At 33.1% G+C, this 61929-nt stretch overlaps 3 protein-coding genes across 6 annotated transcripts; 1 reads left to right on the top strand and 2 right to left on the bottom strand.

Moving 5' to 3' along the window:
• Positions 1-3382: 3382 nt before the first annotated feature.
• DERL2_1 (Derlin-2) lies at positions 3383-4627 on the bottom strand. 2 transcript variants are annotated; one of them, XM_051214704.1, is made up of 7 exons: positions 4567-4627; positions 4403-4530; positions 4300-4365; positions 4093-4260; positions 3866-4061; positions 3742-3832; positions 3594-3696 (listed from the first exon to the last, which is right to left on the bottom strand). In XM_051214704.1, the coding sequence occupies exons 2-7, from the start codon at positions 4487-4489 to the stop codon at positions 3600-3602; spliced, it is 705 nt and encodes a 234-aa protein (XP_051073596.1). In that variant the 5' UTR covers positions 4490-4530; positions 4567-4627; the 3' UTR covers positions 3594-3599. The 2 variants fall into 2 exon arrangements, with proteins under 2 accessions (XP_051073595.1, XP_051073596.1); XM_051214705.1 differs by lacking the exon at positions 4567-4627 and having other exon boundaries at positions 3383-3696; positions 3866-4365.
• An 8-nt stretch (positions 4628-4635) lies between these two features.
• STX1A_1 (Syntaxin-1A) lies at positions 4636-37278 on the top strand (the record flags this gene model as incomplete). 2 transcript variants are annotated; one of them, XM_051214694.1, is made up of 8 exons in its annotated part: positions 4636-4708; positions 4744-4927; positions 4964-5142; positions 5176-5284; positions 7546-7619; positions 13977-14114; positions 15608-15718; positions 34740-37278. In XM_051214694.1, 6 exons carry the CDS (start codon positions 5071-5073, stop codon positions 34821-34823), a joined length of 588 nt encoding a protein of 195 aa, XP_051073597.1. In that variant the 3' UTR covers positions 34824-37278. The 2 variants fall into 2 exon arrangements, with proteins under 2 accessions (XP_051073597.1, XP_051073598.1); XM_051214695.1 differs by lacking the exons at positions 13977-14114; positions 15608-15718; positions 34740-37278 and adding an exon at positions 7678-11535 and having other exon boundaries at positions 4648-4708.
• Positions 37279-45326: 8048 nt separating this feature from the next.
• FEZ2_1 (Fasciculation and elongation protein zeta-2) lies at positions 45327-58572 on the bottom strand. Of its 2 annotated transcripts, XM_051218425.1 has the most exons (9): positions 58327-58572; positions 58173-58284; positions 57982-58137; positions 57841-57946; positions 56335-56682; positions 55647-55667; positions 55010-55530; positions 51422-51569; positions 45327-46413 (listed from the first exon to the last, which is right to left on the bottom strand). In XM_051218425.1, the coding sequence occupies exons 1-9, from the start codon at positions 58515-58517 to the stop codon at positions 46370-46372; spliced, it is 1647 nt and encodes a 548-aa protein (XP_051073599.1). In that variant the 5' UTR covers positions 58518-58572; the 3' UTR covers positions 45327-46369. The 2 variants fall into 2 exon arrangements, with proteins under 2 accessions (XP_051073599.1, XP_051073600.1); XM_051218424.1 differs by lacking the exon at positions 55647-55667.
• Between the last annotated feature and the right edge of the window lie 3357 nt (positions 58573-61929).

Below are 61929 nucleotides of genomic sequence, written 5' to 3' on the forward strand. Positions count from 1 at the left end.
GGAATTAAAACCGACTCAAAAGATATTAGTATAATTGCGACTATCGAACTGATAGTTTGGTGGCAAAACTGACCCCATAATCCGAAGCAAAAGTATTTTAGAAAACAGTCGTCACCCAACTGGAATATGTTCGGCTGAAACGATTTCGTGAAAAATTTGGTCACTTAAATCACATCACTATTTTATTGTATTGATTCTGTCGTCATAAAATTTCCCACATCAAACCAAGCAGCCTGCTGAAACATATGTACTAGAGTGTTTATCGATTGGGTACCAATCATGCATCACATTATAAGCATTTAGATATGTTGCAAATAGGTCATTCTAATCGTTGAGTTATGACAGCGTGTAAATTGAAGACGAGCTTGGTCTGTTAAACTTCGGATACCGTTTACTCGAGGAAATTCTTGCATGTCAGATGAAGTGTTTCGTTCACAATATTATGGATCGTACCCAATTTAATCTGTGAACCCAAAGCTTAAGTTAACTGGATATACATGGCAGATAATCTCATCTTCCTCGTTTTTGATGTAGAGATCCACTCGTGGGTAAAAATAAACTAGTTAAAAGTACATACAAAATGACGCACCGTTTCTTATGTTACAAAATCTCCAAGAAATGAGACCATCCCGGTGAAATTCAATAGAAAACAGCTTAGTTGAGTTACTTTCATCGCCCAAGTGTTTCATGAAACTATCTGTGCGCTATAAGTAAAACCAAATCTAGCTGTTTGTGATATACTGAGGGATTAGTTAATGAATTTAACATGGAGCAAACTAGTTAGTCAGTAGCTTGCACAGTAAGATTATTTTAGTTCCAATTATGATGCTTAGTCAATCACTGACCAGGTTATGATCGGACTCAATTTTTTGACGTGTGAGTTATCAAAAATTAAAAGTCGCACCAGCTAATGATCTCTAAAAGTAATGTAAACCAACGATAGTTGAGAAAGTGGGTGCGTTAATACATAATTTATCCGTTTTGATGTTAATTAATTACCCTAGACTTCATTAAAGAATACAATTAGCCTTTTCGAATAAAAGTTAGCAGATGAAGAAATTATCTTAAAAATATTGAGTGGGTAGTAAGACATCTTATCAGGACTACGTGATATGTTAGCCTAATACATTTCGAACAGTCTAACTTCCTAAGATATATGATAAAAGTCAAACCGAAGCATATGAAAAATTGGTGACAAGAAACTATGAACCACAATAAGACGGTCTCGGTTGCAGCGTATCAAGCAAAATTATTTTCACCTGTATGACTAGTCAGTAGATGACTATTGACTTCGAATTATTTGTTTCTTTTAAATTAGCTGAACATATTGAACTGTGACACTAATGTTATTATCGGTATCAATGGGAGTCTAACGTTAATCGATTTATAATCTCAATTCAAAACATGTTATTGCCTATCGTGAGCTGGGACTCCACGAATCGGATGATAATCCGTGTTTCTTTACACGCAGTACATATTAATGGAGACTGTTTCATGACAATGGATGATCAGATTAGTCTGTCTAAAGTATTTTACACCACAGGTTGCTAAGGCCCTGCGTAGGTGAAGAATAGCCGATGCAGAAAGATACTTTTACTAGTTTTAACAATACAATCCCAAATTGCTGCTAGCAATGTAGAGGCGATGGCTTTAAATACTAATGAATATTGTTTATTGCGTGAAACATACCTGTATTTCTGGTACTTATTCCTTCGCTTCCGAGATTTAAATCAAAGCTGCAACGTGATAAGTCAGGTTATGTGGACTACTATCTGCAATACCACACCCAAGGCTACTAAGATATAGTCGAAATTCACAGAATTTTGACATGCCACCTTTTAAAACTAAGATGAATCATAGATTGACAAGTTTTTATGAATCATATCACTGAACAACCTTATGTTTGTTTCTTTATAAATGTGTTGCTTTTCCATTAAAAGGGGAAAAGAGAGTGAATAACTGACGTGGTAAAAAATAATGTAAATTGTTTGACTGTTAATCGAAGCGTGAATAGTATTTTATGTAAATGTCGTCATTCTATCCTATTTGTATATGGGCTGTGGTACTGCTCGGGTGCTCAAACAAAAGCAGGTGGTTTTCTTAGAAGGCCACACCCGGAGCCTTCAACCTGAAGGTCTGATCCACAAGGCAGTGGAGCATCGTAAGGAGATGCAGTCCCATGGTATCCGGTGACCAACAATTGGTTCATACGCCATTTGTTCCTTCAGGATACTGGAGCTTATGTGCACCATTGGTTTGGAATCAGGGTTTTTCAACTCCCTTAGGTGGACTCACCGTGTTCACTGGCCCGGTTAAAGCGCCGGACATTCGCTTTTCGTCCTCTCATTTTCGTAAACAACACCCCCGCTACGAGGCGGTGAGTAGGACTTCCTTGACAGAGGCTGTATACGCGTGGCCGTGTGAGGGCATTAGAGAAGGAGAGCGGACTCTCCCTACTGTCGGCCGTACCAGGGCATTTGTGGGCCTCTATTTAGTTGTAAGTGTACCGTTTATATTTTCTCAATAACTAAACATACAAACTTAAACTTAAGATAGCTTTAAGTTTGAGAGTGATATCATTTTGATTATTACGTACAAACCGAAATGTTTCTAATTTATAGCATATTGTAACGAAGCATAATTAAATACTAATATTGGTAACTTTTCGTAGTATAAATAAGTGATTTGTGTCACAGAAGTGGTGATACACTCGTTGAGATATTTAGAGCTATCTTTATTTATCAAACACAAATCTTTCCTTCTGTTTGAAAGATGAGAGAGTACTACAACTCAACCATATGTGGAGTTCAGGTTTTTGTATCCAAATTTCAGCCAAATTTTGTGCGAGGGCTAACGATATTACATGCTTGTCCAAACTAACGTAGATGGAGTTGTACTCGAATTACGATCAAGAGGATAAAAGTCCAATGTCCTGACTACTAAGCCACTGCTTTATTGATACTGTCAAGCTCGCAGATATAGAGTTTAGTAAATACATTTAGGATTTTTCAGTATCGGCCGATTTTCTCTTATTTTTGCCAAAAATTATACAATAAACGGTAAAATATTCATATTCTTGCGTTCGCTGTGTGTATAAATATTTGTGTTAAGAATCAGATTCATTTTAAACGGAAAAAGATCGCACTACACAGCCAGAGGTCTGTCAATGTCTTTATCACGCTAATCCACTTTTTTTTCTCAAAGCAGATCTATGCCTCATCGTTTGTATTATTACTAATATCATCACTAAAGAATCTCTTGGATTTGGTAATTCCACCTCGCTGTAATGGTGCGATGTGACAATTTAGTTGATGTGCACATGTGCTGAAACATACATTGCGTATAACTGACTGTTATTCTTGAAAAATTCAAAACATTACTGTAATTGTTTTAAGTTTATAAAAAGTAGCAACAATGCGGTTTGATAATCTCAAAAGTGTAAGGCAGTCTTAATGAACATTTACAGACTGGCAAAACCATGCAATAAAAATAATAAGCCAAAGTAAATAATCAAGAGAAGAAACTTTACACAACCAAAACATATACTCAGGGGTATAAGAAAAAGATAAATTAGAAAACTATTTGTTATTACGGTGAGATTACTCCTGACCATTCCAATTAAAGCCACCAGGTCTTCCCACTTCTGGGAGAGGCTCATAAGCACGATTAATTTGTCGTCTATTAAACAAATATTTCCTAGTATTAGAAAAATACACGTCAGCATTAATTATTCAGGCCTACATAAATTCAGGCGTACGGAGTATTCGAAATCCATTCACTTGATTAGGATATACATCTTCGAGGAAATAATAAAGATGACCAACAAAAATACCTAAACAGTTAATAATGATGAAAACCTCCTTACCAATAAGATCAACCATCATATTATTCCCAAGAAGGAAAGAAAATGCAAAAAACACCCAGGGGAGGTATGGAGCATTTACTTCTATTATCCCGAATATGTTTAACCTCACTAATGGATTTCTTCTACTCCAGACGTAAACAAGCATCATTGTCAAGACATGACTGAGAAACAGCATGTTAACAAACAAGGCGATTATCTGAAAAAAAACTTAATGAAAGACACCCTACTATCGTGAGAGTTCCACAAAACAGAAACATCATGACAAAGTCAGCAGTTTTCGTACTGTACCACGTTTCTTCCAACATACGACAGTATCGATAAGCAAACAGGATATTGAAAAGAAAACTAAAATTGAATGATCCGAAGAAGCAAAACGATGTCACCAGCCTCCATAACTAAAAAAACGGCCATTAAAAATACGCGAGATTACAAACCTGAAAGTTATTCGCTATTAAAGACGGATTGAAATATAATTGAAAAGGAGAAATTAAGTTGAGTTGCTAAGTTGTAAAAATAACGACTGAAAAAGATGCTTACGACTGCAACTGTTAGTAGAAAACATGTTGATATGTATGCAGACGTAACAGGAGGAGTATTTGATATTTCTTGAGAGATTATATCCATCAGAATTTAGTAACGACGAGGCACAGTGATTAATAATGCCGCTTCATAATATTTAATTAAACTCACTATCTTACTACCTGTAACTTCAGTTTTTCATAAGGAGAAGTTCTGAAAATATTTTTAGTGACTGAGTTATTTTTGTTTTTATAAGCGCGGGAGATTTATTTTCAGGGCGGCCGCTTTTTAATGACGAAAGACTTAATAGGCGCTCTTCGGGCTGTAAGTGTGTAACATAGTTGTTATATGTCCCTCAGGCGCAACCTGAAGATGCAAATGACCTGCCCGACACTTCCTTGCCCCTTGATGGGTCTCAGTACATGAATGATTTTTTCTCTCAAGTCGAGGAAATTCGAAACTTGATTGAACGGGTTCAATCTCTTGTTGATAATGTAAAAAATAAACATAGTGACATACTTTCTTCGCCTAACCAAGACGAAGGTAGTTTTTAACTTTTTAATAGTCTTTGTGTTGCAGCTACGAAGGCTCAACTAGAAGATGCTATGGCTGAAATTAAGACAATCGCACACAAGGTGCGTGCGAAACTAAAGCGTAAGTGATCTCACTGTCTGTTATTTGCAGAAATGGAAATGAACATCGAGTATGATGAAAACTCTGACAGGACATCAGCGGATTTACGGATAAGAAAGACTCAGGTAGTTGTTCTGTGCCTCGCTCATCGTTTATAGTACTCCACAATTTCTCGGAACTTTATTGAAGTTATGACCGACTATAACAAAGCTCAAGTTGCTTTCAGAGACGCCTGCAAGAACCGAATAAAAAGACAAATGGAGATCGGTTAGTTTCATATTATATACTTATGTCCATGTCCATTGCGATACAAACATGCTTGTTTATTTATTTTTAAAGCACTAAAATTCTGTGTATGGACTTTAGTTCACTACACTCACGTGCTTCTATCATTTTCTCGAACTTTTGAAGATTTCATCATTTGTAGCTTTGACCAAATGAGTGAAAGTATTCTTAATTTTATTGTACAACTAAACTTGGTTTAAAATTACTTCTGAACCAGTTTAGTCATTTAATGTCAGACTGACCACAATTTAGATCCCTGATATGAATGCGTTTTATAAGCACGAATATCGTTAGCCTTCAAAAATGTAAATAGTTTGTTCTTGCTCCTGTAGATAGAGGTTAATACCGAACCTTAAAATCCTCATACCTTCTAGTTGCATTTTCGATTAATAGCACTAGCATCCTGACAACGCTTACTATACTCAATGTTTCTTTCTTTGTTTGATGACAGCCCATCTCTGTTTTTGCTTTATTTTCGAAATACTCAGAAAGATAATGTGGTATTTTGTTAGTGTTTCCTTTTTTTATTCTCAAGCAATAATGTCCTGTGAAGAAGCATGTTCTGGCTGTTCCACCCTATATATGATCCTAATATCCTTTATTCCACACGTTCTCTTCGTACTTAACATGTTATACGGATTTTCAAGTCTATTTAGTCTTTCTTTTCTGTTACACATTAGTACTTAATGCAAATTTGGACTTAATCTTTTCTCACATTTAAGATTGTCGAGTTACGTCACTTAGTTTCATTGGTCGGAACTTCATACGTAAAACGATATACTCCTCAACATTTGTATGATTAGTAGACGAAAAAACTAGTCTCGGGTATGTTGGTAGTCCTATTATACTTATCAATTGCCTCGTCAACTGTAAACAATTCATTGTGTGGCGCATATATATTGGCGCTCTCTTGTACCAATATTTATGTGTTCAAATAGAATAAAATAAACAATTCATTACTCCATGTATTGGTTTTTTCATTCATTTAATCTGTTTTCTCGTTATCTGCTGCGGTTGATTTTGTTACCCCTAGATCCACCTTCAACGAAATAGTTATTAGGTGTATATTCTAACCCTTACGTCATACATATCTGACCGTCCTAATGATTATTCCTTCAATGTCACACTGACAATCATTTTGTAGCAACAGTTAAAGTAAGCTTAGCATTGGGCCTTTCTACCAGTCTCACATGATCTTTCTGTCTCATGTATCCCAAGGTTTCACAAGATCTATGCAGTCACCTAACACTTGTTTCGTAAACCATATTCCGTTCATTTAGGACCAAAGTCCGATCGTCGTAACTTATCTGAAACCTTAGTTCCTATACCTTCTTTACATCTGATTCATGCACCCGAACAGCTCATTAAAAGATTTGCTTCCTCATTTTTATTCACTCGACTATCTCCTGAGTCCTTATTTCAACTATGCATGAGAGTTTATCATCAGTTATTTAATGATCCCCTTTTGAGTAAATCCTCGTGCATTGAAGTTTCGTTGATTACACACTGCCTTTACGTTTTGAGAGAACTAACAAAAGTTTATGAGTTAGAAACGAACTTTTTGTCCCTAAATTGAAGCGGAGGATTAGTGGTTGAATCATTTGACTACCAACCTTTAGTTACGTGTTTGAATCTTGCTCTGCCTAGTTCATTCCACGTAACTGATATTGTATCATCATACAACAAAAATATGTTCAGGGAGAAGTGCGAAAACTACTTGATTATTGAGTCACATTAAGATGGTTTCATATGATTAGTCCTCATTGACTCCAAATTATAAACGAAACGACTAATATATATGTTTTCATGATCATCAGTTACACTGAAGTTTCACTTCTTTTTAGTAGGCCGTTTTATACATTAAACCTGTTGGTAGTTTTTGAGTAGCTACCTATATCAACACACTTCTACATTCCGGCCACAACCTTTAGAACTAATTATGGTGTTCTAAAACGGAGATAATTATATGCAACGTCTTTTGTCGTTACATTTATTAAACCCATATTTTTACGTGAATTATAATAAACTAAATATAGGGACTTCTTGTCAAAACTCAAGAAGGCACCACCGTTGTGTATTGAATCCCAGTGAAGTACTGCAAATTAGTTTTTAATATGTGGTTGCGAACATATATATATATATATATATATATATATATATATATATAGACTAAATAAAGCAATTTTTTGTTTTACACAGTTTGTACTTTAGTTTTTTTAATGGGGAGTAACTTTTCATTTTAGCTGAGAGAAAGATTTCTAATGAAGAATTGGAGGATATGTTAGAATCTGGAAATCCTGCCATTTTTACACAAGAAGTTAGTTTGTTCGAATTTAGTTTATAACCAAACTTTATTATTCTGACCCACTTTATAGAAATGATATATGTACTTATATTACCAGTCCCTTTAATTGTCAAACATTATACTGATTACTCTATATTTCTCAAATTTTTTAATCCTACCAACCCATTTTGATAATAATCGACAGTCGTTTTAGTAATTCCTAAACTTTCCACAATCACATGCAGTTTTTTTTTACTAAAGCTGATATCTAGTGGGTCAATTGTCAGTATAGATGAACTCTTTTATAGTAAAGTAAAGCGCTAAGATAAGAAACGTTTTTGAGAATAATTTTTCATGTTTAAGGATAGTTAAGTTCTCAATAACATTTTACGAGACTTAACGTGTGACTTTGCATATCTTCAGTGATCACCGACAACTTTCGAACTACGTTTCATATCAAGCGATTATGCTCCACGTATTCATTGCGTCTTAAGCTCTGTTTGGGCAGCCAGTCGGTCAGTCACAACGTAGGACCTGGTATGTATTTACACTAGTTCAAGTTGCCATACCCTGTTAGCATAGAGAGATGAAATTGTCAGGCGAAACCCCAGAACAATAGTAGTAGTCTCCGTAGCAATAAGGAAAATTAGACATTGAAGCTAAAGATCAAGAGAAATTATATCAGAAGGGGTTTTGTAGATATTATAGTAATTTTAGAGGTTGAGATCATGAGCCAATTGAAGCTAGGCCACTGTTATAACTTGTGGCCTGTGTGCCCTGATAACATATAACGGGATGATACCACCAATTAGAGAGCAGTGAATTATCGATTGAATCAATCACGCATAAAACCCTTACGAGCAGTCTAGAGTACTTATCGGTCTTGCTTCCTGCCTAGCCCAGCCAGTTGAGTCTAGAACACCAACCTCAGCCTCTGCGATATGAATCATGTATTTCAAAAATACTGGGTTTATAAACCAACCAGATAGACCACATCATACCATAAAATAGGAAACAACATTTGTACAAGGCAGTCAAATATGGTTGTGAATAAGGGAGATAGTAATTGATAGATAGGGCATAACTCAAGAATGGTAAATCGTATGATAATAGTTCATAGGCCAAAACAAAGCTTATGATAAGAGGAACACGAATATGAACACTAGTCATTTAACAATTATACAATGAAAATATACTTATAGTATAAATGGATCTCAAAAGTTACCATTCATTATTCTTATGGGGATATAACAGCCACCATGTAAAGCTTGGAAGCACTGGACGGCCGTCTCTCCCTATTGTGGGACTCCTCAGCAGTGCGCAACCACTAAAGAAAAATATATGTTCGTGAATTAAAAACTAACGAAAGTTATGACGAATTTAGAATCTCAGAATCTGGGGGAAACCAAAGAATGGATGCACTTGCGCCATCTTAAACGATTTTAGCCATGTCATTCAAAGTCTCTAACCCTCTGTGTTCGGTATTCATTTCTGCTATTCTAAGGCTTCTGACTATCGTTCAAAATGTTCTAGAGATGATAAATAGTGCGACTCGGTAGTCAAGTACGATTCCTGGATGGTTTAACAGAAGTAAAACCGAGTTCAAATTGACAATTCAGTACTCAAATATTGAGTGTCTTAATCAATATGTTATCGCTCCACAGACTTAAATATTTATTTCTTTAGTTAAGATCCTTGATACTGCTAGTAGTTTTCTGTCGTATTAATTGTCATGGAATCATTTCAATTATGAAATTCTTACCGTAATACCGAACTTCGGGATTTTTTGTTCTATACTAATACATCGCTTTATGTACCAGTTAAGGTTACTAGCGAACGGTACGTGTAAAGTCCTTCGAGAACTAAAGAATTAAACAAGAGGATACTGAGGTGACGTGCTGATTTCATAGTTAAATCAATATTTGCCAGTCAACTGACGGAAAATTATGTATAGATGTGCCCTTCATAAAATTTATGGCTGGGATTTTTTGCGTGTACGGTTTAATATCTCATCGCTATCATTTTGCGCATAATATGTACGAAACTTTGACTGAATCCACTGAAATTGCTTTTTATTATAAACACCACTCTGAAACATAAATATTATAAATAAAGTAGTACTATCAAATTTAGAACTTCTTTTAATGTGGTACTATCTCTGTTTGGTTGTGCATATTATAAGTATGTACTTGTGTTTTCCGGAGTAAAATAGTCATTAAGAACAACTTTGCGATGGCAAAATTGGGGAGCGTATTTAAGTTTTTATCAAAAGTAAAAATTGTTGATTTATTCTTGATCCGATAGTAAAGCTAATTCTGTGAAATACTCATTAATTCGGTTAATGTGTTATTATTCCGACATCACCCCAACAGATGTTCTGTTGTACAATCATTACCAGTATTATCGGGGGCTTTCGCTTGGATTTATATCGTAAAAAATATTAAAAGTGGCTCAATAACCTCATTAGTTTTATTTGATGTTGAAAAATAATCACACTAAGTAGTCAATAATTAAGTGACTTCTAAATACAGATTGAAGAACCTAATTTTCCAGCATTTTCGTTCCGTATCATATAAACAAACAAATTATTTCTCATACAAAAAGCAAACAGTTCTCAGTCATCTGTAGATCGGAATTAGGTAACCGATGTCATCTGACAAAGGGCGTGACTTCAAAGTGATTCTTTAAAACAGCATTATAAGTTTCTGAACTGCACTTAATGCTCACTGTTCAAGTAACGTGAGTTATTATTGGTTGTTAGAAATAAAAAGTTTTGCCTGAAGATAAGTGTATAATTTACTGAAGTAATTCCCTCACTTGACTCACTGTTAAAAGATAATTTGGATGACATATTGTCCCAAAAAATCTTATTACAACATATAGGTCATCATTTAATTGGGTAAATTTGTGGGCTTTTTTATGTACCTGTTATAACAGACTTAAATCAACTGAAAAATCAGTAATAAAGAGGGGAGATTGATCTCAGAGGTTCACGCTCACACTTTCTAATGTTTGCAATAAGGATGATTAGCAAACTCACTAGTTACTAATCTGAAGAGGTATGCCTTCGAGTTTTAATGTAAGGTCGTCTGTCGATTCGGGATTGACTCAACTATTCCTCTGTGTTGTCAAATAGAACTGCTCTTTATAAAATGTGGGCCAAATACATACTTATGCACTAGATTTCAGTAAAATTTGGCTACATGCTATCCAATTTAATAAAAGTGTACAAAACTTGCAAAAATCTTTTTTTTTTCCACTGACTAGTCCATATGAAATAAAATATAAGTTGTACCAAAAGATGCGTAATTTATGCCACCCTAGGTGCTGATATGTAGTCTTTGTAGTGGTTAACTTTAACATCTTAGTAGATAATGTAAGTTTTGTATAGAGCCGCCTAGGTGGAGCTTTTGACATTTCACCAAATAGTGACGATGTCAGTCAGTTGTATTACAATGAATAACGACCCCAGGCTCGAAGGTTTTGTTCATCCTGACGACCTACACCAACATACTTGCAGTCACAAAAATATCACATAGCGTCCTCTGAAAAAAGTCAGTTTGACATTGTTGGTCGTTTCTTGTTTAACTTTGTCATTGACGTACTTTTAGAGATAACACTTTCCTCGTCTAGATTTCCAGGGGTTGAACTTCTACCGGGAGGTTCACTTGTTGACTTAGAATATGCTGATGACATAGTTCTATTTGGTGAAGACGCTGACAAAATGCAGAGTCTTCTGACCACTCTAAGCAACAATGCAAACATGTTCGGGATGCGATTCTCCCCCTCGAAATGTAAAATGTTGCTTCAGGATTGGATTGCATCGACACCCGAACTAATGATAGGGAGTGAAGTAGTTGAGCGTGTCGACTGCTTCACTTATCTTGGAAGTCTCATCAGCCCTTGTGGTCTGGTGTGTGACGAAATCACAGCATGGATACAGAAGGCTCGACTAGCTTTTGCCAACTTGCGTCATTTATGGCGTAGGCGAGATATCCGTCTATCAAGCAAACGACGTGTTTACTGCGCAGCAGTTGGTTCCGTCCTACTTTATGGCAGTGAAACGTGGCCAGTAAGAGTAGAGGATATTCGTAGGTTACTAGTATTCGATCATAGGTGTCTTCGAAACATTGTTCGTATATCCTGGGACCACCGACTAAGTGATGCAGTTGTTTGGAAACGGGTACTAGGTAAGGATGGCAAATCAATTGATGAAGTAGCAAAACTTCGTCATTTGAGGTGGCTGTGACGTGTTACGTCTGCCCCACCACCAACTGCCCCGACGAGCGATGTTTTATGGTGTAGGAGTAGGTTGGAAGAGGAAGCTAGGGACGGCCAGACCAAAACATACCACAAATCCATGAAGTCACTGACAAGTGGACTGAGTCATGTTGGTAGGTGTAGACTACCTGGTTGGGGACCGCGAGATGATAGCAACCGATGGTTAGAGACCCTGAATGACATGGCTCAAAATCGTTTGCAATGGCGCAGGTGCATACACTCTTTGTGTTCTCCCAAATTTTAATCTCCTGATTCCTCCTTGTCTCTTTTTTCTCTTCCTAAATTTATTTCACTGGATTATACTCTTTAAATAACATCTCCAAACCCTAATCTTCCCGATTACTGCTTGTACTCTTACTACCTCTACCACTACGGGATTTGAATCGACCACTACATCTCTGTGCTAATGTGATATAGCAACTCGAACTGATGTACGTACGTACGAAGTTCCGCGTTGTTACTGACTGACTGATTGTTGGTCGTTTTAAGACACATATGTGTTTCAACACATTGCTTTATACAAAGAAATAGATGTCTGGATCTCACCAAACATTAGAAAATAAAAATAAAAAACGTCATCTATTCCGTCTTAATGATGTAAATACCGAGGATACATTTGTACAAAATTAGCTAGGCAATTGATCGAAGAAGAGGATGATTTTTATTCCGAGTCTGGTGTAATGACATCATTAGCCGCAGTTAATAACTCAACCAAACGTAAGGAGGGACGTTAGCCTGTTTCGGCAGCTAAATTAGTCACTTATTAAAGCTCATCTTGATAGGTGCAGATCACTTCAATGTTTAAATGAAACTAATGCATAAACCGATAAGAAGTTTATACAATGACCATAAGCGATAAAATACCAAGTAAATGACCGATGGACGTTTATGCCAATGCACATATTATTTATGTTTGCTTGGATAAAGCCCATATGTATGAAAACTTAGAATTTTTTATTGTAACAAATGAAGTAAAGCTCAACCTCCAACATTCATTCTGCACATTTATGTTATTGGTTGAATAGTAGGATCAGTGATGTCGATTCGTTGATCTGGTTTTGTCGATATTATCAGTATGTTTCACAATTATTTTCCAGTTAGATTAGTCATTCTTATGGTCTTTAATAAGTATAATCTACATTTTTACTGACCGCTATTAGTGAGAACGTGCACTTCGCTTTTTATCATATGTCCAACTATGATATTGTTTAACTCTGTATCCTTAACTCGTAGGTAGTCATCGTCAACACTCACGAGTAACAGCTTACATTCATAAACGATGGTTTTTAATGGTTATTTGTTGCCGACCATTTAAATAACCCCTTGCAGATTACCATTTTAAATGTGAAGGTTAAGAATAAATCCAGTCTAAGGAAATCAATAATTCAGATAAATAAAAAAGTTGTTTAGTCCGCGTATCCTGGTTTTAGTTCTGAGACTCATTCCTTTCTTCAGGGATATTACTATAATCAATATGTGGAAGTTGTCACCCCACTTATATGAAGCAGCATACTCTGGATTTGGTAGCTGTAAGAAACAAGTGATTAATTAGATCTAAAGAATAAGAGAAAACACGTTTTCTATTTCATTTATTTTCACAAAAGTGAATCAGAGGTAAATGTCGGAGGTTACCTAATAAGGGTATAGGTTATTCTTCATTTGTAAGTTTAGCACAAATCCGACATCCTCCTGAAAATAGTCGTAGTTATGAATGCAAGTTTGGTGTTCATCTTGTTGTGCTAATGAGGTATGGCAACTTGAATCGGATGCATATATGTGTAGATGACTGGTTCCCAACAATCACATATGCCATTACTGCAACATCCACTCCTGTGCACGTTAGATAATAAATTAAACTGTGATTAGTGAATGATTCATTTGCCTGGTTCGTTTAGTTTATCCTTAAGAAGTATTTATTTACCCATTAGGATTGATTTCTTAATTCAGATTTATGGATATGTTTTCGTTTTGTCTTTCTTTCTGACTTAGAGTCTCATTTACTGATTATCTCTTTGATATGTATCTTTTCAAATAAAACTACTTTGTTGACCCTTTTCGATTTTCCATAAAGTCTGTTTTTGATTCTCATTTTTTTACCCACTGTTTCAGATCATGACGGATACTCAACAAGCAAAACAGTCTCTGGCAGATATTGAAGCTCGACATCAAGACATTATGAAACTCGAAAAGAGTATTAAGGAGTTACATGATATGTTCATGGATATGGCAATGCTTGTTGAAAGTCAGGTTGGTCATAAAGACTTTATTTCCAACTTCTTAATAATTTTACCAATCTTCTGGTCCTCCTGCTCACTGTCCTATAGCACTCGAACGTATCATTAATGATTCAAAATATACTAAAATCAACATTTTGTCAAATCGTAGTTATTTTTATAAGGGAGTTAAATTTATTATTTTTTTGCCCAACTGTTGTTTATTTAAGTTTATACTGACTTAACTTTAGATAGTTAGTCGCACACTTTTACAACTAAGTTCACGTAATCCTAAAACTTCCTACTCCACTTTTACTGGTCGTTAAATTTTTTAAATATTTAAAATTTTTTACTTACGTAATACTAGTGTACATCTTGGATGTTAATCGAATAAAACATTTGATGGTCTGTCTCTCGTTACAGACAATATTGATCTTTAAGAGAGTGACTTTATCCGACTCTATTATGTGATTATGTGTAAACGTATGCTTCCAAATAGTTGAGTTTTTCGTTACTTATTTTGATTAGCTTAGTTTCTACACACTCAGGTTCTAATGCTATCATATTTTATTTGAATCTAGTTGGTTAATCAAGTTACGTTGACTGCAACTCCCTTTCTTCAAAGTCTTATCGTGCTTTCTACTACTACAAAATATAAAATACTCGAACGTCACTGTTGAACTACTAGGTCTTAAATTGACTACTTTTTGGGGAAATTTTAACGAAAACGTCTACTTGACATATTCAAAATCATAGAATCTTTTACGGATCTACCAAGAATCTTTTAAAGATTTTCACCTAGTTTTCCTTCTTATATTACAGAGCTTCTTTTCTTCCAGTCTACTTAATATATACCAGAATAAATATTTTCCTTCGTACAAAATAAGTTATTTACTTTGATTTTTAACTAACTTCTCACTTATCATATAATTTACCTTACCCAAATCATAAATTACTTATTTACTGGTAATTAAGTTTTTAATTATAATGACTTTTAATCCTCTTTTTTTGAATTTCGCCTAACTAATTTAGTATATTGCAAAACAATTCACAAATCGAGTTATTGATTTTCAACTTCATTTATCTGATGCTTTCACCCTATGACCTCAATTTTTTTTAGATTCACTCTCGTGAATAAGCTTAACCTCTAATGTAGAAACATTATCGTAAAAGAGTTTAGTGGCTTTTTTGATAGAAAATTACTTACAATACAGTTGTGCGATTGTGTATGACTTTCTCATATTTGTAGCTGCGCATTTAAAAGTATCCTGACTAAACAAAGCATGGTAATTCTATTCGCATCCATAGGTTGGTACTCAGATTTGCATATTCAGTATGAAAATACACTGCTGATTAATTACTTTTTTAATTTAGAAATTTCATTTAAAAAAGAAAGTATTCATACGCTTAGCCCAAAACTAGCCAATCATAAAGTACATTATAAAATCACTACTCAGCCTTAGAAAATTCAGTCTCTTGTTGCCCATAAATATATACATAATCATAAATTATTAACTATTCTTTTAGGGCGAGATGATTGATCGAATTGAATACAACGTAGAACAAGCAGTGGATTATATTGAAAGTGCAAAGGCCGACACAAAGAAAGCTGTTAAATATCAAAGTTCAGCCCGGAAGGTAGGCACTGTCATCGGGTGCAAATTGTGTCCATTCCAAGTGTTTCTTCAATGTCGATCGATTCACGTTGTCTCTGCTTGATTGTGTTGTTATATTTTTAAATGTATAGCTATTTATTGTACCTGAATTTTATGGTGAATCTTTTATTGTTTTTTTTTTTAATTTCTGACTGTGATATTTCTCGATTTTTATATACTGTCACTTGTTAATATTGTCGTTGTTTTTGTTTTTAATGTCTTGTCTTAATGATCACTTATTTGTTGTAAAACGCTGTTGTTATTGTTGCTTTTATTGAGTAACTTTTACATTTGAAGAATTGTTTTATCTTGCCTTTTTCTAATGTTTTTAACTTGCATTTTAGACAGATTTTTTTTATTGAATGCATTTAAGAACTATTTTCATGATTATTTTCCTACATTTCTTAAACAAATATATTTGTTGAATATTATTTAGACAAGTTGGCTTGAACGTAGAAATGTAGTCTTTCAATCTATAATACTATTAGAATTCAGTTAATCGTGGATCGTATCTGGTGTTTGACATTTAATGTCAATCATACTTAAACTGTTCAAATTAGGTTTTGTGCTTGACACCTATCAATGATGTAGATGAGCTATTCTAAAAACTATTGTTAATGGGCTGGAATAAAAAAGTAACGGTCTCGTTTCTGCTCATTGATTATCATCAAGTTTTGCTCCGCATAATATCTAGCTTATTCAGTGTAGTGATTCTCACCATACTTTTCAAATAGTTCCTTTTTGGCGGAATTGTTATAGATGGTGTATATTTCCCGATTTCGACCGTCTTATTTTGTTTAGGTCTTATTACATAACGCACACTTTTCCGCAAACTAGTTCATTGTTTTTAATTATATTTAGCCCACAAAAGCTATCCGGTTAAAAACTAAGCTTGTTTACTCATACACCATTCGTACATTATTTGGCTGTTGACTAATTTAACAAAATCGCGTAAACAATTTTATGAGCTACTAGTTATGTTTCCCCGTGATTGTTTTGAATTTAGTTTTTATTTATGCAGTCAATAAGACAGGAGCAAAAGTTATCAGATCAGAGTCTCGCTGTTCCTGAATCTGTCTTGTAAAGGACTTCTGAACGTTTTGAGAATTGTTTGACAAAAACGTTTCATGAAGTTACTTTTCTCAAATGATTTAAACCCCACAACAGTCCCCTCCAGGTTTTTTCCGGTATTCAGAAATATTTTTTCAAGTGTTTTGTTGTTAAGCCCAAAGTTCGATCAATTAAAATTGTTGTGCAAATTACCTAGACTTAGGAGACCGTGGGTGGTGTGTACATTTATACTACTTGAACAACATATTTTATTATTTTTCCTTGACATTTTTGCGTTAAATACATTTTCTATTGTCTTTACCGAATACGCTCCCACAAAGGTTTAGTGTGTTAGTTGACTGGGATCATCAGGTGGCGTTTCCCTAGTAGCGTGAAATTCCACTCCATAATATCAGCTAACTTGGCTTGAAATTACTTCTGATCATATGGAAGCAAACCCTATTTTGGGTGCCCTGTCAATTAAGTATATTGAATACAGTTTTTATTTAAGAATTATAATCTGTGTAGTACTTTTTCTATTTCTAATGAACAACTTTGCAGACTCCACTAAAAATTTTGTTTAATTTATAAAATCCTTTTGTGTGTTACCTTCAGTCATCCATACTGAATTTTCCAACTATAAAAATAGGTCTTGTTATGATGACATTAGTACTCATTTTAGCTGAAAATAAAATTTTTTGAGAAACGATATTATTAATTTTACAAATCTCCACTATGCTATCAATTCCTTCATAATTTGGAATATCAGATAGCAGCAAAATAATGTTCTCGTGCTTTATTCAAAAACTGACCCCTAATGGAACTCTGTTAAAGTTCGAAAATAGCTTAATTTCAAACTAAAAATCAACTGGTTGATTATTTGCAGCACTTAGTAATTATAACATAAGTAGTTAAGGTATTGATTAATATTTCTTTAGTTTTTTTTATAGAATACCTCACAATTGTTTGTTAAAACGTTTTTCGAATCTGCAAGTCACTAGTCCACACGAAATAGGCAGCTTGGCTTACTGACAATATTTTCAGTATTATTTCAACTGAAATTTATAATATGTATCCTTGGTATAGTTCAGGACCGGTTTATATAATACTATAAAACAAACGACAATAATGTAACGAAATAAACCACTAGAAGTCCGAAAATAAAACTAATGACATGAAGTATTAAAAGCTTAATTTAATATACAAAAAATCAACGTGGATTTCGTTCATTTTAGAAGCACAGTAATAGACTACCTCTTAATCGCTACTAATTTCCTATTCTTGGTTATATCTCGTAGTATCTCAAAACACTAAGTTGTATAATCATTAACATCTAGCCCAGTAACTCACGATTATTTAAAAAATGATGGATCATTATCTCACTTCTTCATGCAGGCTGATCATGCCTGCTTACTAACAACACAAGTTGTGTATATTTATGTAAATGTGACAATTGTGTTCACTGACCGGAAGATATATCCATATTTTATTACTGACTATCAAATACACAACATAAGTTATTTTATCTGAAAATTTGCGATCAACTAAGAGTTTGATGCTTGTAATAATTTTATTTAGTTACCTCAACTATTGTGGTTTGGACGTAGTTGATTTCGATATTCACCCAGCCATTAATATGCTACTGATGTGGCTTTGGATTGATATCTTCAATTTCAGACATTAAGTTACGGTTTACATTACCAGTATTCTATCGCAGCTTTTTTCTTGTCCTAAATATTTTCCCCGAGGCGAAATAAGACTTCTCTCAGTCTAAATCAGTAATGTGGATTAACTGGACGGATAAACTTACATTCGTTGAATCGCTCTGGCCGTATGAAGTCCAGATCTCAGTAGCAGACACTCACTCATATCACAAGAAATACTGATGAAACATCTTGATACTCGCGAGGAATAGCGCTTGTAATGTGCAATGTATTTTGAAGGATTTTATTTCAAAATCACCTGGATCTAATGGATCAAATACATACTACCAAATGATACAAATTTCTGTTGGTCCAGAGTTGCAATATCCTGAAAAACCCGAGTTCTCATGCAGTAGTCGTTTAAGATTTCCTTTTTTAATGAAATAAACTAAAAAATCTGTCGATTAAAAACTTCTAACGGTCAAAAGCTCTTGTATTGTTGTGGGGAGGGGCCAGCTTCTGTTCATTTCAATACAGGATAAAATTATCGCTGTTCATAGTGAGAAATAATCAGTGTTTTGCTTTTTCTATTAGCCATTAATAACACGAGGAAAGGCACTGAAGAAATTTTCCCCATATGTTCCGTTTGGTAGCGTCATTGAGTAAATAACTACACAGTTAAAATTAACTATATTTTTTAAAACTAGTTGAATATTAATCTGTAGCTACTGGTCTGGGGTTGATGAATATCTTCATTGCATGATAGTCCCACTGCATTGACTGAATTGAGCAGGGAAGTTCGACAGTCAACTTTCAGTTTTGTAGGTGAGTAAATACTGCCCATCTTTGCTCTGTATACTATTAAGGTGTACTAATTATGATGAGACGATTCTTTACATTTTTAAAATTATCAATGCTTGTTCAGGTGATATTTTCCTCTTACGTTTATCATAATAAAACAGATAGAAGTCGAACGTCATTACCTTCATAGTTTTCGTTTTTCTCGATCACAATTTATCTCAATTCGTGTAGATTGTGTATTAATTGATATTTTAAACATGAGTTTAATTTCCGTAGGATATTTTCAATAAATTAAACAACTAATTTGCCCTGCAATATAGTTAGTTTCAGGTAGATGCTACTAATCTATCAGTTATTTGTTCTAGTGTAAATCTATATCATCTGTACTGATTCACAATACTGTACAGTTAGTTATATCTAAAGAATTGTAAACCCATGCAACATCTCAGAGACAACTAACTTTCATTATTTTTACCATACATCAAATTTATAAATAACATTTTGATTGGTTTGATGTGAAACAATACTAATTTATTGGTAAAAGACTGAAAAAGCGTCTACTGTTACTTGAAAAAGTTATGCCCACTTTCTTGGTGCCTTGTTAAGTTTATTGCTGTACCGTTCTCTATTTATCAGAAATTTATAAAATCCATGAGCTACACTTTTCAGTTTCGTTAACATTTAGGTGCTCCAGTGTTTTTCTCCATATATTTGACAATAGATAATCGCTGCTGCAATTTTTGATTTATGTGACTTAAAAATAGTAAATCTTGTAAAGTCATTTACCGCTTCCTACTCAAAAATTAGACAATATTAACTCAGCTTTATATTTTGAAGTCCGTTTATTTTCATTATGCTGTTGTGGAAATTGTTGAGTTTTGACTGAGGCCATGAGTAGATCAATGTTTGCGCGTGGGAACGAAGGTCTTGGGTTCAAATCCCGTGTGTCGGATTATGGACACGCACTGCTGAGGAGTTCCATACTAGAACGAAACAACCGTCCAGTGCTTCCAGGTTTTCAAAGGTGGTACAACAGTGGTCAATTCACGATCTCAATCTATTTTTTCTTCATATTTCACGTTTATTTGAAGCGTATTATCATCACCGAAATTCTCGTCAGTAACGTGTTAAGCAGTCTGTCAGTCATTGAATTTATTGTGGTGACAATACATTTTGACGTAAATCATCTTGTAAATGCTCACTGTAATGTCCTAAATGTTTCAGTTAAAGCAATATTTTTTTGAAATCATGAATCAGTCTAGTTTAGACAACCACTGAAAATTGGAAAGCATTGGACGGTCGATTCATCCTAGTCTGGAACTACTCAGCAGTGCGCTTCTACGGTCCCACAAACGTAAGTCGAATCCACGGCCTTTGGTTTCGCGCGCGAACCATAAAAATCTAGGCTATTGACTCGGGATCCAATGATGTACAAGTGTAACTTCGATCGATGCACGATATTTCACAATCAGTTTCCGTTATCTTTGGTGGGTACCTTCCTCATACTATTGCGTCTTATATCAAGACCGTTACTAGACGTCTTCCCTACTTAAATTGATAATTAGTATAATCACATAAGGTATAATACATTTTTTCATTACTCCTAATTGAAGTCTGCATTTGCACAAAATATTGTCCTTGATTATTCTATTTATGTTCGAAAGGCAGAATTTTTTCCCTTATCACACTCTATTGTCTAATATCTTGTGTTTATTTGTCACAGTAATTTTTATTTAATGTTCTAGAAATGAAAAAAAAATAAAAGGATTTTTCTGAAAAATGACTAGTAATTTGATTGAAGTGGCTGCATTTTCAGTCTGACCTCATTAGCGCAGTAGAACAATAAGGGAAGATATGGTAAAGCTGAAGGGATAGATAAAGAAAAATCAATCGGGATTTAACGTTAAACCCACTTTTCGATAAAATTTTACGATTTTAGTAACCGAGAATTATTTTGCTCTTGTTTTCTGTATTATTAGTTCTTTTTAGCTGCTATACTAATTTACACAATAGTGCTTTCCTATAGTTGCAATATTTGTTATATTGGATTGGCACTTTTCGTTTGAGATCATGTCAAACTAAAAGGATCGGTATAATTATTAGTTTTATTGATTGTTCTCGTTAATATTTGTTTACTTTTTTCAATATTTCTTCGTTAATTTCGTGCATTTTATATTTAATCAACTAGATCATCATAGATCACATTATTCTTCATGAATTCTGAACAAGACAAATTATCTCTTCTTAATAAAACAATTAACTGCTATTAAGAATATTCAAATTGTTGAATATGTGTTAGTATAAACAACAAAATATTTCAACAGTACCTATTAATAACTGTATTTCTAGATTGATTCTAAATTGATATTAAACTTATTGAATAATCATTGACAAAACTTCCTCTGAATATTACATAATCTTAAATTTAATTAAAAATAACTGGTTTCTAGTTTTGATTTATCGGATAGCTTAAATAAATTATATTTAAATTTATAGCAACTAATTTGAGAAACCGTTATATGAAGCGCTAATAAGAAATGATTTATTAGTATTATTAAACATTTTAAGTTGGTAGTAATATGTGAAATGACTGGGTTTATTGCACTTCCATCTAGTATAAATTGGTTTATTTACTATTAAATTTGATGAACAAATATAATTCTTCCCAAGATTTATCTGAGTATAAATAAATCAAGAACAAATATTGATGCGGAATAGTATGAATTCATAATATTTCGAAGTTTCTCGTCAGCTGCTTACAACCAAATATGTAATAGAATTTTACACTGAGATAAGAAATAGTGTGAAACAATTGACATAAATGAATGTAAATAACTGGAGTGACAAAGGTTTGCAATGATAACTGTATATATATATGCAAGAACAGATCAGAGGTTATTAGGTGTTCTAATCAAGGAAATATTAAGGATGGATGGTGTCTCTTATCACAATGTAAAATTCTATTACATATTTGGTTGTAAGCAGCTGACGAGAAACCTCGAAATATTATGAATTCATACTATTCTGCATCAATATTTGTTCTTGCTTTATTTAAATTCATAAAGGGAACTAATTGCATGAAATTTATTCGAGTAATCCAATTATCTTGTAACCTTTCTGTCAAATATTTTTTTTATTTTTAACGTATTACTTGTACCTGAATATTGGCAATTTTTTGCGCTCTTCTACTAGTTTTTTATTGTTCTATACTTATTTACCGTTTTGTATTCATTGTCAAAAAAGGCAGTTCATCAATTTTTTCTCGTGCTATATTTATGCTTCACTTAGTTTAATGTATTTAAGCCTTTCAACTTTTACGTACCTATTATATCATCCCTTAAATTTGTTACTCCATTAACCAATTAGTTAGAATGTATGATATTATCTGGCTGCCTAAGGTAGATACGATAATCGAACGTAAGATTTATTGGTTGGAAACCGTTCACTTAATCACTGTTCCTACTTCAATCCAGGCAAATATGTAGTATAATCAACTGTTTACAATGTGTGTGGCTGAAAGCTGAGTACACAAATTTGTACTTGGCAATTGAGTGATTGAGACAATTGTTACATGTCCCCTTAACACCACCTACCACGACACACTAGGTCTCCTGGTATAGGAATAAGTTAGAAGGAGCTGGAGACAGTCACATCAAGATGCAATCTCGGTCGATGAAGTTATTGACTGTGTGTCTGAGCTGCTTAAGAGAGTGCAGACTACTTGTTCGGGGTAACACGATCGTCGTAATGAATGGTTGGACATGTTGGATGAAATGGCTCAGAATGATTCATACTGACTTAGGCGCCTTGACTCATTTTCTTTCTTTACCTTTTACTTCTTATTCCGTAAGTTTATTCTTCTTGAATTATATTCCCCATAACTACCCATTTTTATCGCCATCGATACTATTACTACTTCCCTTATTCTGGTATTTTTTGCAATAATTTTATCTGGTAATGATTTAGTGTAGCAACTTAAACTGATGCATATGTAATACGTCCAACGTTGTTTATGACTGAATAACTGAATGATAAGTCAAAAATCATTACCACCTTTTTAAAATAATTCATTTGATTTCAGTCTATTAGACAGACTACTTTTAACAAAATGTAGAGATAAATATTTTATGTCAAGAATTACTTTCATGAATAAACATCAATTACAGAGTGCTTTCACAAAATATGAAAACCATACATTAAATACATAATTTGCACATCTTCCATCATTTGTCCTTTTCATGCTTCTTGACTCTTTCAATGATGTTGTTATTACAATTACTTTTTGCTTCCCTTTCTGTTCTTCCCAATTAAATCTTCTAGCATGCATTTCACTTTCAATTGGTGCTACATACTACTCGTATCTGTCAACCACGCGATTATTTACCCTTATCATTTGCGTATTTCCACTTACGTTGACTATCCAATACTAACTTATATCTTTAATCATATCATTTGTATATGATTAATTGGTCATTTACAGTTGACTATAGTTGAAATTGAATTATCTAAGGCAAAAATAATAGAACACAGTATTATTTTTTTTACTTCAATAAATGTCTATATAAAATGTGTTAAGTATACATTATAGTTTTAAAATAAGTATAATTCACCAAAATCACTTCAAAACGCTCTGTTCAATCATTTAATTAGAATATTACTAGTGTATTTTGAAATATTCATATTGCTTTATAAATTTTATTACAGTTAGCATTAGTATTTCTCTTAAATATGAAAAAATTTTAATAGTTGAGAACATGAGTCAGTTGAAGCTAGATCACCATGGGAAACCTGGAAGCACTGAACAGCCGTTTCGTCCTAGTATGGGGCTCCTCAGCAGTGCGCATCCACGATCCCGCACAATGGAAGATAGTCGCGCAATTTCGTGGATTGGTTGAGGTTAGACATTAACACCATTGGATGCCGGCTCAGTGGTCTAGTTGGTCAAGCGCCTGGCGCGAGATTGATAGGTCCTAGGTTCGAATCTCGCGGAGTGCGGGCTCGTGGATGCGCACTGCTGAGGAGTCCCATACTAGGACGAAACAGCCATCCAGTGCTTCCAGGTTTTCCATGGTGATCTAGCTTCAATTGACTTATGATTTCAATCAAAAACTTAACAATCTCCACAACCCCTAAACTGATATTTATTTGCTCACTTCAGTTGTGTATAGGTTAATTAATTAATGTGAACAGCGTAATATCTTACCTTTGTTTATGATGCAATCCATTTTACTGTAAATTTTTCTGTACTACCAGTATTAATTAGTCCACTCATCAGTATTCAATTAGTTACTGAACGATAAAAATAATAATTACCAAAATCTATCCTACTTCATATATTTTTTCCTCTTTAATAATCAACTAGAATCGCGTTACATTAGAAAAAAATTTTCTTGTTATTAACTATGACACACGTTTCATCTTATAATGTTATTCTTAAAAAAAATAAATACCCATACAGTCATAGATACACAAGTAGGTAGACAATTTGATTGATCAATTTTTCTATCTTCTTGTGTTACTCCTACTCATTATTTCTTTTTATGTTTGCAACGTAGAATTCAACATCACTTGTTGCTATCGATTTTGGTTTTCAATGCGTTTTTGGCAAAGACTGAATACTTTCTCTCTCTTCCTATATATATAATGCGGAAGTTACAATATTATTCAGTCATATCAGTGTCTAGAAATAAAATATCTATATTTGTCCGTTTCAAAAATTATCTATTTCAGTGATATTAATAAGGTCTAACTAATCAATTATTAAGCATATTAATCACTGAAAATCTCTATCTTATTTACTGTTATTTGACTTCCTTTGTTTAAGGATTAACATTGACCAACATTAATAAATTGTTTTATGTGTTGATTACATTTCAATTTGGTTATTGTGACTAGTATTATTGACTTTTTGTTGAAACAATGCATAGACTGAATGAGGATCATTGTGTAGTGTTTGGAATTATTTGATTGATAAGTTGATATCACTGGTTAAGCGTAGCGTTCAACCTTTGTACTTAGCCTGGAGGGATCTTTTACTCTAAGGGAATGTGCGCAACAGCATCCTGAAGAGAAAAAATGCTGGAAAAAAGTGAGCTATAGACTCAGTACGGGCGTAACATGCATTTAATAGTGAAACCAATAGATCACAGTTGGTTATATCATAAGAATGAAACTAAGTCGATCTAACAATCGAAACAAGAGTTTGATAGAGTAACGTTCCGAATGCGTCCTATCTTTGCCTTTCTGGAGCGTAAACGCCAATGAAGTTTCACTGTATTTGACTTAGGGAAATGATGGAGGTATACGATAGATCACTCGAAATGATTTCGATTTATCTACAGCATGACCGCTATCAATAAGATGTGCCAAGATAGAACTGCGAAATGCTTTTTTTATCTGGCCCTTTATAAACCAAGCTGGTAGATGTTCATTCATTCGTTGGTTAAGTTGCCTGGTAGTACGCCCGATATAGCTATCTCCATAGGAGCAGCTGAATTTGTAAATGCACATTGAGTTGGCCATCATTTCCCAACGGCGTTCGTTCCCGCCTCCTACATATAGCTGAAGCCGTAGGAATTCGTACATACAACGTCAATTTATGTGTACAGAAGAAATTCGTAACCCGCCTATCCCTTCCGTAGCCAGTTATAACTTAACTAGCGATTTTTTTGTTAATTTTTATTATTATTTATTTACTTTATTGTATTTTTGTTATCATTAACCTTATTTTCACACCCATTATTTGTCCGTAATTTTCCGCCCCTTTCCGTTTGTACTCTTCACTATCTAATTATTTACACACTTCTTATTACGTAATGACTTTAATGTTTTGTGATGACTATTCCAAGTCTATTTACCCACGTTTGACCTCCTATTCCCAACGTCTAACTATTGATAAGACTTTTGTTATCGTATTTTATTATTCTTACTACTATCAGTATGCCTGTCTTCCTACTATCAACATGTATTTTTACCTATTATGTGTGGTGACTTGGATGGAGAATGCTGGTGAGTGGCCTATGCTCCTTCACGAGGAGTAACAGGCGTAAGTAAGTAATGTGTGGTGACTTATTTCATTGTGTTTATTGACCCAAATTGCCTTGATTGGTTTAACATTTTCGTATAAATATTCGTGTATATTAGAGTAAAGCCTGATGACGATCTAATTTAAAACAATTGTTCGCTTATATGTGTTGCTCTAATTTTCACATTGGGAATCTTTAAAACCCTAATTTACTATACGATCATCAAATTACATAAACTGCAGTTTGATGTTACTAATTTATTCATCAATTATCATAATTAATTATTTATGATAATTTTAACGGAATAAATATATTTTGACTTTTGTAATAATATTATCTGAGGTACGTTAGAATGAGATAATTTATTAATTTTATGTCCACTACTTAATTAATTGGTTTGTTGCTTGTCTATATTTAAGTGTCTAATTATTAAAATTACATCACAATATTTTCTCATTATTCAACAGCATTATTCAGTTGATTTCAATGGGATAGATAAAATGATATGTAGCACTAGATGGGTAATATTTGCAAGTTAATCAATAAGTTTACTGGTCAAGCATTTAATCAGTATTAACCAGGAAAGTGGCCTGAAAAGTTTTTAAACCTACCCCTGTAATTTCCTCTCTCCTATGATTCCTTCAATATATCCACTGGATTTGTTAAATAAATTCTCATCAATTTCCTTTAATTCTTATCTTAGCTTATCAACAAAATCCAACTCACCCTCCCAAGAAAGAAATCTTTTTCCTTAAAAAATAGCACAAATTGTTTGAAAAGGAAATACTGAACTTAAAGGTCATCAATTACCGATATTTCAGTGGAAAGAAAAATAGAAAATTACTGACGAACAGTTTAATTTAATATCACCCACTGTTCTATTATGTGTGTGACTCAAATATATTTACAGCTATTAGTATGTTAGGATTGTGGCTAGCAAAAAGTTGTAAATACTTGTATTGTTGAACTACTCCACTCAAGATGAACATAGTCAATAGAGACTGATCGACCATAATAACAACAGGAAAATTCAAACTCTTACATTTATTTGTAGTTGTTTTAGAAAAGGAATTAGCAGTGAATTAATTAATTAGAGATAACGAAGTCCATAATACGTATATATATAACATTAATTGAAGGTGTTTTGGAAGATTGGTTTAGTTTGTAGGCTATGTTCGTCACAGAACGGTCTCAGGTACGTTCAAAACTAGGAGGCATTGAATAGTTGTTTCATCCTAGTATTGGACCTGTCAATACTGCACTTCTACAACAGTGCTACAAATCGGACTCAGAACCTTTAGGTTTCACAATGGACTACCACAAAATGAAATCATTCGGTGGCGAATACAACCTATATTGTAAAATAAATTATTAACAGTTAATTTTGTTACTATTATCTCTAACTGGTGAATAGATTTTTTATAAAATGATAATATTAATAAGAGAGTTCAAATTTGACATTTATTTTCAAGTCCCCAGTTAGATTAAACAATGTTTCAGATCATTTATGTCGCATAATCAAAAGAAAGAGATAAAAAAGGAGAGAAAATCTTTGCAACATCATTTCACCCTTTCCCTTTAAAGTTTTTTCTCTGAGTTTTTAGTCTAGAGGAAATTTTCTTCCTTTTTCTCTGTTGATATATTTTCTTCCTGAATATATGAAAGATAATTGACTGATAGAAATATCAATGGTATAAGAACAAAAAAACAAATATTTCAGTACTTTTTTTTCATGTTTGAATTTTTCAATATTCATATATACAGTGAAATTTTTTTTCGACCTTTTTCATATTCGAAACTCCATGAAAGTCCATATTTGATTACGAGTGTTTTGTAGCATCCAGAATTTATTAACTGATATTTTCATTATCCAACCTAATGTCAAGTTATCAGTTGTAATCAATTAGTTGCACAGTTCAACAACATATATAATCCATAGATTTAGTATTCTATTTGAATTTGAAAGAGAAACCGAAAATATGTATATCATGTTATTAATCGTTGTATTCCCAAATAAGAATGCACTCAATATTCATGGTGTAAGCTGAAAAATCTCTATGCTAAATCAACAAAATATTTTAGATGTAAAATAAGTAAATTAATACCATCAAAAATGATTCTAAACGATTTTCTATCTTACACAGATGTCAGTGATACCCGCTATTTAATGTATTAATCTCTAATTAATTATGATAACATTTAGTTCAATCATCAGTAGTTATCGAATTTTAGTAAAACCATGTGGTTAATATTTTTAAGCTCAAAATCATGTTAGGTTTTGTTTTTGTTTGATATTTTAAGGAACTGAGAAAGGATTTCTGAACCTTGGTTCATTGTTGTATATGCCTTGTTAATGAGTGCCTAATATTAAGTAATAAAAGTTCAATAATTACTTTCGATTACTGTTAACCACTCACCACCATACATCAATATATAAATCACAGTTATCTATTTGTCTTCATCTGTGGTATTCAATTTACTGATAATTTTACTCTTCTAACTGAGGTTCATCTTTATCTACCTATCATTCGCAGAGCATTTCCACTTCCTAATTTTACTAAAATAATTTATCATTTAACATATTTCGATTATGGCTAGAGATGGGAATAAATGATGTGCTTTTCATCCTACTTATGAATAGGCATTTAACAATTCCTTTATTCATTTTTGTTAATGTTCACTCTGACACTTGAGCCCGTTATTGATTGTCTCAAACTTCAACGCGTTATCCACCAAGCTATTGCGTCTATACTCCAATCGACTTATTCAATGCGGACAATTTTTATTTTCAAGGTTTTGTATTACTTAGTTATTGATATTTAAGACTGAATTTTGACAAGTTATTTTTTAGCATATATGCATTTGGAGCAAATACTTTGATATTCTCTTTTTGTTACTAGCTTACGTATATTTGAGTTGTGACTAGCGGTGAAAACCAGGAGGCATGTTTTGTCATACAACAACAAAAAAAACAAGGTTGAGACATCGAATAATGATCCACTTCTGTCAAAAAAGACAGATCAAAATTTAATACTGAAGTTCAGCAACGAGATAATATTATCCTTTAAGAATTAACATATTCATCATTTTGAATCACGCAGTTCATTTAGTTTTATCCATATTTTATAAATCTCTTGTTATATCCGGACGAGAATAAATGAATAGTAACCGTTGGGAATTACTTATGGACTAATATTATACGAATACTCTTATTGTATGACTATTAAGCTACTATATTTTATGTATATTCATATTTCTTTTATTCTAAGCTTTTATTTGATCTATTGGTTACTGTCATATGATTTACTATTCTCGAGTTATTCTCAATCTATTGGTCACAGTCTCTCACAATCACAATCACTTTTGACTTGATCTCGTACAAATGTTATTTCCCACTTTACAGTGGGATTTGTTTGTTTATAAACCCAGTATGTTTGAAATATATGATTCGTATTGTGGAGGCTGAGATTGACGTTCTGGACTTAACAGGTAGGGAGGGCTAGGTGGAAAAAGGACCATTCAGAAATCTAGGCTGCCCGTACTAGTGTATGCGTCATTAATTTGGTCGTTTAAGTCAGGGTATTTAAAATGGCAGTTGTATTCCGTGATAATCGTATAACTAAGGACATAACATTTCCACCTAATTCTTCGTTCACATTTTTGATTTTCAGGGCGTCCATTTAATTATTAAAGAAAAATTAACAGTTGTTTACTACTTTCTTTGATATTTTTAATCTCTTTTGTCACTGGTATTTTTGTAACTAATTTCATGAAACATGTTTTTACATTACTTTTAGCTATATTCTACAAAAAACGACTTGTATACATTGAAACCTCAGAAAAGAGATTTACGTTTCCGAAATCTTTTAGAATCTTTCCTTTTTAATTCTAATTTCTTTGCTTCGAAATTTCAATCTAGGATTGTTTTATCTTCTAACAAATTAGAAACACTTAGATTATGATGAAAATATCGAATATTCAAAAATGTTCTGGAGTCAAACCAAAAACCGAATACTTTGATTTGACTAGCCACCATATCAAAGTTTGACTCATAGTCAAATATAGAAATCTTTATTTGGTTACTGAATTACATTGGTCTGATTAAATCATGTAGAAAACATACATTGAAGTTGTTCTCTTTGTTTACCAACTTATCTGTTCATTCTAAACTAGTTATTGAGCGTTATCATATTCCTGGTATATTAATGAATTATAAACAACATACTCTGAACTTTACTGAATTTTTGAAACTAAGGGATGATATCTGTAAGATAATCGAACCAAAATATCATATTAAAGTATAATTCAACTAAACGATACTTCTTTTTATTCTTTGCTCAAAGTCATTAAAAATTTTGTCTTTTTTTCGTTTGGCTTCTACTTTTTTATTCAAATTTCTTATTACTTCCTCTTAGATGTTTTAATAAATTTACTGTAGTCTTTGCTCAATATTAAGATGAAAGTAAATTTTTACAGTAGGATGTAGTAGACACGCATCAAATCAATATTTCCTGGTTATCTAAAAACAAAATAATAAAGTATGTTAGAAATAACAGGTGTAAACATTAAAGGAATTTGAATACTAAGAATACTATTTCCCTTTAACAGTTTTCTCATAGTTTTCAATTAGAAATGTGAATTAAGTAAATGACTGTAGAGACACGGTATTTAACATACATCGTGTTTTTAGAAAACAGTTTTTATCATGGTTATTTAAATTCAATTACTTTATGTGATTGTAATTTATTTGTCCATTTAATGCTCATGTTTGTTCTTGAGATTTTATGTAATTCACTTGAAGTTGTGTTAAGTATGTACTGATGAACGATACGATATTGATATGTTTGGTTGTGTAAATCAGGCTAGTATTTTATAATATTCAATAGTATGAACTAATGAAGCATACGTTGATAGTTGATTTGATATGTAAATAAATTTTTCGTACATTTTTAGAAACTAATTAATAATAGTTACTTTAATTCTAACCGTGGTTAACCTGAAGGTACTTGATTCTATCTTAGCTTCATTGATATCAGTGATGATAAACGAAATTGTTTGTTTTGTCAGTTTAGTGTTAGTGATAAATTTCCATTGTTATTTATTGACTTTTTACGAACATAAAATATTAGATTTTTACGACAAAATCTTTACGCTGATTTATGCAATGTATAGCTTAAAGTTCAATGTCAAGTAATTTTTAAACGACGAATAGCTGTTATTTATGTTCATTTGTAAATGTTTACTCTCGATCTTGCTCCCGCAACATCTTTGTTGATCACCAAATACATATGTGATGTACGAATGTTACGGTAGTCATCTCACGTTTCTCCAGACGAGAAGGTAAACATAAGAACCATCATGATGGTGCTTCTTGAGTTTCTTAGTAATTTGACTCGTGATTGGTTGCAAACACTTGATGGATTTGAGTGAGTATAGGTAGTTAACAGACACGATTAGTGAATTGGAAGAAATCTGAAACAAGAAAGTTTATGGTGAATACTGCATGTTTATAAAACGTTTTTGCCCAGGAGTTTAAGCAAACCGCTGTATAGGTTAACAAGAATATTTTTGTAACATTCTTTGGTAAATTAAATAGTGTTTACTGGAAAAGTTGATAAGATATTCCTTTTCACCGGGATCATAAAACAAATCCCTGTATACAATGTAAAAGTTATCCAGTACTCTCTATTTTTCATTCAGGTAATTGATTGATATTTCCTTGTCTCCAGAAGAGAGAAAATTATTTTCCATGTGCTTGTCCTCGTAAATATTTAAAAAAAAACTATTTGTGAAATGTTAATAACTAAGCTAAACTAAAGCACGACATATTCGTTCATAATTCATATCCAATTATAAGTTGATCTCATATCAATAAATTATGATGATCTATTGTTCATAGACTAATCAGAATATTTTCTCTCAGCATTTTATATTACTTAACCACACCAATTTTTTGTTTTGATAATGATAAAAATAACTAGAATAATATTTTAAACTTCCTTACAAATTATACTATTACTAACATTTGAATAATTAGTAGTACACTAGAAATTGTTAATATTGAATACTGTGAATGGATTGCGTAATAATCCAGTGTGAATCAATTTTATTCAAAAATAGTGATTTTTTTGATCAAAGATGAAACTGAAGACGAAGCAATGTTTTTTCTTAAAAAAAATAATGCTAAGTTTTGTTCGATTTCAGCCAAATGAAGAACGTTTTCATTCACTCTTCTGAAACAACGTAATGATAAGTTCATCCAAGTTGGACATCTAGTATGACTTCATATGTTGAGAAGAAATTACTCCCACTCGTACAAAACATACTGGTCGAGGAAAGATACGATACGCCATCACTTATTGTTACTTTCTTTATCTGTCTACCAACTACTATGCAGAAGATAACTTGCCTTAATCTGAATTAAGATCTTGTCGTGATAGGCTGACTGACTTAACATTGAGACTAGAAACGTGTGAGTTCGAAGTGAGACTAACTGCTTGAAGTAGAAAGACGAGAACTATTCTATCACCTGATTGGCTGACAAGCTCACGAGAGAAAGAAGACGAATTAACTGGAACACCATCCGATCTATTCCCGAAACACGGTTTACACTCCGATCAGGTTCCCGATTCAGACTAATGTGAAAAGATACATGAATAAATGGATGACTAACAAGATCACAATGCACAACAATTAGGTAAATACAATTACGTCCAAAACTGGGGATTAGTGTAGAAAATAGAGTACAAATATTATGTTTAAATGACAATAGCTTTGGAACAGAAACGGCTGTGGCAGTGAATCCTACATCAAACGAAAGCCTATGGTTTACAGAAAAAACTGGAGACAAAAATAAGTGTTGCTGTTTTAAAAGCTTTGAATTAAATTATATAACGTCCCCAAAAATAGCCTCCGTAGTTTGTCATAGCTTCTTGTTTCTCTTTTCACATCACTTATATTATTCCGTATAGATAATTACCGATACAAATTGGAATGAGAAAATGAGGTTCTGGGTCGAGGAAATACAAAACATAACATATAGTCTCTAGATGCAATAGATTCATATCAATCTAAATCAACAAGCACATTGATACGGACTCAGTTTAACAATTCATACAGAAAACGTTGACTAACCACATCTTTAGAGGTTCTTCGGACAAAGTGGTCAACACAACCACAACGACACCCGAATACAAAATACTTGTTAAGACATCCAGTAAGAAATATTGTATGTCGAACGGACTGATTTAACGTTTGTAGCATTTTCAAATGACTCACTTCCTGTTAGAATGGGTTCAAATCGTATTGTTTAGTAGGATAGTAAAAAATCGGTCAAATCACTCAATTAAAAGAGCACAACAATACCAAAACGTCCTATGCATCACCATATAGTAGTGGGAAATCAACGAATCAGAATGATAACAAATGATAATCATATGTATAAAACACGGTTTCAAATTATTTGTTTCACATTTGAGTCAGTATATTGACGGATTTATTAGCTTTAAGAAAAAATTATTTTTGGGTTTAGGAAATCGGCAAATAATCACATCAGAAAATAGAGGATTTTCGTCATAATCTTACATTTTATCGGTTTTGAATTGTTTTGTCTTCATAAATAATATGTACATGTATTTTAAAGTTCTTATAGTACTTATAAGTACGTAAGGAGTGGAAATCGGTTTAATTTTTTATGAATTTACGTCAGTGGTTTTATGAACTATCTGATAGAATAAAAATATTGAATTAATTTTTATTGCTCATAAAACTTGTATCCTAACGCTAATGTTTGATGGATAACACGTTTCGAAGAGGGTAAATTCATAGCTGCTGTAAATGGTTTACTAATTTGTCTGTCACAGAGATATTTTTCACACAGGATTATTCAACTTTTCATTTCTGAAATGGAAGTCTATCTAGTAACAAGAAAGTTTTCTGAGTTTAACCTAAAATAATATTTGATCATTTTAAAAATACTAAGTAGTATACACTTTCTGTACCCGAATAGTCCACATTTCTGTACGTTATCGACATAATATAACGTGATCAGTTTTAAAAATTCCTCCTTTTATCATTCTGTATCATACATTTAACCATATCAAGTAACAAGTAGTTGTCCGCCAATTATATTAGAAAATAGTTGCGCAGTATCACAGTGTTTAAGGCTAATCACGTAAACCATTGGTTATCTGATCAGGGGTTTAAAGGTTAAAGGTTCTGGATTTGATCCTCGCTTGAGTTACGGGTGCATTCTGCTGAATTCTGCAGTAAAATAATACTTTTCGATGACTTTTTAACTAAAACCAGCCCGTGATATATAACAAATTCAACATTTAGTATGAACTGCTTTTGGTAATCAAATGATGTATTCATGTATTTGTATAATTTCACTTCATTATTCATTCAGAATTCATTTTCGAAGGTTTATAAAATATCAAGTCATTAACAGGTATTTATAATATTTTTGTCCTCTTCCTTTTTATAGAAAATGATTATTATTGGTATTTGCGTGGCGATCCTCATTTGTATTATTGTTGGAACAATTGTCGGTATGGTGCCAGGAATATGAAAAGTCACCTGAAAAAAAATTATTTATTATTATCATTTATTACTAATGATTATGATTTTATTTCAAATTTATTCAATCGGTTGATAACTTATTCACAGTTCAGATTAATTTTGAACAGTGAATTCTTCTTCAATCAATATGTATGTGTTTTTCTCCTTGCAGTTATATGTAGTTGTGTATTTGTGTGTACGGTGGCATGCAAAGAATTAAACTAGGTATTTCATTTTCCTCTTACTGTACTCTGTTTTTTTTTCTCACTCATTCTCTTGTTTATATAAACGCATAAATCTTTAGTACATTGTACAACATACAGTTGTACCAATATCATTCAACCCTATACAATTATTGGCGTTTTCTCTCTCCCTTGTTAAACATTAATATCGTTTATTCAATCGTCGATACTTATGTATTTTCTTTTTTTTCTAAATGGCGAAGGATAAAATTGAGGTTTTTCTAAGAACAAAATACGTATTACAACTGCAGTTGTAATTAAATTTTCGCTTTCTTATTTCGCTTTGCCAATCTTACTATAATTTTTGTTGTGAGTGTTGATATCATTTGTGCCATGCATTGATTTTTGTTCAAACAAAATAGCACTACTGTTTTTCGGTTAATCAGTAAATTATCTTGTTTTCTTGGGCTTTCCTTTTCCTCTATCCGGCAGTTGTGAAACTATTAAGTAAAGCAATTTTTGTATTATTCATTCTTAATTTTATTATCATTGTAACAAACGGTTTGTGTTAAAAATAAGTTTTATTTAATACTATAACACCAGACTGGATATCAGAAACAAATTGGTCAAGTCCTTTTGTTATGAGATCCAAATATACATTATAATATACGTTCGTTTGGAAGTATGGCAATTTTTTGTTTTATTTTGAAACTCATTAAAAGAAATAATCAATGAGTAATAAATTGCCAAATGACGTTCAATGAAGAATGTTTTATATTCAATCAATAAGTTTGCTCATTTAGTCAATCACACATAAACACAAGTGTTTTTTTTTCGCTTCCTTCCAGTTTGTAATTATTTATCTTCTTTTCTGGGTGGTTAGATAAAGAAGTGAACGCGTTTTCCTCATTGTTTATTTACTCATGTTGTGTGTATTCATGTGTGTAGCTATACTTCCTCTTGTCTGTCCCTAATACGTCGTTCATGTGTTTCATTCCATTTTATTGTAGACCTCAAAATAATTGTGCGAGTGGCTGTGTATACAGAAATATTACAAAAAGTTTTTGTAAAAAACCAAAGCTAGAATACAGTAATATAATCATCTAAATAGCATTTACTTTTCTCCCTATTTGTTCCCACAGAATCCTCTCACACTTCCAGTTACCATGTGAACTAGTTTATTTACTCAAAATATTCTATCCTTTATCCGTATTAGGTTATTTATTTACTTCTGTCCTATTCTTATCTATAAGTCTGTGTGTGTTTAGTGTTGGTTAACATATATATCCACTAAAAATTTACTTAATTATAAATTTTCAGTATGTAATAGGGTCTCCTTATTTGATTTAATTCAGTTTATTTACATATTACCTGACTGGTTAGTCTAATCGTCAAACATTCAACACTTCTTTAGTTTATAATTAGGCACAAACGCTCATTCATACACATACAAATACACATACTTAAGCATACATAAATGCAACTTTCTTCACAAGATGTTTATAACAGAAATATCCGTTATTTATGATACTTCTCTTCAATTAAAAATATTTCTAGTATTAACAATAGTCATATGGAATTATATATTCAAGAAAAAAGGAGTTATTCACAATCGAAAAAATAAAACTATATATATATATATATATATATATATATATATATATATATATATATATATATATATATACGATTGCTCAGTTCACATGCAAGCATTTAATACTATTCATACACTTTTACTCTTCTTCCTCTCATTCTCCGTGTATTTACCTTTTACTTATTAAAATGACAACAACAAAAAAACTTATCTATTTTGTTCCTTCTATTAAATTGATTAAATGTCCTATGTTTCCCTCTTGTTATCCATAAACCTTTTATTCGTTTGTTGATTATTCTTCCTTCAAAATAAACATTTGTTCACTGAATCAAAAAATAGATTGATAGCTATTGATTTCAGAGACAACTTAATTGACTTTGCTAAAACATGTATTTGAGTTATGTAGTAAGTTGAAAGTTATTTGGTTGATTTTTCTATCTGTCAATCCTTTCTTTATTTTTCCTCTTTTTTTTACAAAAAATTTGTTTTCACCTCTATATATTGTGACTTGTTTAGTTATTTATACGAATTTACAGGCTAATTCCTTTTGTTTATCAGAAGCTTTTGTAAATTACCATTATTATTATTATTATTATTATTATTGTGGTGATTATTATTAATATCGGTTATTATTATTACTATTATTATCACTAATGTTATTATTATTCAAAAAATTTGCCTAAAGATTATGTTATACTTTTCATTTAACTCTCTATTAAACAATATGACATAGGTTGAAATGTGATACATCATTGCCGAGATATTCTATAATTATCGTGCTGCCTCATGATTTAGAAATGAATAGAAGATTACAAAAATGTAAAATATGCAATCAGTAGATTAAACATGCTAATATTTAGTATTAATTAGTATCGATGTAACTAGTGTTAGTCGTTTTAGTAGTAGGGTTATTTATTTTATATACTGCCCTTGGATGCATCAGTTGCGAGAAAAAAAGACCAGGTGAATTTATGGTCTCATCTAATTGCTGAATACTTGTTTATCGTCTAAAGTGTAATTGTAATGTAGCTGTCTCAATGGTAGTAATTGAATTACACTCTGTTCAAATTATTCTTAAGCAGAGGAAATGACTTTTTGTTCTCACAAATATCATATATGACATTTTAAACTTTTGAAATATGAATCATTCGAAAATTATAGTACAACATAATTTTTAATATGATGAGATGCATGAAAAATATGCTACTGAACATTAACACCATCCACTAACCGTTGTTTTAATGTAAACTTCACCGCAGTTCAAAGGAGAAAATCTGTTATTTTTACATGGAAAATGTTAATCAGAAAACTAAAGACAGAAATTAAGTACCATGTCAGACTTAAAACTCTCATTATCTTAATAGTATTCAGATGAATTATCATAATTTCAGCTAGGTGATCACTATAATTCTACACTTATACATGTAAGATAAACGTAGTATGAAAGACTGTTCAATATTAGAAATGAAAGGTCAGCAGTGCTATAGGCACAATTCCAACACATTTAAATATAAATTAAAGGTAACCCAACACGTTAATAGCTACGGTGTAAATTTTGAAAATGCACCAGTTGCCTAACGTTTTCAGTCTTTAGCAAGTCCTACATCGTCCACTCTGCTAAACCCGTTTACTATCTCTGCTACTGTATTGTTTCATCTAATCGTTGGGTTATAGAATTTCTTACATTTCTTAACTCTTTAACTCAGCCAAAGTTATGTGACGACATAATTACGATGAAAATAGCATGTTACAATTTATAAGTAGGTACGTGACAGTAACGTTTTTGATGCATGGCTAAGTAACCGACTTTTGGTTGATTGTCTGTTAGAAGGTAAAATATATAGCAATAATTGAACCAAAATTGGGTTCATAATTTAGACTTCGTGGAAATATCCTAAAACTACTGTTTGATAAGGAAATCTTGAAACACAAAAATTGATGAATTATACAATAATTATCTAAATTACAGACTTTTCTACCTATGAATAAGGTTATCTGAAACTTCACATCATCGACAAATGCATAGATTAATCGTTCCTCTATTTTATGCAAGCATATGTATTAAGGAACATTTTTTGTAGTCCGCATACCTTCTAATAACTGGACTCAATAATGAAAATATGATCACATGGTTACCCTTTCGCGACTAACTCTCAAAGAACATTTCACGTTTTGTAAACTGGCGTTTTAAAAATCTAAATTTAAAATTTTTACGATGATGAAGCAAAAATATCTGTTTGATTAGTTGATTTAATCTAATAAAAACTAGAAAACTTATATTCACATTCAAATTCTGCCTTAGCCCTGAAAAATCAATAAGAAGCGTCCATCTTGCATGCTTTAGTTTGTATATGTGTTCATCAATAAATCTACGTCCATCTTGTTGATTGAAACTATTTTACTACTATGGCAATAAGTGGGAGTTTATAAAAATCTAAGCTTTTGATTGAAAACATTTAAATTATGATAGGCGAATTGAGAAGAAAACATTTCATGTTCTCGTTGTATATTTTCATTATCAATCACTGTATGTGAACACTTACAGGTTTTTTTTGCCGAAATATTCGATATAATGCTAGGAAAAGGCAAGTATTTCTGCCACACAAAATTAATAGGATCTCTCATCAATAAATAATTGGCCTAATATTTTAACTATCTCTAGTTAGAATCTGCCGAAAATAATTGGATTGTATGATATAACTGTTTATCACTGAGTACAAAACTAAAATTTTCTACAAAGTTTATTTGTGGAGACAAACAGTCAAAATTTCTTTCGCTTACAATGTCTAAACACAAATTTTATAATGAATAATGATCAAAAAATAATGTTCACTTAGTTTTTGTAGCTTAGTTCATTAACGTCTATCCTGATACACTTTCATGGTAACTTACTCAGGTCATTAAAATATTGCGTACCCTGGCTGCCATTTACACGATAAAAACTTTCGTATAGTTGAATTACACTGAAGTTACATAATTCCGTATCTTTTATTAAATTAAATTAATTAATAATGTCGAATAACAATATTAAATATATTAAATAATTAACTACTCTAAAGAGGGTTTACAATATGAATTGATAGCAGTTAGAGAACTGTTGAAATTCAAAGATTGCTGTTTCGCCGTATTTCAAGTCTTATTCTGTACCTGAACTAGAGTCGTTAGGTATATAGGACAGTACATTATAACAACGAATCTCAAATTTCTTAATCAGTTTCCGCTTATCAATCAATTCCATAAACACGTTAGTAAGAAATATATGATAAGTTGATGACAAATAAGTATTTAGTTTTTCCTTCACATTAAAGGTTATTTAGAACATTTCAAATAATTTCCAACATATAAAAGGTACAACTAATTTTTCATTCTTTCCCAGAATTATACCCAGATTGAAAGGTGAACCAACACGATTGATTCATTCATCGCGTATTTTACAATTTAGCGTTTCTTGTAAATCAAGATATATCAATCAATGTACTAGAGATATATTGTTTTTTTAACCATGAGAACCCTCCAGTGTGGTTGGGCAAAAGTACGGATAAGATTGCAGATAACTCGCTCTTAGCCCATCTAGTTAAACTAGGCCAATATGAATCATTCGTCTTCAGAGGTCTATCGTCTCAGTTGTAATCTTTCAAAGTGATCAGGTTCAGAGTCCTTGAGATTACGAAACTATTAAACATAAGGTTGTGACTATATTTTGAAGACAACAATAAATAATTTTAAAAACGACCTTGTGGAATTTCACATTATATTGATTAATGAAAATGCAGTTGATATAAATGAATGATTTATTGATGTAAACAGGTAAAAAAATCCAGAAGATTAGGCTACTTTTTTAGTTTGTGAACTGTAAGGGCAAACCAAACAAAATTGAGGTGACCCTAATGTTGAGGATCAAATATTGAACTAATATAATGATTATTGACGGTATTACTAATCATACCAAAAAACCATAATGGACCACTTATCAGAGGTTAATGTTTTGAGGAGGATGCTTATCTTAGATTGTGGACTAGAAAGGGTTGTGAAGGAGTGCAAAGAGATAAGTGGAGAAGTATAATTTCGTTATAATGTATATTAGCTTAAGAAATCAGTCAGAACAGATTAGATTTTTATCTTCGAAGGTTAACGCAAGAAAAATATTGCTGCTTGTAGTATACTGGGTCTGTCTGATCCATCTTCAATAAAACGATTTCAGTATTACGGAATTTTACTATTCGTTGTAATAATATACATCTAAAACGTGGGAGCCATAAGAAATCGTCTAATAAATTATTTACACTAAAAAGGCTCGCAAAAGACGCTTGAGAGCCATAAAGTTTAGTCTATTCATAGTATGTCTTCGGAGTTTGGGATAGGACAGCCAGTAGACAGATTGAAAACATACAGTTATCATGTAAAATCATCACATAATAATTTCCTTCATTCCGTTATTGATACATATTATAAGTCTTGTGGATTGAACGTTACATGTCATATCTAGTCGTCGCTGATTGTTGTGTCGGGAACGCTTATCACTTGTACTCGAAACAAGGGACCTCTGCAATTCCCACGATGCGAAAGTAAGAACACAAAGACTGGTATAATTGATGATTTATTAACCCCCAAATCACGACAACAACCCCAGTTGAAAATACACTCTTTTATACATTGATTGTACATATACTTTGATTAATAATTAGGATGAAATCATATATATATATATATATCGTATGTTATACAGAATAAAATATCATACCAGAAAACAAAACAAATGCTGCATTGAGTAATCATTACATTGAATCAAAACAGAAGTAATTTTGAACAAAACCCATAATGAGTAAATCAATCGAATTTTGACTTTTCTCACCATATCAACATATACACCTGCTTCCTGATTAATCGAAAGTTTTCCTCCATACGGTTAAACAAAATAGTACTCTCAACATTTGATTTCATTTTCAAATAAAATTCCCATCAACGCCAGGCGTTTTTCGTAAACTAGATTCCTTATCTTATCATTTACACTGTGTGACTGAACAATAAATATGTTTATTAATCGCAGGAATCTTAAGAACTAAATTAACGAAAGTTTCGCTTAGTGATTAGCCAGGTGTGTTTTGAATTTCGTACAAGGAATCAATATTTTGAATCTGGTTGTTTCGTCTTTAAAGTATAATTTTACCAACATGAAGTTTGAAATCCCGAAGAACTATGTTCAAAAGTGTGCTTAGTCCTATTTTAGAATTTGCTCATCGTCAGGCCTAATCAGTATTCAGTCTATTAAGTGGTCCAATACGATTTATGTACATGTTGTAATGTTATTCCATTAAATTAATGTGCGTGTTTCTAATATGTAATCGAATCAGATTGTCGAAGTTCATTCTTTTTCATTTGACTCCGACATATGTACTGTTAACTGAGTATTATATTAGGTCGATTCTCATAGGAGTACTATGAATTTATCTGAGAATATTCAAAAGCCATGACACCAGTTGTTAGGATAGCACATTGTCAGTAGTTCATACAATCCACAAGCACGAGAGATGCGAGTACACTGAGAAATGAATTGGTGAGTGAGTGAGTAGAGTTGGAATATGTGTTTTATGTGTTGATCGATTGTGGGTGAATTGTTGATGATGTGAATTTATAACCAATGGGAGGATAGATACAGAATGAGGTGCAAACACGCTTTCAATCAAACACTTAAATAGTGGACCAACTGTCTAAATATAGAAAGTAAATAATAAAAAAATTAGTGGACCTACTATAAGAAAGGATGCTTTAGTGCCATCAACTAAACAGTAAGGTTTACAATCCATGCGCATTCCAGATTGGGTTGATTGACCCGGAAAACGACATGCAGTTATTGTCTGGTTAAGTGAGTAATACTCTTACAATATCCCACTTACGCTCCTATCTCAACAAATAGCGTAGATACATTGGTATATTTAGCTTCACTTCTTATTTCAATGTAGATCTCCAACTCTTCTATATCATAGCAATTTCAATCGATCTGATATATTCACTTTAGTCTCCATACGGTTAAAGTCATTTTAACGCTCACCTCATCATACCATTTCATTTCGAAAGATACGTAATCGTTGATTAAACATTTGACTTTACATCACGGTGCTCATTTTTGTTCTAATTATCGAGCATGCAACTTTTTATAGCAGACTTATATCCAGTTGTACATTATACACCAATCATTTATTACCTACAACACTTAAAATTCCAAACACATGTACTACATTTTAGATATTTGCCTTAAATTCAGCTTTTTATTCTCATGCTTAACTTCTACTAATAACTCTTTTGAAGTCAAAGAGAATTTTCCCAAAAACAAAATATTCTTTGTCTGTGTTATTTACGCTTTATTATTTGCATGTTTCAAAATATTAGTAAAGATAATTCTTAACAAATGAGAAAAATCAAGTTTATCTACATCGGATGATCTGAATGCATTTTACCAATGAACAATACAGCTAGAACATTACCAATTATTTTAATTGAAATAGTTTTAAGACAAAGTAGAAAATCTATGTGTCTCATTAGTCCGCTGATAGTAGTAAACTCTTGAAAGGAATAAACAATACTCACAGATACAGTTCTATATTTTTTATGTAGAATTTTAGCCAAATTAGATATTGGTTTGTTAAATCCCTATATTAAAGGCTTTAAACTAAAAGGTATTTTCGTTTGTTAAACTGACCAATAATCAAAATATAGATGAATCGCCGCTAAGACTCAAAACAGTTTTTCTATAATTAGAGAATTCGACCATTTGAAAAATGAAATAATGTTTAGTAACAAATGCAGAGTAAGAAATAGATTCCAACATTTACCATTTTCATCGATTGTCCTAGACATAAATGAAGAGATAAATCCTTATTCTACTGTACTAAGCTTCACGGGAATTATCAGAAAGCATTTTCATACCTTTTAAGTTTGGATATTTGTAAAAGGCTTAAAAAATCTGATTTGAACAGTTATTCTTTACATAACTAATTCATTGATTTTGGGCAGTGAGTATTAAAATAGTTTTATGAGAATAGATTTGGAGTATCATTCTAATTATTGATCATGTATTTCAGTCTTGAAATACCATTCAAATATTTCCAAATATCTTATTCAGTTTTGATTCATAAATCATGGTATTTATTGAGATTTATAAACTGTTGAACGTTGTAGTGTTACATCCCACTCGTTTCGTGAATGAAAATAATGAAAATGCGAATGATCACAAGTCTTGTGTTTTTCTATGTCCCCTAAATGGATTTAGAATAGGTGGAAAACTACGTAGTGTCTTGATTGTGTAAAGATACAAAGACGAGTTTGATGATAATGACATTCTAAACATCAACACAGTGGGCTGCTACAAATTCTGGGTAACGCTTTTCCAAACACGCAATTTTTGTTATAAACTTTATTGCTTCAGAGTTCTTCAAATCCGTTAACCACATACACCCAATCAATTCCATCAAGTGTTTGAAACCAATCACGAGTCAAATTACTAAGAAACTCAAGAAGCACCATCATGATGGTTCTTATGTTTGCCTTCTCGTCTGGAGAAACGTGAGATGACTTCCGTAAAATTCATACATCACATATGTATTCGGTGATCAACAAAGATATTGTGGGAGCAAGATCGAGGGGAAACATTCACAAATAAATATATAATAATAGCTATATTATATATATATATATATATATATATATATATATATATATATATATATATATATATATATATATATATAATATGTACAAGTTAAATGTTTATAAAACGGGAATTCTGTTACAATATTGTACATTTCGTGCTGAGAATTGTTCACTGTAATTAACTATATACCAATGAATAAATGGATCATTATCATCATGATTACTACTGTATGAGACTGTAGTTAATTATTTTTAACTAGAAGAATCTTAAATAAAAAACTAGGCGAGACTAATTTATGGGCGACCTTAGGACGAATCATAAGCAACCTTGAGAAATATTAGCCAATCAGCAAGCAGTCAGTATAGAGTAAAAATATGTTATGCAAAACCAAGGGAATAAAGTGGATACACTTATACGTGGTTCAAAAACTTCTCAAGATTAGAAAGAGGTTCAGAGGTTCTAAAATCGTAATGCATGCAGTAGAGGAAATCATCCATACGGCTACAGAATAGTCGGCCTCTGGAGCCATGATAAACTCTCAAAAACTCTTTCAATCCCGACCACATAACTTCAATATTGTTTATGTGCACTCCAGTTGTTAAGTACACAAAATGTCACTTGTGGTTAACGACACGATGCACATAACCAAGCCTATGTAGGAGTCTGTACGCTCTCCAAACATCCGTATAAATTGTAGTACCTCGCTGCGGCCAGTGTTACTGGTGCTTTTATTATCCAGTTCGCACTAATTGTCGTAATTTGCCTTAGTTAGGAATTATATATGGGGTTTTCATCACGAACTGACATCAGTTATAATGCCAGAAATTTATTTAGCCAAATGGATGAAAGGCTTTCGCGTTAAAATCCGAGATCTGTTATCTTATACCTGACTCGTCCACAAATTATAATTCCGTCGTTTTATTTGTTATAGCCGCTCAATTATCACGTTTTGTACAGAATTCCCTGTGAACCGGTCGTACGTTAGCATTAAGCACTGAAGTTGGCGCCGTAACCTTGAAATCTCTAAAACGCCTCTGATTGGCTCGTCCATAAATTAGAGTCTCGCCAAAAACTATTTAAAAAAACAATCTAGACAACAATCGTTATTATTGAATGTTGTGATTTAAATAACATAATTTCGCAACATTTTCAAGATGAACAATCAATTAAATCGCCGAAATCTAAATGCAAATAATAATGAAGACGAAGAGCCAAGCTAATAAACTGAAAAAAAATTCGACTCAAAATCTCTGGCGTGAATAGGCAGATATTATTAATATATGAATGAACAGTAACAAAAATAAAAAAAATAAGTAGTACTGACAAGAAAAAGAAAACTAAAAATAAACGCTAATTAAGAGATTCAAGCAACGATAGAAATGCCAAAAATGATTAACCTAATAATAATTTACTGAATAAAAATAGTTCAATAAGAAGTTAACACTTGCTGTTCATTTTAAAAAAAAATAATAATCAGCATTAAAACACAATAACTATGACGAGATTGTCATCACATTTAATGATTCTGGCACTAATTTATGTATGCATATCAATAATGAATTGATCTTATCATTTAGATGCTATTTGTATGCATAAGAAATAAGAGGTAAAATGTAATAGCTTTAAAATAAAATAGTTTGTTTAGTTGAATAAATATTGTATAATATAACTAGTTATTGTGACTTATTAAAAGTAAGTGACAAAAATGATACATATCTTGTTTAAGATAATTGATTATAGCGAAGCATTATGATGATAACTATTTGTTCTAAATTATCATTTATTGAAAAAGTATAAATAAAATACAGAAATAACAAATCGATTAAACTGTGTTTTTTTAAAGTAAAGCATTCGTTTTCAACGGTTAGAACATTACTTTTAATGCGAAATGATAGGATCGCAAAGAAAAATGATCCTAATCCAAGTATACACAAGAAGCAAAATAAAAGAAAGAAGAAAAAAAGAAAAGGAAATCGGAAAAATCAAACTAAACATTAAAATAATTTTCAAAGCTATATATGGATTTAAAAGAAAACGGAACAGATTAATTAAAATATAAAGCACATGATCTAATGACTGATTTATTGTTGATGTTCAATTAAAATTGTAGAATTAATTAATTTCGTTGTTGTTTAAATTGGAAGTTTAGATAAGCGTCGATCAGCTGGAGCGTAAACTAAATGATTTAAAAAAAAATAATTATTATAAAGGTTTTAATATTAGGAAATTAGTAATTTGCTTGGTGAATAATTTTTTAAAACAAAATTATATGAATGAAGAATATTCTTTTCAATGAATTTCTCATCATGTTCTACAATTCATAAATCCAAATTAATAATCCATAAAATTGGTCAGATTTAAGGCAAAATATATCATTTGGAAATTGTAATATGTGAATTGAGAATTGTTGTTTGTTATATAAAATCAATTCAGATCGTTAATGTTGGGGCTGACTAATATAAAGTGTTAACTTCAATCAGTTTCTAAGCGAAATGAAATTGTGTGATAAATGATCACAGTGAATATGGTCAACATGGGGTGAGAGAGAATAATGGAATAAAAATCAGAAATTACGTAATATGTAGATTAATATAAATTAGGTCAGATATAGTAGATAAGGGTGGATACTGAATAAATTCCTCAAACAACAATTCTCAATTCACATATTACAATTTTCAAAAGATGTACTCCGCCTTAAATCTGGCCAATTTTATGGATTATTAATTTGGATTTATGAGTTGTAGAACCTGATGAGAAATTCATTGAAAAGAATATTCTTCATTCATATAATTGTGTTTTAATATAATGGGAATTTTTCAGCGAATTTTTTCTTAGAAAAAATAGAATCAGTATTGATCATCAGTTTATTATTAGTATGAAAATTTTCTAACACTAATTTTCTATTGTGGATAAATATCGTTGATTGCATCTTCAACAAGTGCATTCAGGTAAATTTTGACATAACTGATAGATGAGTAAACTTTTTGTCTAATGAATAGTAACTCATAAGGGACTTAAATACAGTAAAGATATTAGATATTAAGCCACAGTTAAAAAGTGAATATTTAATTTTGATCGAATAATGAATGACTAATGCATTGACTTCTATAACGTAACTGTAAAACGATTGAGTATTTTAATTTTGAACAACATATTTGTGTCTAAATACTTTGAAACAATGTAAAAGTGGTACAAGACTACATACGTTGGTTTTTTACTTTACTTAAAAGAACACAAATCATGGAATTGCATTAGTTAGCTTTATTTACGACCATGTCGGTCATAGAACCAGGTCATAGAACGTCGCACAAATCTGCACTGGTTCAATTTGTTATCCCAAAAGAGTGTGAGATGAAATTAACAGGATGAAAAGTAGACGGATAAGAATAATGCAGCGGCGCTTATAATGAGGGAAACTGAATATTTAGGATATGGTGTAGAAAGACAAGATGGAAAAGCAGTTTCAAAAATATGCTGGTATTCAAGATCGACAGGAAGATGAGGAGGTAATGCATTTGCTTGATTGTAATCGTCTGTGGATCATGTGACACAACTTTCCCAACCATTAAACGCAGTTATCTCGTGGACCAAAATCAGGTAGTCTAAATATACGAACATATATCAGACTAACAATCAGTTACTTCATGTCACGTTGTTAGTCGCCCCTAGTTTTCTTCCAACGTACTCATACTAGCTACCATTGCGAATCAAAACAAAAAATAGTTAAGCATATGTAACACATGTCCCAACCACCTCAGTTGATGGAGATTCACAAAGTCATCAACCAAATCTCCATCTTTGCTTAAAACCATATCTCTAAACTCAACATTACCCAGCTGATCGTTTCATGAAACAAAAGCAATGCATAGAGGCACCCATGATCAAAAATTATGCAGCCAACGCGTGCTCTCTAATTTTACGGGTCACGTCTCAAAAACACAGCGGACAAATTATAAGCTTTCATTTCATGGTGAAAAATGAACAGCAGGATATGCTTAAAGTATATTTTGGTTAGGAATATTTTTTGATGAGCGCTATTTCAACTGAAAAATGTGCAATAAAATCAGTGACACTACAAGACGCCATCGAAGAGATACCTTTATACATAAATAGTAAGTACATGTTTATACCCACATTTAAGTCATTATTTCTAATTGATCGAGATTTAAAACTTCTCGAACACATATCATCGTATACAACGTAGAACCTAACATGTGCGTCAGTTAAAGTTGCCATACCACATTAGCACAGAGAGATAAAGTTATTTCAAAACAAATCTCATAGTAGTAGAAGTAATAATAGTACCGGTAGTAGTATTGAGACAGAGAATTAGGTATAGAAAAGGGAACAAAAGCATACAGAAATTCCGGGACGCAGGTTCTAAGGGAAGACAAGTAGTGAATGGGCTAAAACCATTGTTAACAATTTTAAGTCATGCATACACCATTAATCTGGATAAAATATTTAGCAAGACTGTAAATTTATGGATGAACCAATCAGATTTAGGATAACAGGTCTTAGATTTGGAGAGAAATTCACACACCCATTTGGCCAAACAGGGTATTGGCATTTTAGCCGTCGGTTCGTCATGAAGAACCGTAAATCTATTCCTAACCCCAACCATCAACCGTGAACCATAATCCTTATTCTTCAAACTGCTTATAACCTTCATTTAGTCCTAATAAGTAGGTAGACACTCTAAAGGTCACTTTGGCGTCGCTCAAAGGTCGTTCATAAACTATAGTCTCACCGAATATGTTTGTACTATTTTGATTAATGTTATAACTAAACACAATATTACTCAGTTTAAACATTATTTGATCAGTGGTTTCAGTACAAATGTTAGAAAATGAATTTGGTGATATACAATTCCATAAGAACACACACAATCGGTTGAATCCAACGTTCACTAGTAGTCAGAAGATAAGCAAGAAGATAAGTATTTATCGATTAAATTATATTAAAAAAAAGTAAACACAAGTTATCTATAATCAAGCGTGGGTAATACCGACTAGGGTCTCAAGCACACAGCACATGATTTATTCTACTTCATTATATTTATTTCTCATCGAATGGTTATAAACTCCATTGAAACCGATTTCCTCGTTGCTACAAAACGGTCTTTTCTATCATTAACATGAACTAATGTAATGGGGATATATTTGATTCAAGCAATCTGATCCCAAAAATTACATAACTTACGACTAACCAAAGTCAGTCAGTCACAATGTAGAACCTTTACATATGTACTCCAGTTCAAGTTGCCATACTCCATTAACACAGAGATATTGTTAGGCCAAATCCCAGATTAGTAGAGGTAGTAACAATACCAGTGGTGATTAAAAACAATAGGCGCCAGAAATACAATTCAAGTAGCAAATATAAATTAGTGAAATAAAAATACAAAGAAATGTCATGAGGAATTTAGAATCTCAAGATTTGAGGGAAGACAAAGAATGGATGCAACTGCGACATTTAGAATGGTTTTGAGCCATTTAATTCAAAGTCTCCAACCATTAGTTACGATAATCACACTAACCTCAACCAGATAGTCTGCATCTATTAACATGGCTTAGTGGAATTATCAGTGACTTCATGGACTGATGGCATGTTTTGGTTTGTCCACCCCTAGCTTTCTTCCAGCCTGCTCCTGCACCAAAAAACATTGCCCGTCGAGGTAAGGGGTGGTCGGGCATACGTAACACATGTCCCATCCACCTCAGTTGAAGAAGATTCACTATCTCCAACCAATAGCCCATCCTTACCTAACACTATATTCCTAACCCGAGCATTGTTTATTTCATGGTCTCAAAATACACGAGTAACGCTTCGTAGACACCTATAATAGAATACCAGTAACCTAAGAACATTTTCTATTCTTAATGACTATGTTTTACATCCGAAAAGTTAGAAGGAGCGAAACGCTGCACAGTAAACTCGTCCTTTGCTTGAAAGAAGAATATCTCGCTTACACCACAAGTGATGCAAGTTGGCGAAAACCAATCGTGTCTTATGAATCCGTGTCGAGATTTCATCAGACACCAGGCTATCAGTATTGATGAGACTCCCAAGATAAGGGAACTGGTCGATACGTCCGCCTATCTACCTTCCTATTATCAATTGAGTTGATGACACATGCTACCCCAAAGTAAAATTTTGCATTTGGAGAGAGAAAACAGCATTCCAAACGTGTTTGCATTATTGCCTAAGATGGTTAGAGGACTCTGCAATTTGTCAGAGATTTCACCAAACAGAACTATAACATCTGTGTGCTCTAATTCAACAAGTGAATTTCCTGGTAGAAGATCAATCTGTGAAAAGTCGGACAATGAAAGTGTTATTACTAAAAGCGAATTTAAATAAAATTGGGGAAAGTTGACAACCGTGACGAACACCACTTGAAGTAACAAATTCCGATGAATTTTCGCCATAAACTCTGATTCGACTAATAATCGAGCTGAGCCTGTATAAGGTTAATGTACCTATTTGGTACTCCTTTCATTGAGAGCCACCGCTACAGAACCTCGCAATCGACGGAGTCGAACGCCACCTTAAGGTTAAGGAATACAACTCTAGTAGGACGTCGGAAAGCATTCCCCTATTCTTTCCACAAGAAGATTTTCGTCCTTTCTTATAAACTGGAACGATCAGCGATCGAAACCAGCCAAATGGGACGACGTCCAGTTCCCAGATTTTATGTGAAATTTCAGTTAATCTAACCGCTAAAAGTGGATCACCATCCTTAAAAATATCAGAAGTTAGTCCACTAAGCCCTGCTCCTCTCCCTCACTTCAGATCCCTCATAGCCTTTTCGAACTCACTGGGCGTTGGAGGACACACATCAGTTTGCCATTCAAATTGTTTGGAGATAGTGGGCTGAAAACCAGTTGAACTGTACCCTAAAGTGTACTGCCTATCGGTCTAATCTCTTGGATTGAAAGTGAATAATAGTCCCACTTATATATGATCATAAGAAACATTATGCAAAACGCTTAAGGGTTAAGTAAAATAATAAATAATTCTTGATTATTCAAAAATGAAGAATATTTGAGCGAACAATTGTTTTCAATAATTTCACCATCAGGCTCTACAGTTATAAGTCCATAATTATAATATTTTACAAAGGCCAAAAATAAGGCAAGTATTAATGAATCATCGTAAGGTAGGTAAGAAATATAACTTGCCATTAAGAATATAGTCGGTGAGCATAGGTGTCAGATTTGGATTGTTCGTTAAAATGGCCAAAAGCATATCGTTGAACAGCTCCAACTGGGTAACGGTAGGTCCTTCGTTCCTGGGAGATCGGTGATACGGAACCGAAGTGGTCAAATACTAATGGCAAAATACCAGAAAAAACAAAAATTCATACTTGTATTCAACGAACGATTCCTGAGAATAAATATCACTCGACCAAAACAATCACAATAATATGATCACAAAAGGACTCGAAAACACACTGGATAAATGAATCAATTGAGAGTAAATGGTGAACATACAAACAGTATGGGTTTCTAAGTTTCAAAATTTCATATCTATCAAACATTCCTGCGAACACTAATCCTACTATAAGAATACATGGTGTTTAATAAAGAAAATCGTGAAATGATGGGTGATTTGCAAAACCCAATATCTCTTAAAGGAACTGTAATCTTTTAGAGGCTTTTGAGTGACTACGAATATTTGAACACATGGTTCCAAAACTCCTAATAATCGTTGTCGGAGAGAAACATTACTAAAAGATGTTTAAATAAAATGTTTTTCAAGAAAAAACTAAGGACTAATTAGCATGAAACTCAGGCTGATTTGCTTATTTTAATAAACGATAAGTGGGTATGATCAATTTGCAAAAATTGATCCGAAACTTTATTTCCAGATTAGCTGCTTATTAAGCTATAACCAAGAATTTACAAACTATGGGGTTTAGAAATTAAAAACTTAGATAAATTTGAACACAGCTACTAAAAAAAACATTTTTTTAATCATGTTTTAAACGTAGGAATATCCAACTTAGTTGAGATATACTTCTGTCTTCGACCTCACCCTACATCAACCACTAGTTAAGAAAATGTAGTACTAGCCGGAGATTTGAATGCACAGGTGATCAATGGGCACTTGTTAGTCATACGTCAAATAACAATGACAGTCTACTGCGAATTTTCCCAGACTGCAACCTGTTTCTGGCTAGCACTAACTATCGGCAAAATCATCCTCTATGTCAGACCTAGCGTCGTACCTCTGCATCTCAGGTGGCATCAGCGACAATACCAATTCACGTAAAATCAAAAACAGAGCGGCTTATGCCAATTTAGGCCTTTTTTAGCGCCTCCATGATGTTAGACTGGCTGCAAAGGGTCGGATCTACAACGCGTCAGTGAGAGCAGTTTTGTTCTATGCTTGTGAAACCTGACCTCTCCGAGTTGAGGATGTCAGACGACTCTCTGTGTTTGATCATCATTGTAACCAATGGATTGCTGACATCCAGTGGCAACATCATGTTAGTAATGAAGAAGTTCGGCATCGTGTGTTCGGGCGCAGAGACGATAATTCAATTGGTGTCACTATCTTGAAACATCGAAATCGGTGGCTCGGACATGTACTACGAATGTCGTCCCAGAGTTCCATATCGTGCATTATTTGGCGACGCTGGGACTGGTTGAAAAAAGCGGACATGGTCAGTGTATAACGTAGTGCCGTGGTAAAAATATTAAGGTCTGGTTTCTGTTGGTCTTTCATGACTTCCTGGTAGGGATCCTAGAGATGGAGGGACACAGTGGCTTGAGACGTTATCAAACATGTCTCAGAACAGAAGGCAGTGGCCAACCTGTTGTAACTTTCATTTACTTTAAATAAGAACTTTCGTCTAAATTTGAACGAATAGTTACTTCAAATTCTTTCGCTGAGATTTTACAAATATATATTATTCCTCTTTAATGACTTTCATTTACTTTCTTCATAAAAGTGAGAGTAAATTCTTTACCTGAAAGAATTGTTTCTAGTTGTATTTTTCCTAACTGAACTGCTTCTCTATTATTATTATTATTATTATTATTATTATTATTATTATTATTACATGTTTTAACCACATCTTTTGTATTCTCTTGAATAGTTTTACAATAATCTATCTTCAAAGATGGCACAGTATATTTGTAAAAAGGAAATTGATTTTTTACAGCGTTACAGGAATGTATTGAACAAAACTAACCACAGAAGAAGACCACATTCACTAATCTCAAATATACAAGTAAAAATTGTCACTCACTGTTCTAATTTTCATTTTAAGACGAACCTAGAAACAACTTAAACCTTGGCACTGATATTGGACCTAAAATATCTCACTTTCAGATTATCATCTAAACATGTCATGACATTAAAAACAAAAATGTGACCAAAAGGTCCATGGTTATATTGTTATGTTTGCTACTGCCACCAAATGCCCTGGTACGATCGAGGGTTTGGAGAGTCCGCTACCCCTCTCGAAATGCTCTCACATGGCCACGTGCATACAACCACTATCAGGAAAGACCTACTCACTGCCTTCTCATGGTGGGGGTGTTGCTACGAAATTGAGAGAAGGAAAAGCGAATGTCCGGCGGTTTAACCGAGTCGGTGGACACGGAGAGTCCACCTAGGGGAGTTGGAAAACCCTGATTCCAAACCAATGGTGCACATGAGTTCCAGGATCCTGAGGGAACAAATGGCGTATGAAGCAATTTTCGGTCACCGGCTACCATAGGACTGCATTTCCTGACGTTGTTACACTAACTTGTTGATTTTTCTATTGAGATCATGAACCGATTGATTTTAGACCACCATTAAAACATGGAAGCACTGGACGCCGTTTTTTCATATCGCGGGACTCCTTACCCGTGCACATCCACGATCCCGCTCGCGAGATTAAACATAAACATTGGTACAAGGAGGTACCAAATACACATGCGCCACACTTTGTCATCCGATTTGTGTGAGGGCTGTGACACTGCTCGGGTTCCAAGACCGAAACAGGCGGTTTTTTTAAGGAGCCACACGCAGAACCTTTGACCTGAAGGTCTAGTCCACAAGAAAAATTATTTTATTCACTTCTATACAATATGAGTTTCACATTGAAGTAGCATATAAGGCAAGTTTTTAAAAAATGAATGCATAACGTATGTGACAAGCATAGAAACTCATCATCAAAAAGTTTGAATAAATGGACTATTATATATGCTTATAAATGAACTGTGTATAGACACTAAAACAGTTAGTATAAGTAATATTACCAAGGTCTGACTTGATGATTCCAAATAATGTGAGTATTTGGTAGGTTGTTAGCAATACTGTGGTGTGTGCTACTTATGCAAACAAACATAAGTAGTATGTAGCAGGAATTGAAAGTGGAATGCAGAAGATTGAAATAAAGAGAGGAGGAAGGAAAACGGAAAGCAGTCGGAACACCACCAGGATTGGAAAAATGATGGAGTGTGCGAAGGACAACTCAAAGAAGATGTGCAAATGATGTATTTCATGTATGATTCTCATATTCTGCAAAGGCAATGTGATTTTGCATAAGGCAATCAATTGGTTTACCGTATACGAGTTTTCGTTCACTACGATAGCAATTAGTGTAGAGGGATGCTTCCTTTATGGATACACAATTCATTCAGACTAAAAAATGAGTTATTATATCAACTATACTGAGTAACTGAAAACAATACGTTTTTACCATGGTCTATAAGCGTAAACATGAACATCTAAAAATATTAAAAAAGAAATATTGAAAGGATATTGACTACCTTATATTCAAGATCATCCGAACTTAGTTCAGATCGTCCAATCAAATGACCAGAAGCCGAGTGTGTTAAAGTGGTAGGTATTGAAGGGAATTCAAATTGAGATGATGTAGGACTAGTTACTGCTGAACGAGCTTCTCGACTACGGACAAACGAGTTCATTGGGACTTCTGCTTGATGACGCCCACGGCGAAGGAAAGCCCTGAAAGTCCCGGTGTTCTCAGTTTCCGAAGGTCCTGATTTTCTTCCGGCCCATTTTCGAAGACGAGCAATGGCAATAGCTCGAGCAGACATAATTGTTGGGCAGTGAATTGTATGATCATCTTTTTCTGACAAATTGTTTACGTCACATTTATTATTTGGAGAAATGGATGCTGTGTGAACAAGATTACATTGATCTGACTGATGATTTGTTGTTCCTGAAGTATCCTTTGAAAATGTACTCAGCTTTCGAAAATGCCTTTTTATTGCAACTGTTGCAGATGATGTTGCAGCAACCGCTGCTTGAGCTGCTGACTGTGCACCTGATAGTAAAAAACATAATTCGTAGCGAAGAAATAGACACACATCAAAATTAATAACCTAAATGTTTAAAAATCCCAAATATTGAGCGAAACGAAAATATGCTACTGTAACTTACTCTTTATCAACAATAAGATTCCTACAAGAGAAATGGATTTTAATTTTTAAATATTGACACATCCTTATTTAACTAATGATCAAACAATTTAAATCATTATTAAATGAGTATAAGAAGCAAAAGTAAATAGTCCTACTGTAAAGTAATACCAGTGATAGAAGACTTGGTTTAAAAAGTCCATTGTGATGTTTATTTTAGAGGTTAATATCACACAACTTTTAAAAAGTATTCGCAAATTCAACTTGGTAAACGCCAACCTAGTGCGTATACTACACACATTAGGCCTATGGTTAAATATTGATTTTATTTGTCCTGATTACTGAGTGATTAGATCCAGGTTCCGTAAATAAATGTTACAATCTGCCACAAATATCCAGTGGTTGAGACCGATGAAATCTTCTAATTGAAGTATCTGAGAAAAACACTACAGCAATACGAATAAATTAACTTTCTAATATGTTAGGTAGTCACTTCCATAGACCTAAACTCCTTTGAATATATATACACAAATATCATAAAAAGAATCTACTGTGACTTACATACAAAGTAATTATATCGTGCACATAGTGAAACTTAGTGTATACGTTGAAAACTATGATTGTATAGTAGAAGGTAGGTATGAAGTGAATTAAGATGACAAAAAAACAAATGATACAGCAAAAATATTGAAAATATGAACATAGCGTACGTAAAATGAACGGTGGGGCTTCTTTGTGAACAGAATTCGATGGTGATCCCATATTGTCGAGTACTATGTTTCGCCCAAATGTGCACGCTTCATCGTAATCTTTTACCAACAGAGAATTTGACAGTAACTGAATATGATTATCTGGTGGTATACTTAAACGTCTCCGACGCTCCAGACGGCGGTGCAATTCATTCAAGCGTGCAATAAAAATATCTTTCTGTTCTTGTTCAAAATCCAATTCTTCTCTATACGCTAACTCTTGAACGAGGATAGCAGAATATTCTCGTACACAAGATTCTAGTTCTTCTAATAATGCATTGAGTTCATTCAGAGAAAGATCTTGCATAGCTTCAAAAAATTCACATAAAATAAAAGTTAATTTGAAACTTTTCAGTGAATACCAGGTAAGCGTTTTTTAGTTCAGAATAAAACAAAATGATTAGACAAACAATTACAACGATGTTCTATTTTCATTATTTCAACGAATTAAATTCATTAGCTAAGAGGATTAAACAGTTTTCGAACGATTAATAAATGAAAAAACACTAATGATTAGTAAAAATAATGTTCAGGTATAAAATTAATTCACACTTAGTAAACAAAAAGAAGTTAAAACTGTATACATAATATAACAAACTAAAAAAGTTTAATCACTTTATTTGATGCCATACAAATATTTCAATGCATTAAGTTACAGAATCGTTTACAACAAACGCAAATGTTAGCAAACGTTAGCATGTTGAAAGCCCTATGACAATACTTCATGATATCTATCTTTTGTTCTGAGACATACAATGAGGTGAAAATCTATTGGATCGGGTTTGTGAGTGGCTAAAAAGTAGATATGTGAGACTATAAACAGAGCAACGTAGACGCATTCACTATTCATCAGAATTTTAAACATTACAGTATTTCACAACTGTTTTCCTCTACTTGTTAATGTTCTTTTCCCAGTTCATTTATCGACAAATTTCCTTCCAAATATATCTAAGTGCAGCTTGATCAGTTCTATATTCAGCAAATACTCATCAGATATTTGTAACTTACAATATTAGTGACAATAAAAATTCCATAATGAGCAATTCAGTTAGCACTCAATTTTGATGAAGATCAACTCCAGTGCTTCTGTTCCTGTCAGTTAGACGAGAAAATCATTAACCTGTTAACCGACAGCAAATACAGAACTCACTTATACGCCTGAGCGAATTACTACGTACAATTCTAGCTGGTTGAAAGTCAAACCCTCAAACTTATATTTAAACTTGCCTGATGGATACTTTAGTGATCACAGTTTAGAATGCTTAGTGGTATATTGGAAAGAAATCAAAATAGACAAAGCTCCAGTTTCCGATCATAAAAAAGAAAAACAGATTAACATTGAAAGTTAATACAAGAGGAGGGCAATTGAACGAACTGTCGATGTCTCAAATTAGTAAGTGTCTCTTTAAGTAGGATTTTTGAAAACTGAAAAGTATGAACAATATTATCGATTATAAAAATGTAAACCTTCTTCAGGAAGCCAATCACTTCCGATATTTTCTAGCACCAGTGGACGTTTATACTCCGACTGGACCATATTGCACAGTGACAAAGGGATATCTTCATTATCATTCTGAAATAGTTTAAGAAACTTTACTCTACATTTACCATAAGAATATCAATTTCCTTAATGATTTCGTCGGCAGTTTGAACGATGTCATCGTATGAATCAGGCAACTGAGATGTTACTAACGAATGGTGATCGAATGCATAACTAATGGCTTCATCTTCGGGTATATCTAGATCGTAACATTCAATTGGTTGCTAAATGCTGCAGATTAGTATATTGTGAAACTAACTTCCTGTTCCTTGATATCCAGAGCTTCTAGAACAACTCCATACAAACACGTCCCAAACCAATGTACTGGTGGAAATGTGTAGTGATCGAGTAGTGGACCCAAAGATTCTCTACTACAAAATTTCAAATAATTATTAGAGAAAAAAGAGACCTACGAATCAAACGATTGTGACTTATCCTTAAGTTTAACCTGATCGTTTGAATCTTTGAAAACGCCATCAAAAGTGAAGCACCTTGCGATTTCTTCACTAAAAGCTGTAGTTAAATCATTGGTCATTTTGCGATCTCTGGAGACTAAATAATGTGAGTTTTCCCAAGATTTCACTGCTGTTTCGTTTTGGCACATAGCCCGGAAAATCAAATGTGAGGAAACACCAACCTATTGGACCCAACAGAGAATCTTTAAGGAAGAATATAATTGTGGATAATCATAAGACTTGAATATTTATTTTTGAAAGACTAAACTCAGTGATGTAATGATTTCAAACAGTAACACAACCGAAAGTCGAATACATTATTATCTCTTAACTAAACATCAGAGTGCTGAAAACAACGGCAAGCTGATAGCTTGCTGATGAGGTGTCCAGCTTAAAGGATACTTATATCACTCCTCTTTTTGTGACTCATGAAGCTTATACTAAGTCGCTGTAACTAAGTTTTAGTTAGGCATACCGTGATTTTATATCTAGTCTTACAAACCGTTTCACTTAACTTACAGTTCTTTTAAAACGATTGATGTTCTTACCTTAAAGTCAGGACTTTGAAAGATTTTGAGAAGCATATGAATTAATGGAATAAGTGGTATATTTCACCCAAAACAATACAGACATTCTAACATTTGTAGGAGACAGGTCAAAGTGAAACAATTTATAATTTGGTTCGGGATAGTTCGGATTTATTTAAACGTCTTGAATAAAAAACGGCTAAATATTATATTAGCCTACTGTTTACGGACCTGAAACCTAACCTGAATTCTGGGTGGTTCACTTTGTGGAACGTGCTGCTTAGAGAAGGCTTACTAGTAAATAACAGGCCCTGGATGAGAGTGTTTAGCTTAGAATTCGTTAACCATACCCCACATAGCTCAATAGGCGGAAAACTATTCGTTTATTTAGTGTTTTCAGCCCCAACATAGAGCCTTGTACGCGTGTACTCCAGTCCAAGTTGCCATACTCCATTAACACAGAGATATTGTTAGGCCAAATCCCAGATTAGTAGAGGTAGTAACAATACCAGTGGTGATTAAAAACAATAGGCGCCAGAAATACAATTCAAGTAGCAAATATAAATTAGCGAAATAAAAATACAAAGAAATGTCATGAGGAATTTAGAATCTCAAGATTTGAGGGAAGACAAAGAATGGATGCAACTGTGACATTGAGAATGGTTTCGAGTCACGTCTTCCAAAGTCTCTAACCGCTGATTACAGTAATCAATCGTGGTGTTGAGCAGCACTTCAAGCGCGGATTAGTGATAGTGCTAGGCTGCTCTTAAAGGGCAGATTAAGACTTATGTCGAGTTCGAAAATTGCAAAGGAAATTTCATAACTAGTAATTTTTGTGATAGCACAAAAATTATAGTTATTTCGACGTTTCTTACAATGAGGTGAATACATCATAAACAACACGTTTGACAATACTAGACGGATAACTATCACCAAACTGACCCATAAAACTGTCAGTACGTCGTCGTCAACCTAACCATGAACATTGATTTATAAACCGTGTGTTTTGAAAAAAAAGTGAAAGCCGTTAAACTTAAAGGTTCAAGCATAAAAATACTTTCTAGACACAAGAAGCCAAATCATTTAGTTGCTCAATGAAACTGGGGATTGAAAAATGTTAGTTCCGACTACCCGAGCTCCCAAGTTTGGGGAGATTTTGGGGAAATCCCCAAAGTCAAATGACCTTCACCAAGGTTAAAGGGGAATCTCCCCAGGTCTGAGGAAGTTTGAGGTTTTCAGCTATCTCCCCAAAGATACTATAGCGGCTTCCCCAAAATGGTTCAAATTTTCCCCAAAATTGAGAGCTCGGGCTAACGCACAGATATAAGAATATAATCAACAATATTTGAGGAGGTTCAAATACACCACTTTAGTAGGACTGGTGAGAACACGCATTGAAGAATTTTTTATAATTATAATTTCATCTTGAACAATATACGAGTATATGTGCGATCAGCAGACGTCAAAAATCTTCTGACAAACATAATTAACCGTAGTCACGATGAACGTTGCACTATGATGAAATAACACATAAATACTAAAGGAAACGCTGGACTTCTAAATCTAAATAAATGGAAGGAACCCTAGCGTAGAACCTAGCAATTGAGTCGAAGTACCGGATAATTGGTAACACCCGCCAACATGATATCAGTCTCAATTTGGAATAGTCTTTAGTCTTCAGTAATAAGGATAGTAGGTTAGTGAAACTGTGGTAATCTTTGCAGTTTGCCTTCCAGTGAAGGCCTTGAAAGTATTCACTGATGAAGCTGATACCACATGTTCGGGTAAGCCGTTCCAGTATTTGACCACTCGATGAGAAAAACGGAACCCCACTTTAAGTTTATTTGATCGCGGTTTGTGAACCTTCTTGCTATGACCTCGGAGAATATTAGTGCTGGAGGGAGCAAAAAGATGATACATATTAACACCCAAATCATAATTAAAGATACGAAATGCCAGTATAAGGTCACCTCACGTCCTACGATACGACAAAGGGTAAAAAGTTTAGGCGTTTTAAGCGCTCATCATAAGGGAGTTTAGGAAGACCTTCCACTAATTTTGTTCACACACGTTCAAATGAGTTAGTGTCCTTTATCAGACATGGACTAGCTGCTTGGATACAGTACTCTAAGTATGGTCTTATGTAGGTGGGATATAAAGTTCGAAATATGTCCTCGTCAAAACATTTGAAAGCTCGGAGAAGTGGCCAAAACACACGATAACCTTTAGCAGCAGCTGTGTTGCAATACGTTGTTGTTTTCAGGTCATGACTTCTCATTGCTCCTAAGTCTTTATGTTCTTGAACGCATGGAAGAGGTTTACTATCAATAGTATAACGGTAACTAATATCGTATCCAGTGTATATAAGCACGCTCTTCCTAGAATTAACTCCTAGTTCCCCACCATCTTGTCAATTCGTCTAATTCAGCCTAGAGATCAAAATGATCAGCCTTCTTATTGTTCTCCAGATTTTGACATCATCCGCAAACAATAGTGCCGACGACTTAAGCAACAGCGGTCATTCATTAACGTAAAGAAGGAAAAGTAGAGGGCCTAAGATTGCGCCTTACAGTACACCACTTTTGGCCGGCTTCCATTTGGATAGCATTCTTTTGACCGTCAATCCCTGTCTGTGGTCACACAAGAAGCTTCCTTTCCATTCCTGTGCAGCGCATACTATTTAGAACCATGAGAGCTTCTGCATCAGACCTAAGTGTGAAACCTTGTCAAATGCTTTGCTAAGATCTATGAACATCACGTTGAAAGACAGACCGTTATCTATGGCTTCTGTTCAATCCTCTCTCACAATACGTAATTTAGTCAAGCATGAACACTTGTTAAGAACCCCATGTTGCCCGGGAGTTAACAGTTTGTGCAACATGGGACTCCCTAGCTTTCCTCGGATACACTATCGACGCTCAAAACATTCAACCTCTGAAAACCAAATTGTTGATCATTCCGAATTAGCCGGAACCGACGGCAATCAAGCAAGTATGCACGTTTAACGGCCTGGTAATTTTCTATAGACGGTTCA

Source organism: Schistosoma haematobium, chromosome 1 (assembly GCF_000699445.3).
Source record: "Schistosoma haematobium chromosome 1, whole genome shotgun sequence".
Taxonomy (NCBI): Eukaryota; Metazoa; Platyhelminthes; class Trematoda; order Strigeidida; family Schistosomatidae; genus Schistosoma; species Schistosoma haematobium.

What these genes read in the sequence shown, in the direction of transcription:
- FEZ2_1 (XM_051218425.1), bottom strand. Translation starts at nt 58,517, where the DNA reads ATGTGCCAAAACGAAACAGCAGTGAAATCTTGGGAAAACTCACATTAT. An exon ending in AAGTCACAATCGTTTGATTC is followed by an intron (nt 58,285 to 58,326) that starts GTAGGTCTCTTT and finishes GAAATTTTGTAG; the next exon opens with TAGAGAATCTTTGGGTCCAC. An exon ending in CACCGACTATATTCTTAATG is followed by an intron (nt 46,414 to 51,421) that starts GCAAGTTATATT and finishes TAAATCATTTAG; the next exon opens with TTTACGCTCCAGCTGATCGA.
- DERL2_1 (XM_051214704.1), bottom strand. Translation starts at nt 4,489, where the DNA reads ATGGATATAATCTCTCAAGAAATATCAAATACTCCTCCTGTTACGTCT. An exon ending in TTCTACTAACAGTTGCAGTC is followed by an intron (nt 4,366 to 4,402) that starts GTAAGCATCTTT and finishes TTTACAACTTAG; the next exon opens with CAACTCAACTTAATTTCTCC. An exon ending in TAATAGCGAATAACTTTCAG is followed by an intron (nt 4,261 to 4,299) that starts GTTTGTAATCTC and finishes CCGTTTTTTTAG; the next exon opens with TTATGGAGGCTGGTGACATC.